This window comes from Nyctereutes procyonoides, unplaced genomic scaffold (genome assembly GCF_905146905.1).
Source record: "Nyctereutes procyonoides isolate TBG_1078 unplaced genomic scaffold, NYPRO_anot_genome, whole genome shotgun sequence".
NCBI lineage: Eukaryota > Metazoa > Chordata > Mammalia > Carnivora > Canidae > Nyctereutes > Nyctereutes procyonoides.
Window position 1 is genome coordinate 5,326,459 of NW_026575135.1, and position 72,089 is coordinate 5,398,547.

The following is a 72,089-nucleotide window of genomic DNA, read 5'->3' on the forward strand; positions in this document are numbered from 1 at the left end:
CTATAAAATTGTGTTTTAAAAACTTTGTTGGTGAAGAAGTGGAGAAATTGGAATCACTGTTGGTGAGAATATAAGATGGTGCAGCCACTATGGAAAACAGTATGGAAGTTCCTCAAAACATTGAAAATAGAGCTAGCATATGATTCGGCTATTCCACTTCTAGTTATATATCCAGAAGAATTGAAATCAGGATCTCTAAGAAATGTCTGCACTCCCATGTTCACAGAAGCATTATTCACAATATTTAAGAGACAGAAGGAATCAAAATGTCCATTAATGGGTGAATGGATAAAAAAGTGGAGTGTGTGTGTGTATGTGTGTGTGTTTATATATACACACACATTGGAATATTATTCAGCCTTAAAAAGAAAGAAATTGTGCCATATGCAACGAATGTGTCAATGTAGATTAACTTGGAGGACATTATGCTAAGTGAAATAAACCAGTCACAGAAGGATAAATACTGCAGGATTCTATTTATATGAGATATCTAAAATAGACTCATAGAGGCAGAGAATAGGATGGTGGTTGCCAGAGGTTGGGAGGATCAAGTTTCAATAATGCAAGATGACTAAGTTCTAGAGATTTGTAAAACACAACATCTATGGCTAACAATACTATACTGTGCACACAGAGAATCTGTTAAGAGAATAGATCTCATTTCATTGTTAAATCTTCTAAAATAATAGCAAGAATAACCCAAAGTTGACATTTGGGTGGTTCAGTGGTTGAGTGTCTGCCTTGGCTCAGGTAGTGATCCCAGAGTCCCGGGATCAAGTTCCACATTGGGGTCCCGGCATGGAGCCTGCTTCTCCCTCTGCTTATGTCTCTGCCTCCCTCTGTGTGTCTCTCATGAAAAAATTAATAAAATCTTAAAAAAAAAAGAATAACCCAAAAAAGCACCAAAGCACCAAAAAATTTTGGAGTAAAAAGAAAGAAGAAAAAGAAAGGAAAAAAACTTGATCAGTAGAAATATGAAAATACCAGTGTCCCAGTGATGGGCAATCTTGGAGGACAAAGTATCAATATTCTGCCCCATTATACATACAGATACACAGAAATCTTTTTTCCAGGATATAAAGCAGAAGAAGCAGAAGAAATTCTCATATAGGTTCATCAGAGGACATGCCTGGGGTGTTTATTGCTGGTTGGTTTTTTTTTTTTTTTTTTTTTTTTTTTTTTTTTTTTTTTTTTTGGTGGGGAGGAAGCAAGAAACAGGAGGGGCTGGAAAATAATTTTGATGTCCTTCCCTGGGACAATGGGTAGGTAAAAGGAGGTGACCTCATGCCATAAAATACCACAAAGTATCTGGCAGGAGTTCAAAGGAATGGCTTAGATTATTGTCATAGCAGCATAGATAGATCTTAAAAACATTGCCCTTACTTAACTAGAATTAAAATTAAAAAAAAAATAAAACCAAACAAAATGAACATTCCCATGATGGAAAAAAAGGAAAACCATCATGGATACATTTGTGGAGATTCAAAACATGCACATATATTTTGAGAGACCACGTACAAATAAAGAGAGGGACAGAAATTTAATAGCATCTCTTTGGCCTCCCCTCCTCCCCCACTCCCTGTGTGTCTATAATTTCCACGCCAACGATACAGAGTGCTTGTAGTTCCACCAACTCAGCACACTATTTTACTACTGTCTGCCATTGTGCACGCTGTTCCTTCCCCCAACCTTCCCCTCTAGTTCACTGAGGGATGGGCACACTGAATCATACTCACTATTGAACCATTATTAGAACACAGAGCTTGCTTCTTAGTACATACAGGTGGAGCTGCTCGGTAAATAGCGCGGACATAAACTGAGTTTGGACACCCTCATCAGGCCTGCCCTCTATCTCAAACCCCCTCCAGCCCTTTCAGGCTTTCTGTGTAATAGCTCCAAGCTGCTGAGGATCCTCTAAATCCCAACACCATACTGCTATCTAGAAGGCACATACTTGAAGGTCACAAGTCTGGGAGCTCAGTGTGGGAAGAGGACTGGAGGTATCAAAGTTCCATGTGTTGACTTTCATTTTGCCCCCACGCATTTTCTATAAAGTACCCCTACTTCTAACTGCATCTGGTTCTACTAGTCCAGAGTCCCCCCAATTTGCTTCCCTCAAAAGTAAACCTCCCACTATGGGCCAGGCTATAGGAGCGTATGTCAGCTGATGTGGTTGGTAGCGGTGATCTAGAAGCTCCTTGGCTTTTACTGATTTTCAACCCATTTGCCTGTTGTTAGGCTCAACTTCAGCCAGTTTGGAAGTCCCAGAATCCAGAATCTTTTTAGAGTCTATGACCATACCACCCTGAACGCGCCCAATCTCGTCAGAATCTTTTTAGAGCTCTGGAATGTAAATCTCTTTGCTCTTCTGCTTTTGCCAGCTTACGAATCAGACTTCCTGGGTCTACTAAAATCAGTTGGCACCAGTTGTCCATCTGCTTTCCAGCTTCCAGTTTTCTTACCATTCCTTTTTCCCTTCTTTTTGTCTTTAAGAGTTTAAGCCATATATTACACTAAAATCCCAGTCACTGTCATTTTGTCGGTGTTTCAGGAGAGAACAGGAATAAACGAGTATGTTCAGTCTATCATTAACCAAAAGCTGTCTGTTTTTACGTAATTTAAATGGTTAAAAAAGTCTTGCTTAGTTTGAGACAAAATGGGAAACTTAGTAAGATTCACCTCCCATTCTTGTCTTGATGCAACAGGTGTTATGATGTTAGAGAAAACCTTGCTTTCCCCCCTTGGACCCGTCTCCAAAGACAAGACCCATCCACCCCTCTTTTGTATTCATTAAAATACTTTGTATTTAGAGCAATGGAAACTATATCCAGCAAACACACACAAAAAAGATTGAGGGTAGATGGGTGCACTAGAAGAAAGAATACAGTGAGAGCTCAGTTGCCTACTCCTAGGTGGGTGGTTTTCAAGGTATGCTCCTAGGTCAGCAGCAGCAGTATGCCTTGGAACTTTCTAAAAAGCAAATTCTCAAGCCTCACCCTAGACCTACTGGATCCAAAACTCTGGGGACAGGACCCAGAAATTCCTGTTTTAACAAGGGGATTCTGATGCCTACTCAAGTCTGGGAACAACTACCCTAGAATCAACTATGTCCAAGGACACAGGGAGATAAGGAACAGATACAGCCACTGTGTTGCAGTCCACTCTATTACCTGAGAAGGACTGATTATAAACTGAAGACCCACTCATTTCACATCAATTACACTCCAAACTCCCAGTAATTGGGGCACCTGCATGGCTCAGTGGTTGAGCATCTGTCTTCAGCTCAGGTTGTGATCCCAGGATCCTGATCCCTTCAGGGAGCCTGATTCTCCCTCTGCATATGTGTCTCTGCCTCTCTCTGTGTGTGTCTCATGAATAAATAAATAAGATCTTAAAAAAAAAAAACCTTCCAGTAATTAATACTACTCCAATGGAAGAGAAGCTAACCTCAAATCGATCTGTGTTAAAAAATGGCTTCTTTCCATTCACATTTTTGTCTCATGGTTTTACTTACTCTAGCTACATCCTATATATCAGCATCTATTCCAAAAGAGCTGACCCAGATCTTCGCCGTCCTCTCCATGGGGTATCCTTGGTGCTGCTCATAATTACAGGCTAGAAAATAGCTTTGTGCTGAAGGAATGGCTGAAAGCCTTCCAAAGAGCTTTGCTCTCAGGAGCTAAAGCTTAGGTTTTTCACCAAAAGGTAATCTACAGCAAAGACTGTGAATCTCTCACCTCTTCTACGACTTCAGTCCAGCCTTAGAAAATACAGAGGGGGATGGACCCCAAGGGGAAAAAAAAATCAGACATTGCTATCTGAGTTGCCGTGATTCAGAAAAGTTTCTGAGACATTTCAAGAGAATAGTTGAAAAGTCATAAAAAATATAATTTTTTTTTGAAGCATTGCTTCTCACCCTTAACCCAACTCGTTCAGATGGCCACTAAGATTCTACTCTACCAAAGATCACAATACTGAAATGAGAATAATGGTCTCACTACTGGGCCCAGCAGTGTGCAAAGCTTTTACATATATTATGTCAACTCACTTAAAATTTACAACCTTCCTGAGTTTTAACCTCCTTTTAAATATAAAGAAGCTAGGGGCTCAGAGAAGATAAATAGTTGACTAACGCCACCAAACCAAATCAGGACTAAACCCATATCTATCCTACAGTATCTCCGGCCTTAACCAGTTGCCACACTGGCTCCATGACCACAGAGAGCTACATTTCAAGTAAACCAGCTCCCAGTTCAGACAGGACTGGGTGACTCCAAAAGCTATTCTGAATTTTTGGGTGCCCAGAACACACTCCTAATCTCCCATCCAACAATCTTGTCTACCTAACACATTACTGCATGTCCTTTGAGACCCTGTATAGGGCCACCTCCTCTGTGAAGTCTTTCCCACTACATCCCAACTCTGAACCAGTCACTTACTTATTTCTGCTATTATATATTTACCTGTCTGCCTCTCCCACAAGACTGGGAGCTCTTAGAAGGCAGGACTGACCTCATGGTTTGCCTTGCTAGCACCTAGGACAGGGCTAAACACATAAGATATAGTTAGTATTTGTTCATTGGTTCAAAAAATAAAGAATGAATGGATGGGTGGGGGGTGGGGGAGTTTCAAAGGAAAGCAGTAGCAGCAGATGTATGACTCTAGCATCAATAGCTCAAGTGTTAATTAGGGAAGAACCAAAAGCTATTTGTCTTGAAACACTGATGCCTAAGCCCATGAATCTTGCCCTTGCTGTGTCTTTCTTACCTATGCCAATTTCGCATGTCTCTTATCTCTCCCTCCTCTTCCTTCTCTTTCCCTCCCCCATCCTCTCTCTCTTTCTCTCCCTCTTCCCTTTAAATGCCTACAATACAGAATGGAAACCATGCATGTAATATTTTCATGTGTTGTGATATATGATTCAGATATAAATAATGTTCCGCATTCTTAATTTCAAAATCCAGTGGATGGAACATTTTTGTAATGTCTAAAAATAAGATCCAAAACACAAACACCCACAAATCTCTCCCTCAAATTAATAGCATACACTAAATTGACTTTCTTTCTTTTCTTTCTTTTTTTTTTTTTTTGGTGAGTCAGTGATTATCAATAGGAAAAAAAATTATCCGACCCTGTTCAATAGTAGGAATTAAGATGATTTCATTACCTACGAATTAGCAGCGTCGTGTTAGGCATATACATATGATAATGAATCATAGATCTAACATATAAATCACGTATTATATATTTACATATATAATGTATTATACTATATAATTGATTTAGGTATATTCTTATATAATATGTGTTCTCTGTCTTCTTACTTCCCTTCATAGGGAGACAACTGAGACTCAAGTTAAATGACTGTCAAAATAAGGAAGAGGAGGAGGTGGCTTTCAAATTCAAAGCCCAGGCTTCCTCACTGGATGAAACATCCAGTCACATGCAGTCAAAGAGACCATATTGGTAAAAGAAAGGAAGAGAAAAAGCCCCCCAGCTAAAAACAAAAACCTAGGAATAAGGAACACTTTCTTCAAGGAGAATACCAAATCCCTGGCCATGGTTTCGTAATAATGGGTGTAGAGTTCGCGTTGCTGACACTTCCTATGATTCAGCTCTGCCATCTTACTCAGCTTTTTGCGAAATTAAACCACATTTTAGAATAGGAAACAATATCGGACTGATAATAATTTCTGTTTAAAATCTGGTAATTTAAAACGAAGGTGAAAATGAATGGAATGACATAGATTTTTATCTCACCTTCTAGTCACAGAAATGGTGAGTGTGAAAAACATTGAATTCCAAATTCCAGAAATAAAATTTACTTTGCTGGCTCTGGAGGTTTCTCATACTGTTTCGCAACCTGCATGTCCCACACCCTCACTCTCACGGCGTCTGCTTCCTCTTCCTCCCTCAGCCCATGGGTGAACCCGGAGGCATGCTATGGGAGGGGGCTAGGTGGAGAGGAGCCCAGGAGTCCTTCCCTGCGTGGGGCTCTCCTGCAAATCTCCAGAGGCCACCTTTCTGTGATTCTCTCAGGCTGCTCTGGGCTGAGCAAGCAAGGAGGAAACCAGGCAGGATGTTAGCCCTGCTTGGGTTCTGAGAATTGCTACTTGGCCATAGTTTTCTCTGGTTTGAACTGTAGCAGCAGGAAGGGTAGAAAGTGTTAGAGAAGAAAGTGCTCTCGGGGAAGCCATCAGAGTGAAAGCAGGTGGGGTCTGCGGGAGACCTCGGCTCTGGTGGAGGCCAAGTTGGCTGAAGCTGCCGGGTCTCAATCTCGCCCAGACTATGGGGAGTCTCGCAGTATCAGCATTCTTCCCTCGCACCCCATTAGTTTCTGATTGCATTTTGGACCTGTTTTCTTAAGAAGTCACATATTCCATTAAATGTGAGTCTTGCCCAAGGCCAAAACTAAGTCTGTACTCTTGCTTCTTGGCAAAGTTTTAGAGCTAGTACAGTCTGTGGTTGAAGATGGGCTATAGATTTAGACAGACCTGACTTCAAATTCTGGGTCTATCTATCACCATCTATGTACCTTTGTGCAAGCCACAATCTTCCTTCATGGCCCTCTCTTCTTCAACTTTGCTGTGAAAATGACTCCTGATTTATGTCTTCATTTTCTACTGATACAGCCAACTGTCCACTAAACACATTCACTTGGAATTTCCTTCATTGCTTCAAATATGAACAGTCAAAACCATTATCTACTCTCCGCCTGCCCCACAATGTCTTTTGTACTGTTCTATCTCTCTGCCCATGGAACCTCTAGTCATGTCGAATCAGAACATAAATTCTGCTGGTTCTTCCCTCATAGCTCTGTAATGCACCTCTTCCTTCTTCACGGGTTCTCTTCAGTTCATGGCATTTTATTCCCCTGCCTGTATATTCCTTTCAAACTAGCCCTTAAACCACAGCCAGAAAAATCACCTTGACCAAAATACCATTCCAGTATCACCTCTACCACCATTGAAAAACCATCAATGGCCTTCCAACCAAGAAAAGACTACAAACTCTTCGGCCTGATTCTCAAGGGTCTTCACAATCTGGCCTCAGCTTCTTCTTCCAGTATCATCTCCTCTACCCAAGGCCTTCCCTCCCATAAGACCATTCACTCAATATACATGCATTCATTCTATTCACTAAGTATCTGCAGAATTCCTACTTTGAATCAGGCATTAGGAACACAGTGGGTGAATAAACAGACACAGATTCTTTGTAGCGGAGCAGACAGACAAATGACAAATTGTGAACTTCTGGTTGAACATGATGGACTGACCACAGCATTTGCATGTTTTCCTTCCCCATATGAAGTGAAAAAAAAAAACGTGTAAGATATAAGTGGATAACAAGTTATAATGACATGTTGGGAGACAAGATATAGACACATGAGCAATGATCAACTTAGCAAAATGGAGAAAATTTCAACGTAAAGGCCTAGAGACATGTGTGCTGACCAAAATCAGTCATGCACTTTGCTGAATGGCTACAAGGCAAGGCTCTCAGGGATTTGTTGCTCAACAGAAATAAAGGGCTAGATGTGAGGCTAACTATCTCGACACAGGAAGAGTAAGACCATTAGATTGCCCCCTTGGTCCCACAGAGCTTGCTGTCCACCCTGCAGACAGAAGACATAAGAGCTAGTATTTGGAGAAATTGTCAGAAAAACCTCCAGACCCATTCACACCAAACACAGAGCAGAACAGAGATGAGGCATGGGGCTGAAAACAATCATGCCAAGGGGCGTCACTGTGACATTTCAGGACTGTGCTGATAAAAAGTTGATCCTAAAAGTTCCTAGATGGGGAGCTGGGAGAGAGAAGATCACATGCAAACATATACAAATGAACAAAATTGAAAGCAGGCATCTACCAGAAATTCTAGAAGCTGGAAGATAGCTGGAGAAAGCCTCCAAAGTTCTGGGGAAATTTTTAATCTAGAATTCATGACTTAATGACACTACCGACAAACGGGGTGCACACAGACATTTTCAGACATAGGAAGACTCAGAAAATTTACCTCCCATACACACCCTCTTTTTTGAGGAAGTTGCTTGAGAATGTCCTCCAGCCAAGCAAAGGAATAAAGCTAGAAAGAGGAAGATGCAGACACCCAAGAAATAAGGAGTCCAAAACAGGAAAGCAGTGAAGGGGGATTCCAGGATGTTAGCAGGGCAGGATGTAAGCAGAAAAGCAATAGACAGCCTGGAAGTGGAAGGCTCCAGGACAGGAGATGCAGGAAAACAAATATAGTGCACATTAATATCCGACATATTTTATCACTTAGAACCTGGGTTTGCAAACTCCCACTGGTGGACCAAATCCTGCTTGCCCCTTGTTTTCCTAAATGAGGTTTTATTGAAACATGGCCATGCCTATTCATTTAGGTCCTTTCAGGAGCTCAGTTACATATTGTCCTTGACTGAGTTCCCTCAGCTGAGCTGAGTAATTGCAACAGACTCTCTAGATTGAAAAGTATAAATTTTTTTATTATACGGTCCTTTAGAGGAAGATTTTGTCAACCCCTGTTTAAAAGGTAAAAAAATGTATTGATCCAATAGAATGGGTTAAAAAACAAACAAACATAAGAATAGATATAGAAAGGGGAAAAAACACACAAATTGGGGGTAAAGAGGCCATCATTGTGAACTCAGGAAATACAAGGTTGTACAAGAAAAGAAATGATCCTAGGATACTACTTGGACTCTGCAGTGAATAATATCCGCATGATAGTAAAAATATACACACTATTCTGATTCATCTGAAAATTTATTAAGGAAAAGGGAGAGGAGAAATGAGATGTATAAAAGGCCTAAATTGTCATCTACTCTAGCTGGAAGTCAATAGAAGTCTGACATTCATAAGTCAAGAAATTAACAATATAGGCATATTTGCCAGAAATATAGAGACATACACCATAAGAAGAAATGAAAAGGTTAAAAAGTAGTTTGTCTGGTGAACAGGACCAAATGTGGTAGGGATTGGTAAGCAGGGCACTGCTGTTTTCATCATAAATCTTCCAACACCAATCTTTTTTTTTTTCAACTGTGTATGCGTATTATTTGATGAAGTAACAAATTTTTTAAAAATACAGAATCTCAAAAATTACAAAAGACAATAGGTTGAATAAAAGCTAGCCAGCCAGCCAGTTTAGGTGAAAGGACCTCCCCCAGAGAGAAGGACTAGCATGTGCAAAGGGCCAGAGGTAACATCAAGTATGATGATTTAAAGGACTGGAAGTGGGTGGGACTGGCTGAAGGGGAAAGTGTGGATCTGGAAGGATTAAGAACAAAACTAGCAAGGACAGCAAGAAAGAGACCATGATGTCACCATGAAGCATCCCAAAGGCATTGCTCAATCACGGGCTGATAATATCATCAATGGATTCACAAGACTGTGACCAATATCTGGAGCACATGTCTTTCTTTTGTAAGGAATATTTTTGCATAAAAAACAGACTCAAATCCATAACCTAACAAATCAGAAAGTTGAGCCAAATGGCAACTGTTTCCTTCAAGATGTTATGTCAAATTCTTCTAGAAGCGGTGAGGGGACCTACAAATATCCTTGCCAGCTTTGGAAGTGACCTGCCTTTCTAAAGTAAGCTCTTGCTCCCACACCTCCTGACTCTATCCCCTTAATTTTCCTTGGAATTCTGGATGCAGAATTCCCTTCAATCTCTTCTTGAGCTCCCACTTGCCACTATTCCACCAAATCAAAGTCTTGGTCTTTGCCATCATGTGAAGTGCCCTCTTCTCCATTCCCTATCATTCTGTTCCAGATGTCTCAAAACAGACTTGGATCTTCCGAGGAAGGACCCAAGAGATGCCTTCTCCCTACCTTCATGAGGAAAAAGAAATTATTTTCCCCAATGTCAAGCAGCAACCTGAGGGCAGAATCAAGATCACAATGCAGATTGCATCACTTTTGGTTTGTGAGGGCCTCCCTTCAAGACTTCAGGGAAGACAGTATGGAGGTTTCCCAAAAAGTTACAAATAGAGCTCCCTTATGACCCAGCAATTGCACTACTAGATATTTATCCAAAGGATACAAACATAGTGATTCACGGGGGCACCCGCACCCCAGTGTTTATAGCAGCACTGTCCACAATAGCCAAACTATGGAAAGAGCCCAGCTGCCCATCAATAGATGAATGGATAAATAAGATGTGAGATATACAATATACAATACAATAAAATATTCCTCAGTCATAAAAAAAGAGAATGAAATCTTTCCATTTGCAACAACATAGATGGAACTAGAGGGTATTACACTAAGTAAAATAAGTCAGAGAAAGACAAATATAATATGATTTCATTCATATGTGGAATTTAAGAAACACAACTGGTGAACATAGGGGAAGGAAGGGAAAAATAAAATAATACCAAAACAGAGAGGGGGACAAACCATAAGAGACCTTTAACTATAGAAAACAAACTGAGGGTCCCTGGAAGGGGGGTGAGTGGGGGAATGGGGTAACTGGGTGATGGGCATTAAGGAAGGCACTTGTTGAAATGAGCACTGGGTGTTCTATGCAACTGATGAATCACTAAATTGTATCTCTGAAACTAATACCACTCTACATGTTAATTAAACTGAACTTAAATTCTTTAAAAAAAAAAAAGAGGAAAAAAAAACAACAAAATTTCAGGGAAAAAAGCTATTATACACCAGTAGGCAAGAGCCTGAGATTGGGAAATTCTCAGAGAGGAATTTCCTCTCCACCCCGCCCCCCATAACAGAGAATTTTTCCTCTATTAAAGAAATAGCAATTAATATTTGGGGAAATGTGTTCTATTTATTTTACAATCCATGTGCTTGGGTTAAGGTGTACTCAGATGTAATTATTTTTGTGAAATAGCAGTTAAGACTCTGCATATTAACTCCTACTTCTTTTAGAAGTAGCAGGAAGCCTCCACATTATTGCTGCTGACATTTTCTTGTAGGAATTCCTAAGAATTAATTATAAATTATTTTTACTGTGTTGAGATGAGGCAGCACAGAATTAATAATATGTCCTAAACATAAATTTAGTCAGTGATTCTCAGTCATTTTGTTCTCGAAACTCCTTAGCCTTTTAGAAACTGAGGATTTTGTGTTTGCATGTGTTTATCAATAAATATTATTTGAAATAAAAACTGAGAAACTTGACTTATTCATTGGCTTAAAAATATCAATAGTAAATGACATGTTGACATAAATGATATTTTTTGTTTTTTTTAAAAAAAAAAAACACTGTATTTTCAAAACCAGAAAGAAGAATGGCATTGGTTTTACGTTTTTGCAAATTTCTTTCGTGCCTGGCTTTGTATGAAACAGCTGGAAAATTACATCTCCTTCTTCATTCAACCTTTTGCAGATATTCCACGTCATGCAGCTTCTGGAAAATTCCACTTACACTCACAAGTGAATGAGCTTTAAAAAAAGCCAAAAACATCTTGGTATTGTCAGGAAAATAACTTTAACCTCACCTAAAAGGTGTCAGAGATCTTCGGGTTCCCTGGACCACATTTTAAGAACTGCTGGTTTTATTAAAATTAAAAAGCAAAATGTATTTATTTATTTATTTTAAGATTTTTATTTTATTTAGTCATGAGAGACACAGAGAAAGAGGCAGAGACAGAGGCAGAGGGAGAAGCAGGCTCCCCGAAGGGAGCCCAACATGGGACTCGATCCCAGGATCCTGGGATCACAACCTGAGCTGAAGGCAGATGCTCAACCACTGAGCCATGCAGGTGCCCCAATTACTGGGAGTTTGGAGTGTAATTGATGTGAAATCAGTGGGTCTTCAGTTTATAATCAGTCCTTCTCAGGTAATAGAGTGGACTGCAACACAGTGGCTGTATCTGTTCCTTATCTCCCTGTGTCTGTGCTCTAGCCTCAAGGGCCGTCTTACAGATCCTCAATCACGCCAGGCTCCTGCTGCCTCCAGCATTTTCCTGAACACTTACACACTCCACGCTTACAGTCACCCGGTGTGCCGTGTGTGTGCCCCAGCTAAGCTCTCCAGGTTTTCCAGAGAATCCACAAACAACTGGAAAGGTTTTCCTTGACACCCCCATCCAGTCTCCTCAAGGACACAGTGCACCTTGAGCTGTTTGCTTGATACGGGCTCATTTGTTTACCCAGAAAATGTGCACACGATAGTCGCCCTTCCCAGACAGCCCCTGGTGGTTGGGGTTTGGGTTTTCCTCTCCCCCTGCTGTTTTTCTTCTGTAAATCTTGTTTGGAAACTTTGTTAATTAAACCAGCTGACCTCTTTTGCCTACAAAGAAAGAGCATGCAGATAATTTGCCAAGTTTCTCTTTCTCTGCATAATTCTTGAACATTACTGGGAAGGTAATAGGCCGTAGTGAGACTCCGTGATTTGCTCACGTTCCCACTGTGGGGGGGGGGTCACAGATCAGATTGTAAGCCCTCCCCCTCTCCTCCACCCATCAGCAAGCTAAAAATTAGCACAGCGCCATTCACTTTTGTTCTCAAGGCTTCTGTTTTAGTCCATTGAAGACTCCTGGCTTTATTCCAGCATTCTGAGAATTAGCATGGAAAGGGGACAGGTGAACAGCAGCCCTCGTTTCAAAAATAAAACAGCTCCTGTTAAATTGACGAAAACACAAGAGAGAGAACTGCATCTCCACGGTGGCTTCCACAGTGACTTTCTCATCACTGCCTTACACTTCCCCCTTGATTGTCCAGCTCTGTCCTGCTATATTATGTCCTTAGGCACAGCCCTGGACACCTGGGCAGCTCAGTCACTGAAGCGTTTGACTCTTGATTTCGGCTCAGGTTGTGATCGCAGCCTGATGAGATCGACTCCCCGCATCGGGCTCTGCAGTAGGCAGGGAGTCTGCTTGAGTTTCTCTTCCTCTCCCTCTCCTTCTGGCAACCCCCTGACTGCTCTCTCTCTCTCTCTCTCTCTCTCTCTTTCTCAAATAAATAAATCATAAAAGAAAAATCCACAGCTCTAAACTTGTTATTCTTCTCAAAATGTCTAATGTCCCACTGCTGCCCAGTCTTAAAATGTCAACCTCTTACCCTGATACCTGCATCTTTCTGGCACTTCATCAAATTGCTCTTTCTCTCTGCAAGTTCACCTCCTACCTATGTATGTCAGGTAGCCCAATGCAAGGCTGTCCTGGTGAAGGGAGCAATGCTCTGATACACGTTCAAGCACAAGTTTCTTAATCTCATTGGTACACCAGCCAGCTACTTGCAATAACCCTGCCTAGTACAGTTTCTCTTTCCTTGGGATGCCTTCCACCATTAAAGGTAAGATCTATCGATCCTTTAAAGCCCTGCTCACATGCTACCATCTTCAGGAAGTCTTTCCAGTTCAGCTCCACTGACAACAATCTGTCACTGACACTCCCTCTTACACTACTTACTATCACGTCTTCTATTACAGTCTATACACTCATATCCTAACTCTTCCAATAGGCTGCCTGGTGGAAGGGCTATGCCTTATATGCCTTTATTTCTGCCTCCCTCTCCCCCATAATCTGTACAGGTCCTGGCATATAGTAAGTGTCAGTTAATGGCCTTAAGCAAATTAAAAGATAAGTAGGTCAAATCTGATCATGACACTCTCCCTGCCTAAGCTCCTTCAATGACTTCTATTGCACTCAGATTAAATCTGAACTCCCTAGCAGCAGCTATGACGCCAGGTATGATCGTCTCTGCTCACCCTTCCAGCCCCATCTGGTGCCACATCTCCTCTGTGCCTACATATATGTCTCTCCCCCATATGTCTCTTGAACACATAAAATTCTTTCTGGCCTTGGGGCCTTCACCCATGCTCTTCCCTCTTTCTAAAACCTGCTTCCTCCCATTAATTTTCTAGTCCATAATTTCTGACATTTCAGGTTTCAACCTAAAAGCCACATCCTCAAAATACCCTCTGGAGTATATTTTAGTCAGGGGCCTGGCAGGAAACAGATGTCACATACCAAGTGGGGTAATATTTTAATAAAGAGCCTATCTACAAAGGTACGGCCAGGGTTGAGGGACACCAGCAGGAGATGGCACAGGATGCCATGCCTAGCACCGGCAGGGAGCTGTTCCCTCATCCAGCCCTGAAGCAGGAAGGGATGGAACAGGTACCCGAACCTGGAGACAGTAGGTGTAAGAAGAAGGCTACCTGACACAATTGATGGTCTTCACTAGAGGGTCACAACTGAGCAGTAAGAGGTGGTAGAAAAGGAACTAAGGAAGTAAATCAATACCCCAGCCTCCCACTTCTCCCACTGCCCCAGTGGCCAACCCCTAACTGGGAGCAGAGGAGCCCTTGAGGCAGCCCCGCCAGGCAGCCTCCCTGGAATATGGAGAAGGATGGGAAGAAGGATGACAGAAGCCACCCAGCACACCATCCATTCCCAGGTAGACCCTCCTGTCATCCTGCCTCGTAGCAACATGCTCTTCTTCTGCTTCATATTCAATAAAATATTCACTCTTGTATCTTTTTGCTGACTGTATATAAGCACCTTCAAATTGTAAATTCTGTGGCTGTGAAGGTACAAGTCTCGTCTGATGTGCTCAGTGCAGCATTCCCAGAATCTATCCTATCGTAGGTGCTGGATAAACACTTGCTAATGAACACATGAACACGTACATCAGCCAGACATAGTAACACATGTGATTATACACGTACACATCTCAGTTTCAAAGAGAGAAACCTCCTCTACAGAATTAAGAAATGCCAGGAAATTTCACATCAAAGTCAATTCAATGAAAACAAAATGCTGCCTAGCATAGAAAATCAAACTCTAACTTCAAAAAAAGCTGATCATTTTCTAAGAAGAGAAGAAAAAAGTCTTTCCTATTAACCTGCTGTGAAAACACTCGGAACCAGACTAGATAAGCTATTGCTGTAGTGTACAAAATTGTCCTCGTCCCCAGTCCACACTGTAGGTTTAAATAAGGTCAAGTGCAAGTAGTATTCTTTCTTGAACTCCTCAGCAGCTCCCACAGCTGATTTACAGTTGCAAGAGAAAGAAAGTTCTAGCAAACCCTCCAACCCCTCCTCCTGGTCTTAGGTTTTAATGCATCTCCCAAAGCCTCGATTTCTCTGAGCTCCTGTGGGAACACGGTGAGGAATACACACACAAAACTTTGAAATCAAATTTGACATAGGTTTGTTTACATGGTAAGTGTATTTTTATAGACAGTTGAATTTGATGCCGAACCACAAATGTCCGCATTTGCTTCTCTCCTCTGGCCCCCAACACATTCATAATTTGATGAGGAGGGAGAAAGTCTTTTTTTAGAGCATTTTATACAGTATGATTTCAAATACTTCATCTTTCTCTCACTTCCTCAAATATGTCATGTGCCATGTTCTCCCCAACCACAGGACTTTCATGTTTGCCGCTCCCTTTCACTGGAAGATACATCCCTCTTTTCTCCAACTAATTCTGCTAAAATGGGCTAATATTTGGACTTAGATCACAGTGCATTTGTGAGCAATATTGAGATAATAATGTAATTAAGACAGTACACATAAGACACATACAGCAGCTCCTGGCATATAGTATAATATTGTTTGTTGGTTGGTTGGTTTTGGTAATCTCTACACTCAACGTGGGTCTCACACTGAGAACTCCAAGATCAAAAGCCACATGCTCCTCTGAACAAGGCAGCCAGGCACCCCATGATCTTGATAAATGTAATCATCATCATCATTAATGATTACTTCCAAATTAATCTTCAGATCTGCTGTCAGATATTACTTGTTCAGGGATACTTTATGTCCCCCAGATTAGATTAGGTGTCCCAGTCATGCCCATTCATGGGATGGGTACCTTTCCTTCATAGCACTAATTACAGTTCATAATTAGGTGTGATTCAAATAATCATGAAAATAACATATATGTCCCTGACGAGGTCAAAAACAAACAAGCAAACAAACGTGAGAATTTGTGCAGCAAGTAGTTATTGGTCACCACTGTATTTCTAGTTTCTATGAAAGCATTTCACACTTAGTGGTCAAAATGCATGTGAAATGAGATGAACAGACATCATCTCCTTCTCTGACTGTGCCACAAAAATCACCACCCCTTCCTACGCATTTCCTTCATATTCATTATTTCAAGAGCTGTAAAGATAAATACTTGGGGAAATGGATTCATCAAGAAGCCACATGACCAGAGGTTCTAGCTCCCAGAGTCACAGGTAGACCAGAAGCCAAATATCCATATTTCTAATCATAGAGCATCAAGTACAAGTGGAAAATGGCAGAAGTTCTCTGTTATGGCCTGAATGTCTCCTCTCCAAATTCATATGTTAATGTCATAACCCCTAATGTCAAGGTATTTGAAAAATGAGGCTTCTGGAGATAATTAGGTTTACATGAGGTCATGGGCTGGCAGTGGGCCAGAGCAGGTGGGAGGTCCTCATAAAGGGACTGGTGCTCTTATAAGAAAAGACCAGGGAGTTTTCTCTCCTTCTCTTGGGCCATGTGAGGTACAGCAAAGAGGCAGCCATCTGCAGCACAGGAAGGGAACTCTCAAGAGTACCCACCTATGGTAGCACCCCAATCTTGGACTTCCTAGCCTCCAAACCTATGAGAAATAAATGTCTGCTGTTTAAGCCCCCTTGTCTATGACATTTTGTTGAGAAGCCTAAGTAAACTAATACAGTCTTTTATGGAGGACAGGAGTTAGGGGGATACTCTGCTGTATTCAAGAGGCCCCCGATCTTCTTTATATAATTCCCGACAGAATTGTTAGAGCCAACTATTAAAGCATAGTTCTGAGAGAGTGTGTGGAGAAAATTCTTACATTCATCACACTATTTCTTCTTCTGAGACACAGAAAAACTGCATTTCAACAGCCTCTCTTGTTCTTGGATTGGGGTCATATGACTAGTTCTGGCCAATAGAGTTCATGCAGCAGTGGTATAAACCACTCCCAGGCCTAATCCATAGAATATTCCATGTGTAAACTTTCATAACCATCTTCCCTCTCCATAGCCAACTTGGAGGCTACACAGGCTCCTATCACCTGCTAGACTTCATGTAAGTGAGAAAAACATTTTTATTTTATTAGGTCTCTGATATTTCAGGACTAACTTGTTACTACTACGAGTAGTACCCAGACTAATACGAAGAGGCAGAGTGGAATACTTAAAAAAAAAAAAAATGAAGAAACCAAGATTTTGAGGCCTAACTCCGGCATTAGTTTATGACATTGGAAAGATATCTCTCTGGAACTGAATTTTTCATCCATGTTACTTAGACATGAATATATGACCACAGATGGTCCTTGATTTTGCATATTACCTGGAAACTGGACTCAGTATTTCACATATCCTCCTCCTCCACCCACCTACACAACTCTGAAAGTGAAGATAAATCACATTGTTTTACTCAAGAATTTGTTGGGCAATAAAAAGGATTATATCTAGAGTGACCATATGTGCTATAGTTTGGCTGGGACGGTGCCCATTTAGACCCATTGCCCCAGTGGGATTCGGTATAATTATTAATATAAGACAATCCTTGAACACTCTAAGGCATCCTGGGTTAAACAAGAAAATTATATGCTAAACTGGTTATATTACATGCAACATATAGCAACCCTTACCCAACATCTCTCTGTTGTTTTCCCTCCTCCCTGAGACTCCACCATTCCCCACACATCTTCTCTGGAGTCCTTTACTGATTCTTCTGCCACGGGTTCATTAGCTGAAAAGGAGCTCAGAGAAATATACCAACTCATAACTCTGCATCATATTTCATTGCTTCAAACTAGTCACATGGCTTCACCCTAACCGCAAGGAAGACAGATTAATGTATCAGTGATCTTATGTTCTCAGAAACAAAAATAAATAAGTATGAGTAAAAGTTTAACAAAATGCCTTTGCCTTCTCTGTGGGAAAATGACTATGGCTTAACCTCAAAGCACTATTCCCTGATAAAGATAGGATGACATGGCTAGTGGGGAAAAATGGCCTCTGGATGATAAATAGCCTCTAGATGGGACAAACTGTACATGAACAATGAAAATGTGGAAAGCATTGATTTAGGACTCGGTAGCTGTGAAAATACATATTGGTTCCAATGGAGCTTGGGACTTTTAAGCCAGAGTGGCCCCTATACCCAGTTGTGTTGTCTCATTACCAGGGAAACACCTGTGATATTGGGAGGAGAAGAAATACAGACCCTAGACTGCCATGCAGATGCCCACTGAGGAGACTCATTTGGCACAGAGGTCTTAGCCTGCTGTGTTTCCTCTGCTGTGTCTTTCCAAGTGAAATGGACCTCTGCAGTCATGTGGGTTTGATTATCTAGTCTCTCTATGCAAAGTATGGCCCTTGGAGAGACAACATGAGAATTACCTGAAACGTATTAGAGATGCAATTAGCCCTGCGGACCTACTGAATCTGACTTGACATTTTCACAAGATCCCCAGGCAATTCTTCTGCACTAAGTTCAAGAGGCAGTGGTATAGATGAACCCAGGACCAGAACTGGTGGCCGCTCAGAATGGGCGTAATAGTGGACACAAGCCAATTTCTGCCACTCTTACTCATTCTTAGGTAAAAACAATATTCATGTATATTTTACTCTTGTTGTTTCTAGTTTTCACTTACAATCATGGAATTACTGACGTTCTTAGGAGGACTCTGTAAGAGAGATTAGGTCCTTTTGTTTTAATTTACAATTAATCAATTAGCCTTCAGTCCCAATGCAGCAGAGGCAACAGCTTCCACAATGCTCTAAATTTATTAGGTTTTAGGCATTATTTCCTCTCCCCAAAAATGCCCATCAGTTTCCATCACATCAAAGCAAGAGAAAGAGGCAAGAAAGGCAAAGTCATGTGGCCTCAAGGGGTAGAAGCCCATGAAGTTCAACCCTCTCCTTCAAGGGGCATTCACAGGGAAACCAAGGGCAGGACCTCACAAGAAAAGCTCAGAACCAACAGCTTTGCCAAGCCACACCTGGGGGCAAGTTCCCTAAGGGCAAGGGGCTCATCGCCCAAGGTTTTACCAAATGAGCAGATGAAGCCCTTGGACGGATACCTTTTGCTCTCTCAGTTCCCACTGAGGGTTTCCAGCTTGTCCAGCTATTTGTCAGCTATGCTCACATTTTCCAATGTGAAGAACAGAATGGGATACCCCAGAAAGCAGCTTCACAGAAGAGGAGAAAAGGGCACACAGGGCTGTGTCAACCACTCTGTGGGCTGGTTTCAGAGGGAGAAATTTAAATTCTTATATATTCCACATTCCCTGGAAAGAGGTAGTGAAAGGTAGTGCATGGTATTCAGATAAGGAAATAATAGATTTTCCTATGACCTATAGGAAACTACATATATTAAAAAAGAAAACAACATTATATGTCTAGTATGATCCCAAGATATTACTTGTGGTCTCCCCACTGGGTACAGATTCTGGATTGTTTTTAGTATCTTCCGTAGAAAAAAAGCAATACGTATTCATTGTAAACAATTTGGGACAAACAGAAACATATACAACAAGAAAATAGAAGGCTAAATATATTTAGTAAAATTGCAACTGGGAAATCAGTAGGAGAGAATAGAAGAATAAAGGTGGGAATGAGGACAAATGAGCAAAGATGGCAGGAAAGAGCTTGGAGGGGTGGGGAGAATGGAAAGGAGGAATGATGTCTTCAGTGGTTGACCAGGATGATGGAGGAGTTTGGTCGCCTAGTTTGGTACTCAATGGTTTATGCAGCTCGATTAGTTTCTAACACTTCAAGTCAACAAAAGGAAGGATCCAATCCCTTCAACAAATATAAACCAAGTGCTCACCATGCACCAGGAGGTGTTCTAAGGTGTTCTAAACACAGTATCAATATTTTAACTACCCTAAAAGTGAAAATAAATGTTTGCTGTTCCATGGCCAATGACAAGTGAGATGGGTGGCCAAGCAGACCCCCTTCCAAAGCTTTTGAGCATTTAACTCACAGCAAGTGCTCAGTAGATGTTTGCTTGAGTAGAAGGAAGGAGGAGAGGGTTGTGAAGTCAGGCCTGTGTTTCCAGGACAGTGATCTGAACCCCTCTCCACCTGTGCACACTCTGCTACCACTTCACCTTCTAGCAAGGTGCTCTGCTACACATCCTTCCATGTGTTCTTCTTTTGTGTTCCCTTTCCTTGATTACCCCTCTACAGACACATTCTGGTCTCTCAGTCTGCCCGTAACCCCCATTCTTTACATGGCTGAAAGTTTGATGCTAAGAAGGCAAGGTTCGGTTGGGACTTTTTTGTTCTTCTTCCCAGTAAAAATAACAACCGCAAAAAGTGAATTGGTGCATTCTGTTGTGGTTGACATGTTTTCTCCTTTGCTTGTTGCTTCACAACTGAAAATATGTGGCATTGCACAGCTAAAGCGTCTGTTCAATTTGAAATCATTTACTCTAGGTATAAATTGATTTTTACTTCAAAAGCAGGACCTGTTGAGCTTAAAATTTTGTAGAAATAAAAAAAAAAAAGCTAGCCCACTTTAAAGAGAAAAGAAAAGGTCATTTCCTGATTTTGCTAACATCAGGAAAAAACACTTCAGGACATCTTTCAGTATCAATCTCCACCCTCAGCAAAGTCCATAAATCTAGCATACCCAGAGGCTAGAGGTTATATTCTATGTGAAAGAAGTCTGAGTAACTCAGAAATGAGCCATTCTCTTCAAACAAAACAGATCCTAAACTTCTGAAAAGTTTCCAAATTTCTTTCTCTCTCCCACCCCCCCACCCCCGTTTTCTATTTCTCCTTTTCTCCAAATAACATTTGTTCTTCAAATTCTTTACCCACCAATCATGTTCCAAGAAGACACAGATTTCCTTAGGCATCTACGTATCATAGTTTCTGTCTGCTTCTATTTCAAGACATGTGTGTGCACATATATCTAGGGCAAGGACTGGGGTAGGGAGAGAGATGGGAATTTGGAGGATGGAAGGTGGCAAGAGAGGAGGCCAAAGAGAAGATCAAGCCTTGGATCTCTTCTCTGAAACAGGCTCATATTTAGATCTTGTTTATGAAAATGGCATCGTGTCTTTAAAAAATATGGTGTTTCCCCCAACATTAGGTACTTAAAGTGGATTTATTAGGTAAATATATAGTTTAAACATTTATTGGGAGACTGCTAGGTGTGGACATGTGCAAGTCGTTTATTTATTCCAGGGATCTGCTGTGTTTTTAAGGTGATTAAGTGCCACTGGGAAGACAGAGCCCTAGGTAACTACCTAGAAAACAGGTAATACAATCTCACGGTGTTTATGGCCACTTGCTCTGCAGTCAGGCAGCCCTGGGCCAGAATGCCAGCTCTATCGCTCAATAGCAGTATGACCTTGGAACAGCCATTTGGCAGCTCCAAGCTTTACTTTCTTTATCTGCCAAAGGGGAATAAGAGCACTCACAGGATAAGCACAAATTAAGTGAAACTATGAATGTAATTTGCTTGGCACACAACGAGCTCATGATCGTCAAATGTAGGTGGTGGTTGTAATCATAAAACTATTACTCACATCATTATTGACTAGCGGTGGAAGTGTGCTCTGAAACCCTGCAAAGCAAAGAGGGATGTATTTCTTTTGAAAGTCAGGGGTGGATGCTCAGAGCAGAGACAATATTTGAACGGCAACTTGAACGGTTGTTTAAGTTGCCAGAGCAAGAGATAGAAGAAAGGGCACTTCGTGTTGCAGTGAGGATGCTGCCTGCATGAAAACGGAGTCAGGGAAGGGATTAGCAGGCGAGGGGATCAGAATAAACAGGACACCTGGAGTGGAGCTGGGTTTTTAGTGGAATCAGAGGCTGAAAATGAAGCTTACGGGAGGGCCAGGGAGGCTGTGCGAGGAAACGTGACCGGGACTCCACAGACAAGGACAGATGCTGAAAGATTTTAAACTGGAAGAGGAAGGGAGTGAAGTGACCTAATAGAATTTGAGTTTTTACTTATTAAACCAGTGTACATATCAAAGATGTTACCTCAAGGAACCCCTCTCCATCCTCCCCGCCCCCCTCCCAGGAATGGCAGGTAGATGAACTTGGGTTTTCCCACCATGCACATATAATGCCCCGAATCATCTGTTATTAATATCAATTACACTATATTGTGATTACATATTTAATTGCCCATCTTGCTCCCCCAATTGTAAACTTCAGGAAGTCAGGGATGATGTCTGTGGGTGTTGGTTGCTATAGCAATAGTGCCTAGCACATAGTAGTGTCCACAGATGCCCAATGGGTGACACACCATAGAACATGTCATCTTCTCTCTTCTCCTCTTTTATTAATATGGAAGGACCTTTCCCCAACTTTGCAAAAAAAAAAAAATGCAGATTCACCTCTCTTCTTTGAATGACAATGGAGTTCTTAAGGACCATCTAGCTTAAGAGTTTTCTAGTTCATCAGCTTTCCTGGAAGCTCCTAGATGCCAGGAAAGTGATGCCCCCCCCCCTTTTTTTTTGTATTGAATCCTCCAGTGCCCTAGTGTCTGCTCATCTTTAATTCTGCATCACGGAAAATCATAAGACCCTATTTCTTTTTAAATATTCCAATATTTTCACTTCTTATAATTGACTTTTATCCTGATTCATTGTGATGCCGTGCTTTAAATTCATAGATTACCATCAGCCATTTCAGAATATGCTATATATTTCAAAGCACCTATACAAGCAGCAAAGGGTCCATTTTTTTCTTTTGAACTCATCCGCTTTTACGATCAAAGAGTTATGCAACCCAATATGTTTTCTTCTTTGCGCTGGTTACCAAGAAGCTCAGAAGTATACATTTTGTACTCAGCCGCTGAACACTGTCACCTACCAGGGTGTGTTCATGTCTTAATCCTGTCGCTTTACTCTCTCCCTTTATATGATGACTCCTACCTTTTGCCTTGTTTTAATGGCTTCGGTTCCTATACATGTGTGCATTTGTTTTAATTTGCCTCAAAACTTTTTTAAAGTAGGCAGGAATAACGTGTGTGTGCACGTGCATGTAATGTATATATTCATATCTGTGTATATGTACGTTGCATATTATTCATGAACATACACATAAATTCCCAATGCTGGAAGTGTGTCCATCTACAGATTTCCCAGATCCCTTCTGTCTTGCCTCTCTCTCAGCTCCTGGGTCCTCTCCAGTAGTATAATTTGGTCATGCATAAATGAGGCTATCTAGCTCCTTTACTGTTAGTGAATCCCAAGAAAGAATCGCCTTGCGTGAAAACATGAGTTCGCAATTTAAACCTACGTGCAGATTTTATGGAGGAGTCTGAGGAAACACATTTCTGTTCTTTTCTCCAAATCCCTTCTTTTGTAATCCTGACTTGGGTTTGTTTTAATACTCTAAATCAGGGGTCAGTACACTTTTTCAGTAAAGGGCTAAATAGTAATATTTTAGATTTTATGGGCCTTGAGATCTTGTTTACAACCATTCAACCCTGCATTGTCATGCAAACCCAGCCACAGTGATGCATAAACAAATGAGCATGACTGTGTGTCAATAATGCTCTACCTATATTCCCTGACCATAGTTTGCTGTGACCCTAAGCCTTCCCACATCCACTGTATCTGTGGTCACTAGATCCTCAGTGCAAGATCACTCTGGCCAACTCCAAAGTCCAATCTACTCAAGTCAGACTACAAAACAGTTAATCAGACAGTTAGTGGGACAAGATCCTTCCTGCATTTTTATTGCTTGAAAATACCCTAGAGGAGTTTGCCCTTCTCTCACAAATACCAATTGTTTTTAAAATATTTCTTTCTGCCAAATACTGTGTTCCCTACAACAGAACTTTGGATAAATATTACAAATGTTATCTCCACCTGCAATAGTATTTTTATAGCCACAGCCTTATTTGAGTTTAGAAAGTGGGACCAAGAGAGAGACAGAAAAATGAGTCTTCATACCAACATTCTTCAGCTACACTACGTGACCCTGGTCATGACTTTTCTTTTTTTTTTTTTTTTAATTTTTATTTATTTGTCTTTTTTGATCATGACTTTTCTATGCCTCAGTTTTCTCATCTACATAATGGGGATAGAACCTCACTTGCCCAAAGGCCAGAACCTGACCAGATGATCCTTTATAGACTCTTACTAGAATTTAGATGGATTATTTTCCTAAACCAACGATTTCCAACTGGTTTCAGGAATTGCAATTCCCTGGGGTACATGTTAAACTACAGATTGCTGGACCCTAGCTTGATTTTCTGACTAAGTCTAAGGTGTTGCCGAAGGATTTGCAGTGCCACCAAGTTCTAGCGCTGGCCCAGGGACCACACTTTGGGTCTATATGATAGAGATCTCACAGTTCTTTATACAGGAAAACAATGGCAGGGCAGTGGGGGAAAGTCCTACAACTGGTTATTCTTCATTTTTCCAAAATGCCATTCCTTTTGGAAGGGACAAGAGAATCGGTCTGTTTGCTCACTGAGTCTCAGATGCTACAACCACACTTCAGCAACTAACTACAGGCTGAAGGAGGCATGGGGCCATGCTGGAATGTAAGGGCCAATGGGCAGCCAAGTAAGCCCTGTAGGACAGGGAAAGGGGACCATTGAGAGGTGAAAGACAAATACAGCGTCGAACAATTCCTTTGTATAAACCAACCTTCTAGAGCCTTCTCTTCCCATAAACACAAAGCCAACACAAGAATTGACTGAGGGTTGATCATACATAGGTCCAGCACCAAATAGTGCACGGTGGGAGCAAGAAAGATTGCCCTCAGGAACCTTCAGTCTTATGGGGAAGGCCAAAGTCACATGTTCACACACTTGACAGAGGTCAAAGCAAGTAGATAATTGGACACACTATCGTGTGGCATGACCATGGAGTATTGTGGAGAGAGGATATTGGTGGGCTTGAGAGGCCTGGGCAGGCTTCCCTGGGAGACAGTCAGGCAACAGGGGCAGGAAGGGTCTGAAGCAGTGGAAGGATAAGGACAGTCTGGCACGCAATGCGGCTGCACCAGGAATATTATTAGCAGGGAGGGGATGAGAATGAGCACAGGAGACTCCTAAGCATGACTTTGTCCCTTCCCCTGAGAACCCCATCGCAACTCATCTCCAGTTCTCTGCCTCAGCTTCCTGATTTGAGGAATAAGGGTTTTGAGCGAAATTGCAAGGTTGCAAGTTTTGTTCCATCCTGGAGATACCCCAGGCCATTAAGAGGTATATGAGCGTACTGGGCCAGGCCCTCATCGTCATCGTTGTGGTCCTGCCTCCGCTTCAGCCAGAAAAGCTCCTCTTTCTTACATTTCTATACTCACTGTACAGTTTCGCTTCCAGAAGGGATTTGAAAGTCACTCAGTGAGAAACTCTGTAAAAGCTCTTTCCATTTGTACATCGGGTGACCGAATGGAAAAGAGAAAGAAGCCGGGTCGCACAAGGGATGGGCCCACCTGGCTGGCCGGGCGGGATCCTGGAGCAGCTGGGCAGCGAGAGGGGCTCAGACCGGTGGGGTGGGAAGCAGGGAAGCCCGCAGGTGGAGTGGAGGAGAGGCACAGGGACGGCCGTGAGATCGGGCCCACAGGCTGCTGGAGAAGCAAACGGATCTGAAAATCTCAACTGCTCAGAAGGTTCTGAGTAAAAACAAAGAGTGATTTTCCCCCGTGTCAGCCTTCCCTCTCAGGACATCGTACTATATGCAAAATGTGTAACTGTAAGACAAACATTTTTTTCCACTGCCCTTCTCAGCCCCACAGGCCTTCAGGAAGACCTGTACTTCAAGCAAAGCCCTTTTATTTTTCAACACCCACAGCTTCCATTCCACAATCAGAAGTTTTCCACTTTCATCAAAGAGACTGAAGACATGGGCCAAGGGAGCACTCTGTTCTCAGCAGCGCTGGGCAGACTCCAGAGCCCCCCCCCCCCCCCCCCCCGCTACCCACTCCCTGTCCGCGCCCGACACTGGACACGGCCTTCTCACCAGATCCGCTGGCTACGTGCCCTGGAGGACACTGCCTCCCTTCATCCCCTCCTCAGTTTACAGACCAACTGAACACGTGCAACCCACTTCTTCCAAAAGGAAGCCCGACTTGGGGTCCAGGGGGCATCTGCTTCCTTGACTGTAAAACAGGTCTATAAAGTTTATACCCCTCTGGTTAGCTCAAGAAAACAATTTACCTCTTGATGGCTCTTCCATCTCCAGGATCTGTGATTTTTATGGATTCACTGGGAAGGAATACTCAGACCAGTCCCCAGAGTCTGACCCAACTCAGGTGATGCTCAGCAGTCTGGGATCACTGCCGCTGCAGCAGGGGGAACAATCCAAGCTTGGCTTTGGATACAGAACATTTCCTTAGGAGGAGCCAGGATTTCTGCTGGTTCTCAGAGATAGAGTGCAACCCCAAATGAGCAGAAAGGCAAGGGAGGGCGGGCGCTACAGAGCACTGGGTACTTCCGAATGAAGTTTTCAAAGAGCTACTCTGCAGGCACCAGCTCTGCAGTGATTCAGATTTTAAATGGTGTGTTGAAGTGGAGATCGCCAGTAACCACAGATGCGACAGCTCTGTCCCTTAGAGAGTCTATCAATTATCTCTGTCGAAATTCTAGACTCGGCCCAGGGGACCACTGGAATTGTCAACCAGCACAGGCCAACCCCTTTGCCAAGTCTATCCCCCCTCACAGAGTGTCCTTACTTAAGGGTGATGTGATGCCCACAGAGGCTGTCAATGCATGGTTGGGGGGGGGGGGAGTGAGACGGAAGGACTTGCACAAGGACCCAAGGCTGAGAGTGGGCATGGCTGAGACCAGACCTCAGGTTTTCAGCTTTCAAGCACAGTGACGATTGAATGATTTAACATGGGGCAGTGGGCGCCGACAGATATGGCTGCCACCCAGGTGACTTCATGGATCAACATGATGGATGACAATGAACAGACACGGTGGATGGCAGAACCTGAGTCTCAAGTCAGCCACTTGCAAGTGATTTTAGACCAGAAAGAGAAGGAAAACTTACATCTTAGAGAGACTCTATTGAGTTCTCAACTTGTCTGCTGTGATGAAGCAAGTTGCCATGTGAGAGAGGCCAGTGTGGTAAGGGACTGAGAGTAGCCCCTCCGGTCAACACCTAGTGAGGAACTGAGACACTCACTCAAACATCCACAAAGAACTGAAAACTGCCAACAACTACTTAGTGCGCTTGAAAGTGGATCCTTTCCCCGTGCAACCTTCAGAGAAGATGACAGGTCCTGGATTGACACCTTGATTGCAGCTTTGTGAGAGACTATGAAGCAAAAGAGCCGGCTAAGCTGTGCCTGGATTCCTGACCCACAGCGACTGTGAGATAATAAATGTGTGTTTAAAAAAAAGAAAGAAAAGAAAAAAAAAGCATGAGCCGTCCTCATGCTCTCTGAGCCTCAATATTGCCATGTGTGAAAAGCCAGTGTTAGGTGCATCAGAGGGCAGAGGGGAGGGTGGAGTGAGGCAAGGTGTGAAGTGCACCTGGCACTAGCAGTGTGCCTGAGATCGCAGAGCTTCGGCTGCAAGTCTCTCACACACACAAACACACACACCGTGCGTAAGACACACAACACACGCCACACATCACGTAGGTGCACCACACGCGAGCATACCACACGCCCACCATGCACACGCCCACAGAACACACCCCCCACGCTCTGCACCAGGCTGCTTCCCCACCCCCATCACCACCGCCACCGCCAGTCCCTTCCCTTTTCTGCAACTGGGCAGGCGAGCCCAGGTTTATCTGCGGGCCTGACCCCTCCCAATAGGGCCGGCAGGAATTTTTGTTGAAAAGATCAGCATTTCCAGATTCTTGCTCTCTTGACATTTGCCCCCACATCTCCTACTGCGGTGGGCTCGCCCCCTTTGGCCCCATGGCCACGCTTGTGGGCGCTTCCTTCCCAGGCAGCTGGAAGGATCTCCAGTTTCCAGCAGGAGCGGATCCGATCAAACCGAACTCTCTGGAGTCATCACAGCCCAGTGCGAGGACGCCAGCTTCCCCGAGGCCCAGCACAGAGACATTTTCTGACGAGGTCCTCCGAGCTGCAGGCCTCGCTGAAGAGAAGATGCGGCTTCTCAAGCAGGAAGGCGTTTTGTGGCTGAGTCTAAGTGAAACAGAAGTCGCTTTGTGCACTCTCTCTCTCTCTCTCTCTCACTCACACACACACACACACACACACACACACACACACACACACACACCCCAGAGTAGGGAAACCGTCATTTTCCTTCTCGCCCTCTGACATCAACCACCTTCTCTGTAGCTACAGTTTCTCTGCCCTCAAATTCATCCCTGGCAATGAAAAATGAGCCTCTCCCCCACCCTTGCTGCTGTCTTTCGCCTCACGCCCCCAGAGAAGAGTTTCTTCGTGTGGCAGCTGGTGAAGGTTTTTTTCCACGTCACATGATCCAGGATGCAGGGGGAGAATCCTTCTTGGAACAGAGATGGGCTCAGAACTGAATCAGATGAGGAGAGATAAGGTGTGCTGTGGGAAGACTATATAAGAATGGACCCAGGGCTGCAGCAAGCACTCAACCGAATGGCCCCTTCTCAAGACACAGCCATGCATGTGCCAGCAGGCTCTGTCGCCAGCCACTTGGGAACCACAAGCCGTGGTTATTTCTACTTCACCACCACGGCGCTGGCTCTGTGTCTCATCTTTGCTGTGGCGACCATCATGATGTTGGTAGTTCAGAAGACGGTAAGTGGACTTCTGGTCACCTTTTTTCTGATTTGCGTTCAGTGTTCCCCAGAGAGAAGGGCTTGAGAAAAAAACTAAAAAAGTAGCTGAGAAGAAGAAGAAGAAAGAAAAAAAAAAAAACCAACATCTGGTACATATATCATGTAGAAAGAGGGAGAAAAGAAACAGGAACTCAACTCTCTGAAATAATTTGGCTTTTAAGAGAAAATGTGTTCAGCCGTCACCTCAAAAGTTTGCAGACTCACATGGGCCAGAAGAAGAGACAGGAGCTATTAGTATTAAGAAATTAAGATTTAAATTTTTTGCTGGGCCAGAGATGCGTATCTGAGAAGGAAGCGATAAGGAAATGTGATAACAGATTCACACGACTTGTTGCCATGTCTTCTTCAAGGTTCTCTATTCTCAGTCCAAACAGTGTTGAGTTCTCCGGGGCCTCCTCTGTTGCCAAGAGCTTTCTCAACAAGGAGCTAGGTTTCAACGATGCAGGTGTATAAGAGAAGGAGCAAGACAGGAGACCAGGCTTAGGTCCTTAGAGCTAATTAAAGCCTACAAGGCAAGTGGAGGCTTCCTCCTGAGCCACTGCTTGGAAGAGTTTAGGATGTCACGAGAAACCCAGAGCACGAGGGCAGAACATAGAAATATTTGTAATGCCTGTTGCTTCTGAGACTGCTCAGAATACTAAAGCTACAAGCAACTATGGGTACCCACTGTAGAGGCAAACATCTCAGGAAATTGGCTTTGTTTGGAGGAAATGGTAAGATTTGTTGCAAAAACAGAAGAGACAAAGGAGGACACTTCTTCATATTTTAGGAAATTGGTGTTTACAGAGAATACGGCCAGTGTGCATTTTGTAGAAAATACCATATTGGTGGTATATTCCGCTCATGCATTTTTTGAATGAAGAGAAGTTTTTGTTATTTTGGTAATTTGAGAACTTGATCCCCCTCGTGCCCTGCCAAGGTGAGAATGCTTCTACTTATTCTTTCAGAGCTCCCGTTTTTCTTACAATCCTGCGAGATTTCCGTTTCCCTGCAGTTGTCTTAGGTTGAATGTTCTATACCTCATGGATTGCTGAATGGAACTAGGCTTTAAGAGATTTGGGTATCTGTTTCTCAAGGGTCATCAGCTTTGAAGTTTAAATGAAGCTTTGAGGCTCATACCTCCATAAAAGTGAAAGAAAACAGAGTTACTAACATTTGATTTAGATCGTAAGGTTTATAAAATGCATCCTTGAATGAGTTCATCCATGTCTACTAAGAATAATACTTTTGGAAATATTCTAGGGCATTTTTTTTTTTTGGTAGAGGCTACATCGTTTCTGTGATTCTAATTTGAAGTAAACCAGAAGTATATCATTTTATAGCAATGGCCAAAGAAAAGAAACTGAAGTGGTCTTTAAGAGGTTTCTTTAGTTAAATGTTGCATCTAGAACTACTAGGAAAGAGAAGGAAGGAAGGAAAGGGAAAGAAAATGAAAGGAAAGAAGAAGGGAAGGAAGGTATTGGGGGTGATGGTGAACTCTAAAGCTGGAGAGAGCTCTAGAAGTGTCCTTATGCAATTCCATTCTTTCCAGAAAGGAACTAGAGTGGATCTTTCTGGCCCATTTTTGTATGTGTGGAAAAGCAGGAACAGAAAGGAGAAGGGCCTTGAACTAAGTCATCCTGAGAAAGTGAGAGTCAAGACTGTGCTCGATTGTTTAATGAGAACAGCACTCCCTTTACCCATACAGCCAGCCACAGAAGCACTTCGAAATTTTGTTCCTGCTCCTCTTTCGGGAGCTTTATCTTCTTGCGCATCCATTTCCTTGACTCACTTCTCATATGAGGATATGAAAAGATTCACTTCACAATCTGATTATATGGTTTGGTGGGCTGTGGTTTCTTTAGTCTGGGAGATATCAGTTACTTGCTTAAAAGCTAAGGCTTGTCATACTAATTGTGATATTAAATGTGCGGTGTTTTATACTGCACAATAAACTATCATTTCCAATAAATTATTCAGACATTAACTATCCTAAGAGCTAAGAAGAGTTATCCCCTTGGGTTATCAAGGAAGGCTTTCTGCAGGAAGAGGGAATGCAGGCTGACGTTAGGAATTTAGGTAAATGGAAAGACTCTAATAACAGGACCCCTGGTAAAGAAATCAATGGGATAGGCCTGAGAAACTTAAACTCACATCCCAACTATCAAAAAATGGAATGGGTCGGCGGCTACATAGCACTCTGTGTGAGGTTGGAAGGGGGTAGGGATAGAGTACCATGAGAATGGTTTTACAGCCTAAGAAGTCACAGTTCTAGGTAAGAAGCACATGAACAGATAAGTCTTAAAATATAATAAAACAAGATAAGTCATAATATATAATAAGTGATGGAAGGTTGTTACATAGGGTTTTCATGACACCACAAATGAAGGAGACAGAGTGTTTTCCCAGGTTTCAGAAAAACTTCACTGGAGATTGGAATTCCAGACTGGCTTGAGAAATTTGAAGCAGGTGGGGAAGAGGAATCAGAGGAGAGTGCACTCCTGGCCAATGGTACAGGGTAAACAAAGTGATAGAAGAGAGAAGACACAGGGCCTGTAGGAAAAACCAGCAAAGATTGCCTTGAGATTTGGCCTGAAGATCAAAAAACTCCAAGGTCAGACTCCTTGTGGGAGACAAAGAAGAAACTTAGGTTTCAATCTCAAATGTTTATTGGGCATCTTACCTGTTTCTAAGCAATGGGGATACAGCTTGAACAAAGCCAACAGAATTCCTGCTTTTGTGTTGCTTATAGAACTTATCATGTAGTAATGTCTTTAGAGTCCCTGTGGTAGTTTTCCTTAATTTACAGTTAAACCAGTATACTTATTATAAAATATTCTATTCATATGGTTTAAGAAAAGTAAACAGTAAATAAGTGAAAAGAAATTAAAACTCACTCACACCCTGCCCGCCCAATCACCATTCCCTCTTCCCTAAGGCAACCACCACTAACAGACTCTTCCATGTCCTTTGAAAAAATACACAGAAATTTGTGTCTCTGCAAATATATAGTACAACATGTCATTATAGTAGACTCATGTTTTTGAACCTTGCTTTATTGACTTGACAGTGTATCTTGGAGACCCTTCCACACCAACACACGAAAGTCTGTCTCAGTCTTTGGAAGAGTCACATAGTATTGCGTTGTATGACTGCTTCGTAATTTATTTTATCTACCTGGTGAAGGACACTTATATTTTTCTCTAGTCGCTTTACCCACTGTGCACGTCTGCAAGTATATCTGTGGGATAAATTCCTAGTGATGGGAATAGAATGTGTATTTTTCGCTTCAATAAATATCATCAGTCAGCCTCAGCAGAGATTATACCAACATACTCTGGAGGCAGTAAAAGTCCTGCTAACAAAGAAACACCTCTTCACATCCATATGGAAAGATAGAAAACTGATTTATTAAGTAAACACAACAGAGTCCATGCGTATCTGTCAGGATGAAATTTCACAAAATTTGTACAGCAAAACAAATGAAAAACAATAAAATTTGTTTTGTTATGTGACTACCTTCTTATCTCTTCCAGAAACAAAGGGTGATATAAGGAGATGAGCTGTCAGGTTGACAGTAGAGGCGTCATTTCAAAAGTCTCTAAAGTCTTCAATCTAAGGGCCAATTCTATAAACCTAGGGATTTATTTACATTCCAAAGGGTTAGAACAAGGGCTCAGGATCCTTAGGTTTTCAAAAAGATCCTTTCTAGAAAGAGAAAGCAGCTGCCTCTTTTCCCTTTATAAGTGAAGGAAATTCCTTTTTTTAAGGACTTTACCACTCTCCACCTCCCCACCGAGTAGACTGAGCATCTGGTTAGGTGTAGAGATTGTTGGTGGTAGTTGTATGGTTTTTGGTTTGCTTTTATGTTCAGATACAATATAGGGGTGAGTTGAAATACCCCATGATGCTTCTGTCTACCCATGGTACTGTCACAATGCATTCAATTTATCAAGTAAAAAAAACCCACTGAAAGTCTTCATAGGGGCAAGCCCTGTGCTAGGCTAGGAAGGGAGGACCCATGTGCATGGGACAGGATGCCCCATCTTCTGGGGATTCTCTAAGCAAGGCCCAAACACCCAAGAGCTCAGGACAGAATGTCACAGAATCCCATAGATGGGAGGGGAGGAAGAGTTTCTGTTTGGGATGAAGGGGTGGGGGGGCTTGCAGAAGTGCTAGAACAGAAGCTGAACCTCCTCCAAGAATTAGAAGGATGCCCTAGTCCCAAAGTTTTGTTTTGAAAATTTCAAAACCTACAGAAAAATAGAACAAACATATTACCCATATAACCTTTCACCTAAATCAGCTGTATTAACATTTTGTCCTGTTTGTGCTCTTTTTATGTGTATAACAGTAAGGTGCAGACGGCATGGCCTGCATGTGTCTCAGCCCCCATATCCTCCTTACTGCAATGTCACAGCCAAGAGAGTCAATGTCCATTCAGTGATACCATCTAGTAATAATGTACAGTCCATATAACGATGCCCACTGCCCCCTTGTCCAAAAATATCTTCCACAGCTCTTGTGCCTTGTTTTGCTTGGGGATCCTGAACCCACACTCAGGTCACACACCACATTTGGTTATGTCTGTTTCAGTCTAGAACATTGCTATTTAAAGAGCGGTTCTGGGAGCTTGTTGGAAATACAGAATCCCAGGCCCCATTCTAGACCCACTCAATAAAAATCTGCTTTTTAACAAGCTCCCTGGGTGACTCATAGGCACACTAAAGTTTGAGAATTGATCATCTAACAATTTCTTCTGCCCTTCGTTGTTTATTTCTTAGGACATTGACTTTTTCAAAGGGTCCAGGCCACTGCACTTGTAGAATTGGCCAAGTTTTGGATTTGGCTTAGTGTTTGTTGTGACTACCTTCAGATGAAACTTTTTTGGCAAGAACAGTCCATAGGCAATGCTACATACTTCTTATTGCAGCACACCTAGAGGCATATGTCAACTTGTCCCATTACTGGTGATGATGCTTAGTTACTTGATTAAGGTGATGACCGCTGGTGAGCACTTTTTTCTCTCCTACTAATAATTAATCTGTGGGGTAACACTTTAAAGACACACAAATATCTTTAACTAAGCGGTTTAGGCATTCCTCAATGATCCTTGTCTGAATCGGGAAATGCACCAAGGGATGAAAAATGATGATTGCCTAATCCTATCATTCTTTCTGCATTTATTAACTGATATTCTTCAGTAGGGAAGAGCTCTCCATTGGAAGGCTGGTGGCAGGTGGAGCTGGGGCAGGGCTTTCCAGGTGAGGCAGAACAGTGAGCAGAGGCACAGCCCAGAAGAAGGCAAGCCCAGGTGTCAGGAGACGAGTAGCAGGGCCAGAACAGAAGTCAGTCCAGATTGCACAGGGAACAGCAGGAACTAGAGGTAGCTGGGAAGAAGCATTGACAGAGGTAGATAAGAGAGTAGGACGCTGTGTCCACCAGCAGAGTAGAAAGAAGATTTCTTAAACCCATGTATGAGCCCAGCCTCCTGTAGCCAGCCATTCCCCATTCCTTGGGGAAGGAAGACTTTGGATGTTCTGATTGCCTAATGAGTAACGTCTTTCAGCCCTTGCTACTCAAAGTAACATGGCCCGGCAGCACTGGCATCGTCTAAACACTTACTAGAAATGAAAACCCTAAGGATCCACCCCATACCTCCAGAACCAGAGTTAGCATTTTAACAGGATCCGTAGTGGAAAGAGCACTGCTTTAAGCCACTCTGGTCCTTTCAGCACTGCTTTAAGCTATCCAAAAAAAAAAAAATCTGCCCCCCCCAAAAAAAATTGTCTTTCTCCTGAAGATTTTCTTTGACTTCCATCTACTTTCTAATTGAGTCTCAGAAGAATTTTCTGCCCCAGCTTCATCCTGCCCTACCCTAGAAAGGAAGCATAGCATGGTATTGAAGAATAGCCTTCTAAGTCAAGACACTTGATTTGGATCTTTTCCCTGCTATTCACCATTTATAGGATCTTCTGAAATCGCTAAGCCTTCATCAATCACTAACTCTTGGGGTAAAGACCAAATGAAATAAATGCATGGAAAGCATTTAGCCCTGGAGGACTAAGCACCCTCATGAAGTACTTCCTTATGATTGCTCGAAAGTAAGGGAAACATTCCTGGCCAAAAGTCTCCATGACCCACCTTATAAGACAAGGTGAGGCCAGCAAGAAACAGGATATGGAATCTCCCTGGCATATTCCAACCATTAGTTGCCTTTGGCCATTTTCAACCAGAAGGGACATCTTTGAACAAAAGCACAATTGGGAATGGGATTGCTTCCATGCAGCATTGCTCTGTGAAAGGAATGAGTCTTTCAAGGTCTTGGAGCAAATTAAACACATTATCAGGATCAAGAGAATAACCAAAATAGCTCTCATTTTTCAAGCACTTGCCAACACGTTATATACAGTATCTTGTTGTGTCTGCAACAAGCCAGTGTAGGGAGGTTGTAAGAAATAGTATCTAGGGGGCAGCCCGGGGTGGCTCAGTGGTTTAACACCGCCTTCAGCCCAGGGCCTGATCCTGGAGACCCGGGATCGAGTCCCATGTCAGGCTCCCTGCATGGAGCCTGCATCTCCCTCTGCTTGTGTCTCTGCTTCTCTCTCTCTCTCTCTCTCTCTCTCTCTCTCTCTCTCTCTCTCTCTCCCATGAATAAATAAATAAAAATCTAAAAAAAAAAAAAAGAAAGAAATAGTATCTGGGAGGAGTTTGCCTTCCAATCCCAGTGACAAAAGGAAACAGGAAAACAGAGTCGTGGGCAGGCAACATGTTTGGGACTGAGTCATTCCACCTGGGGACAAGCAGGTTAAACGTGATGGTTCCTCCCTCCCTCCACAGAAACATCGTTGGAAATACCCATCAGACACCTGGAGTCTGAAACAAAAGAAGTTCAATGAAGGAAGTACAGCCGATTGTTAGCCATGGAGATAAAGTTTCCTGAGCTACTCAATGGAGCTGGGAATGACAGCCTGGGAGGGTGCATTAGCTTGTGTCTGTGTCCATGTCCATCCTATGTGCAACTGACCTCAAAGCCAAGTTCACTGAGCAAGATGGTCCATATTTCCCCAGCCAGGACCCAGGTCCCCAGGCAAGACTGGGGAGAGAATGCTAGGACCGGGAGGCACCTTGCCAAAGAGGAGTTGATAGACAGCACTAGATACTGCCTAGGGCATAAACAACTCCCAGAAAATTGTAAAAGTCACATCTCCTTACACCCTGCCTTTCTACAGAATCCTTTCTATAAATGCAAGGATTGCTAAAGAGAGGGGAGAATGAGCGTCTCCTTCCTTGGCTCCAAAGCTAAGAGTCTTGGGGCAGTAGAAAGAACACCAGAGGATTTCAATCCAGGATCTGCCACTGACTCACGAGTATCTCGATTTCCTCTTCTACTAAATTATCTTGATGAACTGAAAGACGTCTAGGTTCCTTCTCTGGCTCTGCTTCTCTGAGCTTTTCTACCGTGGGCAGCCAGGGGAGTAAAGGAGACCTCATCCCAGGAGCTCTCCAAAATAGGAAAAATCACACTTCCATCTTGGATGCCCTGGGCTCTGGGTGAAGGTTTAAGCAACAGGATTCTTTCCTGTACTAAGATGTGTTGTTTTTGGCATACTCCCACCTAAAGTTAGGAAAACAGAAAGCCTTCAAGTGACAGACAGAGGCCTCCTCTGGCCCCCATATAAATGAGGTCCTCCTCCCAGATACTATTTCTTATAACCTTGGCCTACGTTCCGTGGGCCAAGAACCTCAGCGTCACCTGGGAGCTTGTCAGAAATACAGACTCTCAAGCTCCAGATAAACCAGCAGAATCAGAATTTGCATCTTAACCAGCTCCGCAGGTGATGCACATAACGTGTGTAGAAGTTTGAGAAGGGTTATCTTGAAACTCTCTTCTTTCATGTCCTCGCCTCAACTTGGAATTCAATGATATATTTATTTGTATATTTTAAGTGACTGCTCTCATGACTAAACCATAAACTCCATGGGACATCTTCCAGTGACTAAAGTGATTCCTGGCACACACCAGACCAGGTGCTCAATATATGCTGGATGTATAACCCTCTGGCATTTCCCGGACGGCTCGTGGAGGCTGGGATGGCCACAGTGGTTCTACGCTGCCAGCCTTCTCTCCCCGTCCATGGATGGATGTTTTCCTGGGTGACCGATGAATTTAGCCATCTTAGCACCCCATTTAAACATAGATGTTTTCCTCCTATGTGCATTTGCACATCACATCCATTGACGACCATGCTTTGTAGCAAATTAGCTGTTCCTTAGATTTCGAAATGCTATTTGCAGTCTTGCAGAGCCAACACAGAGGGGAATTTTGTGATGTCAGGTTTTCCTATGAACGGCATGCGTAATTGAGAGACCACAATGCACAACAAAGTTACTTAGGTTAAGAGCTTTCAACTAAAGCAATAAAATCATAGACTATTAGAGCCGAGAGGGAAGGACCTTCCAAGCCAAGTTCACTTCCTTTGCCCTGAAAAGCTGACGCCCTGGAGTGTATGCTGATTTCTGCTATCTCCAGAGCAGTGCTATGCCAGGGTTTTGTCTTCGGGAGGCTTCCTCAATTCATTACAACACGCTTGAGCTGGAGAAGAGATCCGTTTGTGAGAAAATGAGCCCTTGGTGGAAGGCAAAGGACAGAGGCCCCCATGGAAATGGTGGGATTAAAGGGAAGCTCCAGATGGTTCTAGGTGTTCAGACCAAACACTTAGGAAGTAAGATTTGCAGAGCTCTAACTTCTTGCTCTGGAAGAGGTTGAGGAGTTATTTTCACCCATATCAATGTCACGTCTACCTGGGTCTTTATTAATATTTCAATCCAATGCACTACAGGAGATCCCAACGTGGACAAGTCAAAAGAGAAATAAGATACTTTATTCTTTATTGGCAAGACACCTGAGGTGCACCTCCACGGCTGAGGTGGGGAGAAAGGGGAAGGAGGCTTGGGGTGAAGACATCAGTCTCTAAGGGACTTATTAGGGGTAAAGAGCAGTGCTGCTTCTGTTGCCTACTTGCTCAGAGCACCCCAACAAGACTTCCCTAATAGTATCTCTAATCCCCCAGCCCAGGAGGAGGCCCCCTTTCAGAAGACAAGTCACTTCTATCAACTTCTTACTTACCTGTATAAATATTTATATGCATATATTTATGTGTATTAGAGAATAGATAACATAACATGTAATGTGGATTTATAAATACATGATATTCCTTTGAGTTTATATTATATAGTTAAAATTTAGATAGGATAATCATATATACATTCATAATAAAGTCACGAAAGCAGGGAGCCTATTTCATTATTTACGGTATCATCGCAATGCTTGGCATATAAGCATTCAATTAATTCAGAATTTCCAACCACAGGAAAGATAGATATGTACCTTCCCAGGTATGTTTGCAGCATATTTTCACTGTTTGATGAATCAAATATGGAAAAAAACCCACATATGTTTATATATTACACTTGCTTGTTCTTTTGTTGACGGAAAGGGGGAAAATATCAAATGTGGAGGTGAAAGCGAAAACCCTGGACAGGGCGATGGGTTGCAGATTCTGGTCCCCTGAGCTGCCACAAACTTTTCCTTTTACCTGCTCAGCCTCCAGTTCCTCACCTGTGAAATATGGATAGTGAGCCCCTCAAATTGTCTCTCTGATAGGCAAGTTATTGGGCCAAGGGATGAGAGGAGCCCAGCGTGAACTAGGTCAGTGAATTAATTCTTTTTAACTGAAGAGTCAAATGGAACATGAAGTCTAAATTGCACAGCACTTGGAGGGCAACCGAAATGGAAAAGAAAATGATGAGTTCTTTCCATTCATGACAATCTCACACTGCCTCTTTTTTTCTTTCCTCTCTTCCAGGACTCCATTCCCAACCCACCAGGAAAATTTCCCCTTAAAGGAGGTAAGACCTTGGAATTGGGAGTAAATGTACACTGAATCATATGGCATCATAGTGGGTGAACAGCCAGAAGGATCATAGCAGTGCCCAACAGAAAAGTGGGTGGAGGTGAAGGTGGAGGCTGCTCAGAGCTGAGCGGGTGCATCTGGATTCACCCGAGCAGCCTCCCTTGGGCACTCTGGTGCCCGCTGCTCTCCCACTAATGAAGTAGCATAGGCCCTCACATGGACACGGACAGGAATGCAAAGCGCCGTTGTGTTAAAGAGTTTGAAATCTAGAGTCAGGCAAATGTGGGTATGAATCTTGGCTCTACATCCCACCTGGGAGCCTCAGGCTTTTTTACCTGTAAAATGGGAATAATGCTACCTACTTCACGAAGGGATCGGAGAAGCCAATCAGATCTTATCCATAAATTGCTGGGCTTGGCCACCGGCACATAGCAATCATTAAAAAAATAACTGGTAGTAGTCAAAATGCCTGATGAAGGTAGGGTTGTAAGAACCGACCTCGTCCTCACCAGGGGGTGAGGACATTTCCTATCATTGCAGGTACTAGTTAATGCACCGTCTCTATGAGCCCCAGGGGGGATATGCAGAGTTAGCTTAACACTGAGGATGAAAAACTTTGAGATCATGTGGGGAATGTTTTCCTTGCACAGAAGAGGAGAAGTAAGACCCAGTGAAGTGCCATGTCCAAGGTCATGTGGAGCCAAACCCAGAAGCCAGATGTCCTCATGTGTTATCCATTGTTCTTTCCACCCCAGAACATGAACCCACCTCCACCCTGTAAACTTTTGAACCTAGGCAGCATCACAGCGGGATAACCAGATAGCCCAGAGAAAAAAACGTTAAAAAGAAAGGGTGAGACATCATAGAGCTAGAGACACCAGGGCATCCATGGGCCCGGAGGACACAAGTGTCTGAACACAGCCCCACAAACCAACAGCGTTCCACTTGGAGTTTCCCTCAGGCAGCCTTAGGCATGCCTTTCCTGCTACCTACCACACAGAGAAGGAAAAGCCCCAAACAGACAAGCATTCTGGATCTTTCAAGGAAGACTGATAATTACAGCTTCATCAACAGTATGTTAACCCCGCCTGGAATTACTTCACAAGCGACCTCAATTCCCATAAAGCCTCTGCCGTGCAGGGGAAGCCCTTGGCTCTGAAAACCAGCAGGCACAGCTGTGGGTCCACACATCTTTATTTCTAGAATGAGGTGCGAGGCTGGATTTGGCCTACAGGGCAGACAGAAGTTGAGAGCCTTATTATGGAAATAGCACAGGCTCTGGAGTCAGGACATGGGACACACGTTCTCGCGGAGCCTTGCAGGAAACCCAGGCACACTGAGTCACTGTCCGTTTTCCTCCTCTGCTCCGTCCATTCCACCACCGCATCCACTCGGGTCTTCCGAGTGAGACCAGAACTTCTCACCTCTTGAGAGAGAGGGAGAGAGGCCGTCTTGGACAGGAACAGGATTCAATGACAAGGGTAGTTTTGATGAGACAATGGGACCCCCTGCCCTTCTGGATCACAGGTCCTCTACCTGTAGAGCCCAGCCTTCACCGGGGCTCTCACTGCTGGCTCTGTCCCTATGATGGTTTTCACCAGCCCAGCCTGAAATAGAAAAGAGAAGGACAAGGTAGCCCTTCTTCCCACGGCCACCTATTTTCAACATAAGGGGCAGCCCTCTCCTCTGAGAGCACATCCTTCCCTAAAGCATAAACACGTCCTTCCTTTTACAACCTGAAGCTGCTACGGAGGCAAGTTGAGTTCGCTTGCTGTTTGCCCGAGTGATTCTGTTTTATTTTGTTTAGTTTTCATGGGCACAACAGACAGAAACCAAAAGCCACCCGCCCTATATTGGTCACTGAATTTTCATTTGGGGGTAAATTTCTCTGACCCATGAAACCCAAAACTGTGGGAGCCATGGACTAGGCCCCTTATCAAATCCCTTCTTATCTTGCCGTCACTGCGTCAGAGCATGCACTAATCCAAGGCCCGCCTCAGTCTACAAGTCAATGTTTCTGCAACCGGGTTTTAGAAATGTTAATAATAATCCCCACCGAGGCTAGGAAACTTTTGTCAGGGATCTTCCCGTGCCTTGTCTGGGTTGCTCTTAGCCTCCATCCTGTAAGCGAGCAACACAGGGATTAGAGTTTCCAGATGGCAGGTGAGAAGCTGAGGTCCAGACCGTCAAAGTGACTTCCCTAAGGTCAGCCAAGGAGCTGATGGCAGAGCAGGGGTCAGCAGCTAGGGCTCCTCTCTGTTCCCTGCATGATGTGCTTCGGCCGTGCAATGCGAGCGACCAGCTGCGACGTGCTCCCTGGCTGTCCCCTGTTTGTAATGCACACCTACCTTTCCCTCAGCCACAGGCAAACTGTAGACACGGCACTAGGGTGAGGTTGGAAGCAGTATTACCATGGAGCTGTGTTTCTCTGAGCAAGTCTTTCCTCGTCCTAACAGCAAGGTTCCACTAAACTGAAATGAGAGGGGCCTTCCAGCTTGGACACTTCACGATGCTCCGATTCTTTTGTTTAAGGTGTGAATATAGAAGAAAACAAATCTAACCATCACCTTGAGGAAGTCCATAGCCACAGCCCCCTTCCCCAGTAAGCCCCCCGTAAGCAGATACAGGCAGCACGTTGCCCCTTTTAAAAAGCCATTGTGAGACATCTGGCAGACGGGAGCCACCTCCCAGAAACCCCTGGAGGAAGCTCCAGAGGTAGCATGTGGTTTGTCACTTGGGGGAGGGGGGCGGAGGGGACAAGGGCAGGAGCCAGACACTTTCTAGGGAGCCCTCTGTCATGAGCTAATGCAAACTGTACATCCTCAGCAGGAAGCCGGCCGCAGCCCAGAGTCTGGGAAGCAGAGCCAGGTACACACACACTCAGGTATCAACCCAGGATGACACGTAGCTGCAGGATAACCATTGGAAAACCAGGGTTTTTGTTTTTTTGTTTTTTTGGTTTTTTTTTTTGTAATGAAAGGATTTCTTTTTTTTAATAAATTAATTTTTATTGGTGTTCAATTTACCAACATACAGAATAACACCCAGTGCCCATCCTGTCAAGTGTCCCCCTCCATGCCCGTCACCCATTCACCCCCACACCCCACCCTCCTCCCCTTCCACCACCCCTAGTTCGTTTCCCAGAGTTAGGAGTCTTCATGTTCTGTCTCCCTTTCTGATATTTCCCACACATTTCTTCTCCCTTCCCTTATATTCCCATGAAAGGATTTCTTAATCCCAACATAAGCTTCCCATTCTGGCCGGGAGACTGGTCACCAGCAGAATGCCACCTCACACTCATTCCACGGGGCTGAGGCCACGGTGGGCCATTCAGGGGGTTCAGCAGGGACTGTGGGCCAGGAAGACCATGGGGAGGAGAACCTGCCCCACATCCTTCTCCTCTCATCTAGAAAATGGAGTTTTTCTATTTGTTTGTTTTTAAGATTCTATTTATTTATTCATGAGAGAGGCAGAGACACAGGCAGAGGGAGAAGCAGGCTCCTTGCAGGGAGCCCGATGCGGGACTCGATCCCAGGATCCCGGGGTCACGCCCTAAGTCAATGGCAGACGCTCAATCCCCGAGCCACCCAGGCACTCCTAGAAAACGGGGTTAATAAGGACCCCCCCACCCGGATCCACCACGAGGGTGACAGGGAACAGCCGACACGACCTTTGTCTCTACCTGGCTGAGCCTACATCCTTGGGACACAAGAGCCACTCTGTTCTTTCATCTCCAAATGAAACAACTCCGCCCCACCCCACAAGGGGTGAGCAAGCAAGGGGTGCTGTGGGGAGAGCCTGGGCTTCCTGCTGCTTCTCCTCACTTCTTATTCTGATTTTCTGCTTCTGCTGCACTTTGACTCTCCCACGCGCCCACGGTATGTGGCACTTCTGCCCAAGTCACAGAACACAGGCCCCTCTGCCTTGACCCCCCCAGGGCCCCCACAGCACCCGCCCCCACGCAGGGCCGGGTTTGGTGTGACTTAGGGTCGCGGAGAAGGCGGTAGGGCGGCGCATTCCATCCCGGGCCTGCCTTGTAAGACTCCTGTCGCTGCAGGTCCTGGGACTGTCTCGAGGGACAGCTCTCCGCCCTGGGGTTCAGCCCCCGGCCCACAGGCTCCCCCACTCTCCTCCTACCTAATTGTCTTCCCCAGCCCCAGCCCCTCTCCTCACACACTCTGCCTTTATTTTATAAAACGGGTTTGGCCACCTCGGTGTGTGGGCCTGGGCCTTCCCAACATCCCAACCACTAAATGACAGTCCTTCCCGCACCAGAGGATTTCTGTAGACTTTTCAGCCGGTTTGTCTTGTCTTCCCCACTACATGTGTACGAGGCTCTAGGGGGGTGAAAACAGCAGACGCCAAGGGGCACCCACCTGTGCCCGGTGCTGGGCTGAGTGCTCAGACTCCCCCGGCAGTCCTCACAACATGCCCCAAGGATATTACTCTCCCTGTGTGACGGGGACCGAATCTGGAGCACAGAGAGGTTACTGACTTGCCCAAGCTTGCACAGCTGGTAAGAAATGGGGCAAGACCTCAAGATCCAGGCTGAGTCGCCTTGGAGCACTTTTGCTTCTCCTGGACGATGTTGCCAGATGCTCAGTAAAACACCGCTGTGGTCCCTCCAGTTGGTTCTCCAAGGCTGGGCACACTTCCAACCCTATGGCTTCCTGGGCACCCGCTCCCACAGCTCTTTGTTTTCTTGTTCTGGAGCTCTGCAGCGGTGGGGGGCGTAAACAGCCCGTGGCAGGGGGTCTGGACTCCGAAAGTAAGCCCTAGCTTTGAGGTTGAGGCATCATGAGGCCGGAGGACTCCTTGTCGGCCTTTCCTGAGAATGTCATGGGGCCCCAGGTTCCTGGAGGTCCCGAGGTGGGGGAGGGGGGGACCAGTGGACAGACCACATGTGGGTCCTGCAGCCCCTTTGGCACATTCTTGGCCCTCCTGAGCACCTTCTCCCGAATCCAGTACCCAGCTGGAGACAGGGGGGCGCAAAGACAGAGAACCGGGTTGGACTTTGGAATATCTACGTTCCCATCCTGGGACTTGAAACAATGCATTCTCCCTCTCGGGGGCTGGAGTTTCCTACTGTCTAAAATATCAAGAGTGAGGGGAGCAAGCCAGACGGCCTGACCCTGGCGCGGATCTTGCTTCGAGTACGACACTCCTGGGATTAGACAAGGGGACCGCTTAACCATCCTGGCAATCTAGGATTGCCCTCTCCACTCCCTCTGCCCAAAAGAAAATGTGGGCATTAAAAAAGCTCAAGTAAGGGTGGCTGTCCACCGTACCTAGTGAACCCGCCCACAGACAGGCAGTATCCCTGCTGTCGTGTGGCCGTGTGCGATCCAGAGGCCACAGCCCCACCGGGATGCCGCGCTGGCAGCAGCAGAGGCAGGTAGTGAAGGAGCAGCCCCCACACCCCCAGAACAGCTGAAAGCAGCAGAGTCCTCACTTCTATCCGATAGATTGTTCTGGTTCTCCATTGCCCAATTCAACAGTTGCCATGTGCTTTTTTTTTTTTTTTTTTTTACTTTTCCCAGCAAGAGGGGGTACTTCTTCTGCTCAGGGGGCAAAATGCTTTTCAGATAGTCACAGGCCTTAAAGAGCCTATTTGCTTCTCCATGTGCTTTAAACACACGCAAAGCCCACTTTTACACTGACTTTCTCTTAAGGCAGAGCTAACAGGAGTCCGGAATCTCTCCACAAGAAATAAGCTAGAAAACAGGCCACTCAGAATTAAGTGGAATAGAGTCCTGCAGGGGCCATCCAGAGTGCCAAAGCAAGCCATATGTAATCCCCATCCCCCACTGCCAGGGAAAGGGACGGAGGGAAAAAGAGACGGGAGCAGAGGAAAACATACTCAGATCGCTGAGAAACATATTAAAATTTATACTTGAATTTAGCACACACAAGCTGCAGGTCTCTAAATCTAGAAGAAATCCCCATCTTTCCAATACATCGGGGAAGGAAAAAGGAAAGAAAGAGAGGTAGGGGAAGGAAGGAGGGACAGAGGGAGAAAAGGAAGGACAGAGAGAGAAAGCGGAATGTGGATGATGTATTTCACTCAATTTTCTGGATGTCGCCTGCGTTGGCTTGAATTTCTACAGGCCCAGCAGCACGAGCCCTGGACCTGGGAATGGGAGCCAACCATCACCTAGCATCTTTTGGGTGCTGGGCACCAAGCTGGTTGCTAGGTATTATCCCATCTGACCTTCCAGAAATTCTTCAAGGAAGATTGTTACTATCCTCACTTTGGGGAGGATTCAAAGAGGCTGGGTGACTTACGCAAAGCCACACAACTCAGTGAAGTTGCAGAGATAGAACGTGAACCCAAGCTTGTTTGATCCTAAGCCTGACTTCCTAAGTGTGTATCATACCTCAGCATCTAGAATAGCTAGGAGGCTTAAAAATATATATATTTTTAAAATGTTAGCAGCTTTTACCATGTAAAAATCAGATTCACTTTGCCTTTTGAATTACATACTTTATATGCTTCTTAACTACCCCCGATAATATCAATTCCACCTGCCTTTAGATTAAGTGAATTCCAAAAAGTCAGATAGTCAGATAGGTTTATCTCACATACTGCAACAGCTCAGGATTGAGTAGACTCCAACATTCTAAAAAAGCTGTCAAGAAATTCAAGTGAATTCCAGCTTGACCTCAATTTGTACCTACTGGTCACGTTCTATGTGCTTAACACTGAGCACCCGGAGATGAGTATTTTCCCCAAGTGCTGGTTGTAAATCCGGAGTCACCTCGTTGTCCTTTGTTTAACAAATAACCCATCTTGGAGTCCTTCCACCACTAGTTGGCTTTGTGGCATCAAGGGAATGGTCAAGTTGAAGACAGCTCAGATGACCCTTAGGTTGAGGATTCACTCTAATTCCCAATTCTACTGATAATGGAGCGACTGTCCCCTAGATGTCACTGTTGGGACTCTCCTGGATATTCCACCAGAAGAAGGGACTGCCGGGACCTTGGTAGATACCATCATTAAGATAATTCCTCTCCTTCTTCAATGGCTTAAAATATTTTCAACAGTTGGAAGGAGCATTCCACACACACTTCCGGAAGCCTTCAGGTGGCCTCAAACATTCATGCACATAGTTGAGAAACTTCAATCTATCAGACAATGCCCTGAACTTTGCTTTAATGAGCATTTCATCAGCCAGCTGGCTCTGCTAGGTGGCATGGCTAAGCTGTCTACTATAAGATGGAAAAGGGGAGTAGGGGAAGAGGGGGATACTATTTCCTGAATATCTCCTCTAAGCCACATGCTACATTGGCTACTTTACATCCATTGCATCTTTGCAACAACCATTCATTTGGGTTGATTATTATCATCTGAATTTACAGGTATGCACTAACTGGGGGTCAGTAAGGAGAAGTGACAGCTAAAAGCCTTGACCAGAGCCCAGGTGCTCTTTTTTAAAAGATATATTGTGTCTGTCTTGTCCTAATACCAACCTGGAAGGTACCTGGCACTCTGACCACATACCATCTGGCCAGAATGGTTGGTGTGGTTTGTTTTGCCGCCTTGGGCATTGTTGCATCTTGATGGAAGCCTAATCAAGGCGTATGACTTATGACTTGGCAGGGTTCGGCACATGGTCCTGAAGTCACCTGCTGGCATTCTTCTGCAAGAGGAAGCCAGAAGGCTCATTAGTGCTCTTTTCCCAGCACCTCCAGCTGTCTCGTCAGTTTTTAGTCCAGTGTGTATGGCGACTGCAAACCCACTTCATCCTACATTTAACCCTCCCTCCTCCATGGAAAGACTAATGGAAGACAGAGCCCTGGACTAGGAGTCAGGAGACATTTGCTCTGGACCCAGCTCTACCACTAATCTATAGTGACATCTTAGGCCAGACCTTCAGCTCCTCTGGGTTCAGTGTCCCCACTCATAGAACAGGGTCTTGGTTAAGTTGGCATCAAAGGCCCTTTCAAGTCCCACATCTTGAGATCCCAAGGCAAGGGCCAGTCTTTAGGTTGCCAAAATGCTGATTTCTAAAATATTCTGTTTTCTTTTTTTTAAGATTTTATTTATTTGAGAGAGAGAGAGAGAGAGCATGAGTGGGGTGGGAGTGGCAGAGGGAGAAACAGACTCCCCCCCGTCCCACCGCCCCTGAGCAGGGAACCCAACCCAGGACCCAGAGATCATGACATGATCTGAGCTGAAGGCAGCTACTTAACCGACTGAGCCACCCTGGTGCCCCTAGAACATGATTTATTCAACTACCTAAGCAACATTTCTCTCTCCCTAGCTCTACTGTGAAACTGGACAAGAGGGTTTCATTGGCACATACTTCTCTCCAGGCTTCCAAGCAATGCCCAGAAAAGTTTCACAATCCTAGAGGAGGTCAAGTTTAGGCTTATAAATCTTGCCCATATAAAGGCCTTGGTCCTTAGAAAAATTCAGAGTACTTAAGTTGATTGAAAGATGGAATACCCCCATAGAAGAGGTAAGGTGTTCAGACTCTAGTCTACCTCTGTCGCTAATTCAGGGGTGACCTAGGGCTAATCAGCCATGAGGGTAAGTAACACTGGGGAGCACATGTGTTATATGTTTACCAAGACTGGACCATGTAACCTCTCAAGGAACTTCCATTTCTACAAACCATGCAAATTCTCATAGAATCAGGCTGCTCATAACTTAGATTGTCCCCAGATCTAAAATGTCCTCTTCTACCACTGCAGGTGTCTGGAAATCTAAATGTGTGAAGATAGTCTCCTAGATGGGATAGAGCAACATGCCCACTAAGACAGACAGTTGGAACGGGGACTGACTTTCCCCCTGCTGCAGCAAGCCTGGCCACGTATAGCTGAGTCTACACGGCCTGCTACAATAAACTACAAGGGCCCCTCTAGATCATCAAATCCCCACTGCTTTTCATCTATCTAAGGACACGAGGGCCCAGAGAGGGGAAATTCCCAGATTCTAACTCCCATGCCGTCAACTCAGCCATGACTTGCAAACAGTTCTTATTTCCGCCACCTGAGCAGTCAGTTCTTCAAACTAAGACCCACCCCCCTCCCGCCCCAGACATCGAATTCATCTGGGAAATGAATGCAACAGGGGTGTTTTGCTCCCCCTACTCCCAGCATTCAAAAATTCCAGGGACATCAGAGGGTTCCAGCTACGGGTAGCACTACCTATTTGTAAATCACTCCTTCCTGTCTTCATAACCAAAAAAGAAAGTCATATCATGGACACACAGGGTGATGACACATGGCTGGCGAAATGCCCATCTGGCTCTCGATAAGAGCCTCATGACCCTCAAAACAGCCCAGCGCATGTTTGAATAGCACTAACTGGTCAAATATTTGGGCTGTGTGTGTCCTTAGAGAAGGTCTTACCATTGCCTCATTTGAGAAATGGGGACAAGGGCAATGTTAGTTATGAGCTGAGTGTGTCACCTCTTCAAACTTCCACATAAAGCCTTGGTGTCTGGGCCCCAACGAGCAGACTGCACCACCTTCCTGCTGACAGCCTGTCAGATGTGAAGGGCCAACAACCATGCCCTCTTCTAGGCTCCTCTCCACATTCAACTGCCCCCTTCCACCCACAGCTTCTCCAGCATCCCTTTCCCAGGCCCTTTCCTTCAGGAAGTTCCAGCAACACCATTCTCAGAGAAGGTTGCCCATGTTTTTCCTTTTGCTTGAAACCATCTAAAAGTTTCTTAAAGAAAAACTAAAGTACACCTTGCCATTTGACTTCAGGAAACACAAATGCTTCAGAAGGAGTGTTATGTTGGTTGGGTTTTTTTTTCCGTCCTTGGGTTTCTCAGAATTACAGCTGAGGTCAACCAACCAAACATACAAAGACCAAAGGGGAAAGAAAAAACAGAATGTGTATGTGTGAGAGGCAAGCCCCAGCTTGTACTTCTCTAGCCACCTGTTTACAGAAGCTCACCTGACAGATGCCACCACAAGTGACATGATGTGAGGGGGCCTCCAGCCAACGAGCAGAGCCTGTTCTTGGCATGATGTGTTGGCCTCAGCCCAGGGCATGAGTCTTGTCCTCTCCTTTAATCTAAGCTAACCTGAAGAACTATGGGAAAATGAGGCTGAGTGTTATTCCAGCCCTAAGGCGAAAGGCAAGACAAGCATCCCCATTCACTCACTCATACCAGAACCCACCTGACCTCCATGGAGGGAAGTAAGAGGGAGAGACTGGATGATTCAATTCAACAAACATTTACAGAGCATCTCTCGGCCTGAGCAGTGGGGATATATAAATAGTTGTCTCTGCCCTGAGGGTTCACAGTCTAATGGAGGAGGCAAATAGGCAAACAGAAGGAAGGTCAGAGATGACTTCAAGGCCATGCTTTAAGTAAGGAATAACTTTCGCAGTGCAAGGGGGATTCCAGGTGGTGAGGCAAATTAACATGTGTGTTTGGAGGCACCACGGTTCCCAAACACCAATACAGCCATCAGTAACCGGCCCTGGGCATTCAAGTCAGACAGCCTGAGTTTGAATCTCACTCTACCACTGACTAGCTGTGCAAATGTGAATGAGTAATGAACCTTTTAAAGCCTCGGTTTCCTTATATACAAGACAGAAATCACTGTAGTACCTTTCTCATGCAGTGGTTGTAGGAATTAAGTGAAAGACTGGATGCAGCATGCTTCACAGAGTACCTGGGAAATCGCCGTCCCTCTGTATGTATCAGCTCTTATTATTGTCTGCACTATTGCTACTACTATCGGGATCAAGAGCACAAGGGAAAGAGGGATGGTGGAGGTGAGACTGGAGAATGCAGGAGGGACAGAAGAGTAGGGACCAAGAACACCTGTGGAGGATCTTGGCCCCAATCCAGCAGGCACAGCAAGGTCAGAAAGGGACTCCCAGCAGAGAAGAGACACGGCCAGGTATGCCTCGCTGCATTTTTTTTTTTTCTGATTCAATGTTTCACATCCCCAAAAAAGGGGACGCTGGCCAGGGGGACTCTCCTAACAACACTCACAGTGCATTAGAAAATAAGCAGCCCTCATGTTGTAACTCTGATTCTAACACCTCAAGAGTGAGGGCTGTGGCTGAAACAGGCAGGACAAGAATGCCAGGTAAAGAGATGGGATCAAAAGAATGGCAGCTGCCTACCAGCCCTCATCACCAAGGAGACCTTTGGGCCAGAGCGTCTTTATGGGTTGAGGGCAGACAAGGATGAAAACTGCCCCCTGGTTCTGCAGGGGTTGCTGCGAGCAGTGAGCTTGTTCAGACAGCAGAGGGAACTGTTCACTTAACTTCCAACCTCTCCAAGGCTCCACGGGGAAGTGAGGAAGCCAGGAGGGATTTCCTCAGGCCTGGGGCAGACAGGCAAACGGGGGGATATCGTGAGCCCAACAGATACCCCTTGGAGATCCAGTGAGCAAACACATCAGAGTGTGGCTGCTTCAACTGAACGGGCCCATGGCTGCCTAGACTCTGATGGATGGATCGAATGGTCACTCTGATGCCATCATCGAAGAGATCTCCCAGTTTTATAGATAGGAAACCAACATCCAAAGAGAAGAAGGAATTTACCCAGAGTAAGTTGAATTCATGAGTCACTACAGGAAATGTATAACTTGGTTCTTCGCATATAAAATTGTTTTTACAATAAGAAGCTGCTAAGCCAGCATCACCGGTGAATATATTAAAAATATTTTTATTTCGTAAATACCATAATGACGTAAACACTGTCTTTTTCCCCTGCCAAGGAAGTTCCAGATAGCAGCCTTCCTGCTTAGATCTCTATAATCCTATATCCTCTTAAAATTGAGCACAGCAACGTATTTATCTCCACTGTCCAGTGAATGGCTTTGTGGAGGAAAACTGGTGCCTGGAATCAGATAGACATGGGGGTGAATCTCAACGTTACCACCAACTTGCTTGACCTCGTATCATTGACTCTATCAAGGCATCAGTTATTCAGAGAACTAGATCAACAGAAATATGTAAAAGTGCACATATTAGTATCTGGTGCACTCTCAAAGGGAAGATAGCAGTAATTACTATTAGTACTATCATTCTGAGCACCACTGCCTGGCTGAGTGATGTGGGACAATATACTTAATCTGTCTGGTCCCCAGGCTTTTTTCCACCTGTAAAAGGAACTTAATACCATTCTCATAGAGTTGCTGCAAGGATTAAGTGAAGTACATAAAGGAACAAGAAGGGCACCTGACACATATGGGCACTCAGGTTATATTTGGTTTCTTCCCCCAACTTCTACTCTTTTATAAAAGCCAAGTGGAAGTAACTAATTTAAAAGAATCCTAAAGTACTTGATGGCAAAATGAGGAATAAACAGGTTTCCTTTTAGGCCCCCAAATGGAAACAGAACACACTAACTGCCTCCATCAAAGGGTCATGGAAGAAGATCTGGTGTCTCCAAGTCCCCAGAGCAGAGAAAGACATTTAATGTGTGGCCTCCTTTTTTTTTTTTTTTTTAGGGAATTGCTCAGAGGACATCTCATGTATACTGGAAAAGGCTCCATTCAAGAAGTCATGGGCCTACCTCCAAGGTCAGTAACTGAATCCAGAAACTCTCTAGCCATATGAGGGCCACTTCCTATGGCCCTTCTGAAGCTTCCAAGCCAGAGATCACTAGTAGAAGCCCATGGCCAAATATGACCTGCAGATGTGGTCTGTAGCCTGCATGCATTTTTTTTATAATTTGAATTTCAAGACCTTAGGGGGAAAGGGGAGGAAGCCACAAGACCTCTCCCCTCTCAGCCTTCTTCACTCTTTTGTGTTGCCAACCTGGCCTCTCAAGGCATTTGTATCTGATCCCCAAGCACCCTCTCTATTCAGTCACCTACAAGTCTGGGGCCAAGGAAAAGCAAGTCTGCTTTTCCTCATGAAAGAGAAGCAGGCTCTTGGTCTCTGCCTCTGTCTAGTTATTCACAAGGAAAACACAAAATTGCCTTGTCCCCAGATTGACAGCTTAATGACCATGCTTGCACGTGGCCTATTTGCATATTGCAGTCTGCTTCAGGTAAGAGACCCCTTATAAAGGAAACAATGCAAGGCACTTACACTGAGAAAGCCGAGATATGGAGAGGATGGCCAAGATTCTCTGAATAGCCATTCTGCCCATTTTAAAAATTCAATTTTGCTGCTAGATTAGTTCTCTCTCTTCAGTTGAATTGCAATGAGGTTTAAAGAGAAGGCATGGAAGCAATTAAAACGAAGGCCAGCTTTCCAGTTCTGAAAGGCACCCTGACTAATCAGTGCTGATTTTCACTTGTTAGGACTCAGAGAGACTTGGCTTTCCACAGGAACATGTCGGCTCACAGGGTCGGCCAATCCTCTGCTTCTCTAAAAAATCCCAGCTGGGAAGAGCCCCTTAGTGTACACTTGTGCAGTTATGCCTGGCTGCCCTTTTGAAGAGAGAAAGACATTTAAGACATTTAAACATTGAGACAAGAAATTGTTAAAGGATCCATTGACAGATTCTCCTGCACATCTTAATGCCTAATTTGGTTATTAATTGAATAAAACTAAATAAATATCTTATTTCAGATACTTTATGCAATGCCTACCAAAGAGCAATCCCTTAGTGATGAAGCTTTGATTGATTGAATGAATGAATGAATGGTCCAGAACTTGTGGGGACTATAGTTCAGGAGCTCATGGTCTGAAAAGGGAAATATAATAATTATAACAATAACAGAATACTATAAGGTAACAAATAAGTAGAAAATGATTCTATACGAGGTAGCGGTCCATTACCATGTGTGCTCTGGCCCTCCAGCTTTAAGCATTAGAGAAAAGGAAGAGGGGTGGTTTTTCACCTGTGCCTTGAATATTAAGCAGCACCTAGAATGAGTAATATGGAAGATATTCCAGATGGTTGGAATATCAGGCAATGTTATAGAAAATACAGATCTTGAGTGGGAAACCTTGAATAAAAATTTCACATTTTGCAATCTGCACCTATAATATGTCCAATAATTCTGTCTCTTTGTCCTTCTCTTTCCAGTGTCCAAGCATATAAACAAATCCAAGTTATCTTGGAACAAAGATGGCATTGTCCGTGGAGTCAGGTATCAGGATGGGAATCTGGTAATCCAGTTCCCAGGTTGGTATGTCATCATTTGCCAACTGCAATTTCTAGTAAAATGCCCAGAACATTCTGTTGACCTGAAGTTGGAGCTTCTCATCAACAAAGATGTCAAAAAGCAGACGCTGGTTACAGTGTGTGAGTCTGGAGCACAAACCAAGAACATATACCAAAATCTCTCTCAGTTCTTGCTGGAGCACCTCCAGGTCAACAGCACCATATCAGTCAAGGTGGATAAATTCCAGTATGTGGATACAAACACCTTTCCTCTTGAGAATGTGTTGTCTATCTTCTTATATAGTAGTTCAGACTGAACCATTTCTTCTGGCCTTCAGGAAGAAAGCATATAGTACTTTGCCATACAGTACTTCATCCATCCAAACACTTGGGGAAAAAGAAAACTCTAGACCAAGACTGAAACCACAATGGGTATTAAATAATATGCTTCTCCTCTGTCTCTTGGGAAGATACAGGTCCAGGGTTTAAAAAAAAAAAAACAGTTTTGAGTGAAGTGTCTTTCAAATAGAAGGCGGAGAAGCAAGGCAGTATGGTGGGAAAAGCCCGACATGGGTATCAGAAGGGATGGATTTATCCCCTGGCCCATCCACTAACTCACTGTACAACCTGGAACTACTCCTTTCCCCTCCCTGGAACTCTGGATCCATAACTAAAAAAATGAAGGGGCTGGGTTGAATCTCTCCAAAATCTCTTCCATCTCAGAAGACCAGGATCTTTCACCCCAGATCTGCCAACTAAGATTCCAAGTGGTGTTCTAGAAGCCCCCAACCAAAGGAAAGGCCCTCAACTCACACCAGTATAAATCCAATGATACTGTTAGGATCTGGCTGCATGTCACCTCAACAGAGTCAGAATTTGGGGATGAGGTTCAGTGTAAACGGTGGGATGTGAACTATGGGATCTAAAATGTATAAAAGAAAGGACTGTCCAACTAATCATCCAAAATCTAAGAAGCCTCCTGGTATTTGGAAAACCATCTGACCAGGCTTGACTCCATTCAAGTTCAGAATGACAATACATCAACAACAGACAGCTTTCATTTCCTGTAGGGAAGGACTGTGCATTCAGCAAGCACTCCATCGCATGCTGATGGTAGTGCGGTGGTCATGGTAATGCGGCCATTTGGTCAGGGATCAGCTACTTTCATTTCTCACATGATCTCTCTCTGCTCCCTGCTTCAAATGTCTCTCAGGAAATCATTTCTGTGGAGGGTTATTAAGGCCCCAAAATGTTGTTGATAAATGATGATGACCCTGCAAATTGTGAGGACTTCTGAGCAATGGAAACCTCCTCTCCTGACTTGGGTAGCCATGAGATTTCTCTAGCTACACCAACCTGCCTTGACATCTGTCCTTTTACAAAGGAGCACCTTACCTGTATAAAAAGACCATTGCCCTTGAAGTATAAAGCTCCAGAGTTTATACTTCAGAACCAAAAGGGACCCTTAACTGCCATGCAGAAGAAGGGAGTAAAATTTGCGTTTTTTTCTCAAAAAAGGAGGAGGGAAAAGAAAAATGTAGGAAATCAGGAAGGTTTGTCAGAGAAAGACTATAAAAAACTTAAAAGAAGAAAAGAAAAAAAAACAGCAGTGTTGGTATGGATGAGAAGGACTTGGGAAAATAAAATAACTAGGGGAAAAATTGAAGTCATTTGCTGAGCAGTGTGCTATGTCAACCTCCTCCGAGTCTCCTCTTTGAAATATTCAGTAAAGTCTACATTTCTCCTAATGCTTTCTATGACTAGATTCTTTGGGAGGAGCGGGCATTGGAAGAAGTGTTCAATTCAGCAAACTAAGTATATGGTAAACACAGAAACAGGTTTTGAGGACCCCAAACTAACAAGTAAGGGAGCACTGGCATTTGAGTTATACCCTAACTCTGAAGGACAAATGAACCTTGCTTAAGCCAACTCATGCGTTCTTGAAAAGGTATCTGCAATCTAAGCTTGTGTACACTAAGCAAATTTTCTACTGTCTCATACTCAAATTTGACAAAGATTCCATCCCTTCTCTGAGCAGAGGCACCTGACTTTTATTCTTGAGTGGTTCCTACTCTCAGTCTCTGTCAAACAATACTCTGAAAGCCAATAGCTGAAGACAACAGGGGGCACAGCATTTAAAGGAGCCTCATAGCAAGACAAACTAGTAAAAGGGAATAATCACTAGTAACTCAACTGAAAATAATAGGGAGTGGATAAGCTGGAAACCAGGTTCTGTTACTCCCTGAGGGTTAATCAGCCCCTGGGAATGTGATTGCATTTACACAAGTAAAATAAATAATTTTTCTAACTTGGGAACTAAGGTACCCAAAAACCTGGAGTTCACACACACACACACACACACACACACACACACACACATTCCACAGTATACTTGCAGAAAGTGTAGAAAGGGCAATGTGTAAGTTGATATGAAACAAGTCAGACTTGTTTAGTAGACTAAATAAGTTCCTTCCCTTGGGGAATTCATAAGACTTTCTTTCTCCACATTTAGTAACTTTTTCTTCGCCCCATCTGTCTATCACCCACTGATGCCTCCTTAATCTACCGTATTCCCTTTCAGAATTCCCCAGTCACACAAAGGTTGGCTCAGGGGAGGCCCCAGCTCCCCCAAGAGGGTTGATAGGAACAGGCTCTAAAGGGAGGAAATGCTGAGGGAATTTGGGCAGAATTTACCAAACAGGAGAGCCTTTCAAAGCCCCTGGAATTCCACTGATTATTCTGGCACTTACATTAAGAGGATTGAGAAGTCAGTCCGTGTCATCTCTGGAAAGATCCTTATTGATAAGCTAAGCCAGTGTTTGAATGCAAGCCCAAGAGTGGGCTGTGACTTGTCAAGTCCTCACGATTGTTAGTAGCAGAGCTGGGATTTGAGCTAGCAGTGGAGCCCAGGATTTCCCACCAGGCTTTACTGCTCTCATCCTGTAGCCTTTCTGTAATTCCTTGGTTCCCATCTTTGCAGCCCTGCAATGGGGTGGTCCCAGCATTCAGGGATTTCCTCTGTTCTTCGTTGCCTCCACCCAGATCCTCAAGGATTATCATTCGAATGTGAGACACAGATAGTCTCTAGATTCAGTACACGGTCAAATCACAGAAAAAGGCCAGGGTCCCATACATAAAGGTTCAACCTCTCAGAAACTGAAGAAATAATTTAAAAATTAAAAGCTTATTGTTTTGATCTGAAGTTATGCATATATGCGTGTATATGTGTATATATGTGTTTATGTATATATATATATGCGGATGCACACACATATGTATTATACATACGCGTGTGTTATATGTGTGTATATGCACGTGTGTGTGTGTGTGTGTGTGTGTGTGTGTGTCCAATTTCTTCTAGTAATTGTTTCAGGTCATCTGCTTAACCTGCAGTCAGGGAAAGAAGCTTGGCTCTTGCTCTGGGCATTGCAAAACATATGTTTTTTTGTTGTTGTTGTTGTTTTTGTTTTTTTTTTTATTTTATTTTTATTTTATGATAGTCACAGAGAGAGAGAGAGAGGCAGAGACACAGGCAGAGGGAGAAGCAGGCTCCATGCACCGGGAGCCCGATATGGGATTCGATCCCGGGTCTCCAGGATCGCGCCCTGGGCCAAAGGCAGGCGCCAAACCGCTGCGCCACCCAGGGATCCCCAAAACATATGTTTTGGATTATGCATAACATATGCATTTGGATTATGCATAACATATGCACTTGGATTTATTTTTAATTATGAAAAGAACAGAAAATAGTATTTCTCCCATGCCTCACCTGCTTACTTAAAACTATTAATATTTTGTCATATTTGCTTCTGCTTCTTTTAAAAAAAATGCAACACCGCAGATAAAGCAAAGCCTCACTCCTCCATCCATTTCCTTCCTACCTTCCCCAGAGACAGCCACTGCCCCAAAGTTTGCCCAGCCCTTTCATTTACATAATTTTATACTTGTTTCCTCATAAGAATATATAGTGCAGTTTTGTGTGGCTTTAAATATTTTAATGAATGAATTTTTAAATAGATGATATCATACTTAATATCACATTTTGTGACTAAATTTTTCATGTAATTTTTTTGAGATTTATACAGATTTATACAGACTACAGATCTAGCTCACTCTTTTAACTGCTGTATCCCATTTCATTGTTTGAATACGCTAGATTGCCCAGGCTCCTATCGATGAACATTTAAGTTCACCTCCCAATTTTGCTGCAACGAGCATATCTTCCTATACAGCTCCCACTCCTTGTTGCCACTTTTCTATATAACAGAAATACTCTTTGAAAATTATACCTTGTACCCTAACACTACTGAGTCATCCTTTGCTAGTGAGGTTAGACCCCTCTGTGGTCGCAGCTCATGAGCCGGAGCTTTGAAATCTAAAAAAAGCTCTTTCCATCTTTCCTAGAACTTCTTTGCTCTGAACATCCATTCCACACACAAGGCCTGAGTGTGGGTGTGGTGTCAGGCCCTCATGCCAGGTGCTGGTTTATGATCCAGCACGGTAGGCGCCACAGCTCTCTCAGGCTGCTACACACTCAGCTCGGACTGACGTGGGATTTGAAACACACCTTTCCAAAGCATTCTGAGGCTTCCCTGGATCCAGTTCTCTCCCTGGCGAGTAAATGAAAAACACCAGAATGCAAGAAGGATGAGCACAACTCCAGAAGGAAAATTCTCCAAATGTCTGTATTTCTTGGTGTCCATCCCTGACCTCTTTCTTTTCACACTCCATGCTGTCTCCCTGGATGGCTTAATCAACTTCCCCGGGCTTCAATGGCATCTTCTTGCCAATGACTGCATAATCTATATCTCCAGCTTTAATTGCTCCTAAAATTCAGCCCCATATATTCAGTAGTCAGTGGGCTCTGCCCATTAGTTCTTTCTGTAACCTCGCAATAGAAGATTGGCGCTCCACATCTAGTGTAGTGACTTTCAAGGTTTGTTTTGTTTTGTTTTGTTTTGTTTTTACTGTGGCTCAAAAGAAGAAACGGTTCACTTTGCAAAGATGTGTACACGCGCTCACACACACACACACACACACACACACACAAAACCCTAGGACAAAGGTTACATTAAGTAATACTACTTGTGACTAAGAAAAATATTTTTGTTGTGACCACCTGAATTGATTTCTATGATGCTGTCATAAAAATGAGTCACAGCCCACAGTCTGCAAAGTGCTGTTCTAGTGTGACTTTCCCTGCTCCAGAAGTTGGAAGGCTCAAAACATACTTTTCTAATCCCTTGTAGCTTGAGTTCTAGAAGAATTTAGTCCAAGATGGACCAGATTTTAAACTTTTGTCCACCGTGCCAGCGAGCCCAGCTGTGGAGGTGTTTGGTTTTCCTACAGGTGCACTTGCATAGGTACCAGTGTTCAGATATATATGTTCAGTGTTGGTTGGTAGGTGAGTCTGGGTGTAGGGACAGGAGCATCCACTCTGCTGACATGGTCTGTTGCAGATTCGCAGTGGTTCTAGACCTGATAGCAGTAGCGGCTTCCTGATTATGGTGGTTTCCTGTTTGAAACAGCAGTGTTGTGGCTCTAAAGGGGCAGCTTCCTGACTGCAAGATTATTGAAGAGACAGCAGCTATCCTAGCGGCCCCGTTCTGAGAGGTGGCATTAGAAGTTACTCCTGACCTCAGTGTCCATCGAAAGATGAATCCTCGGTGCCCATCGAAAGATGAATGGATAAAGAAGCTGTGGTCTATGTATACAATGGAATATTCCTCAGCCATTAGAAACGACAAATACCCACTATTTGCTTTGACATGGAGGGACCTGGAGGCATTATGCTGAGTGAAATAAGTCAATCAGAAAAGGACAAACATTATATGGTCTCATTCATTTGGGGAATATAAAAATTAGTGAAAGGGGATAAAGGGAAAGGAGAGAAAATGAGTGGGAAATATCTGAGGGTGACAAAACATGAGAGACACCTAACTCTGGGAAATGAACAAAGGGTAGTGGAAAGGGAGGTGGGTTGGGGAGGTTGGGGTGACTGGTGATGGGCACTGAGGGGGGCACTTGGCGGGATGAGCACTGGGTGTTATGCTATATGTTGGCAAATTGAACTCCAATCTAAAAAAATAAAATAAAAAAAAAGAAGTTGCTCCTGAAAGCTCAACCTGGATTCTGTTTCCTCAGCCCTCTCGGCGAGTCTGTAAGCCACTTAATACCCTGTGATACTTGATTTCCTGCTAAACAAGCTAGAGTGACATCTGGTCTCTGCAAATGATCCCTGATGGATACAATCTCACCATGCAAAACTGACTTCACAAGACTCATCCCAACTTGTCACTATTCCTACATTCTAAATCTCAAGAATCATCTGAGTCTCTTATGACCCTTCTTTCCTGTTTCCCATCCAATCAACATCTAGCCAGTTCATCCGTCGTCTTGTGCCCGCCGGCACCATGTCACCTGCGTTACCCTTGCCACCTCCTGCCTCACATTCTGGCTCCTGTCTTACCCCTTACAAATCCCATCCCTAGATGGCACTGTCATTCTGGGTACCGATAACAACAATGACCACTTATCAAGCTCTTACACATTCTGCACTTTTCACATTCTCATTCATTTAACCTTCCGAAGAGCCCTGGGAGGCAGGCATTATTGTATTCCCCACATGGCAGACAGTGACATCGAAACTCTGAGACTTTGAGTAGCATGGCCAACATCACACAGCCAGAGGGTGGGAGAGCTGGAATTCACCTGGTGTGTGAACATCTCTGCTCCAACATTCCACCCTCCAACCACGATGGACCCAGCCTTCCTAAAAATCTAACCTCTCCCCCTCCCCATCAACCTCCCTCTTCCTCTCTCGCTTCATGCCACCTCCCACCTTGTGCTTGATACTCAAATAGCTTTGAACTTCTTTCACTTCCTCAAACCTTCCATGATCAGCCTTGCCACCCGGTGTTTGTAGGTGTTCTTCCTTCTGTCGGGAATATTCTTTCACTCTCTTTGCCCGCCTAACTCCTATCATTGCTCTGATCTCCTTAGAGAAGTCTTCCGGACTTTTCTAGCTTCACCTAATTCCCTGCTTGTCGTCTTCCCCATTTGTCCGATCCTTTAGTGCATGATGCTCTTCACTCTGGCTCTCTCTATACTTCCTCTCCAGCATCCAAGCTCCTGGAGGGCAGGAATCCTATCATTCTTATTCAGCACTGGGTCCTCACAGCCCAGCACAGCTCCTAGGACATAATAGCTGTTCAGTAACTATTTCTTAAATGAATAATCAGAGAAAATCTCTTTAAACACAGGCCACATTCTGTGTGAAAAGATACCACATAAGCCACCCAAAAGGGAAAAAAGGACTAAGAATCCTTTCAAAAGTATGGGAATGTGAATTAAAAGCTACCTTTTTTCTTATAAATGTTTTTCAACACTCAGGAGAGTAAGACAGCAGCTGTCAAAGAAGGGGCAAATTTCCAGATGCCAGAATTCATCTGTGGCATCTGAGAATTTGGAGGGGAAAAAAAGAGAAACAAACCCTCGCTTGGTGTGCTGAACCCCTTCTTTGAGCTAGGTGTAGTATATTCGCTATATAATCCATTTCCTTTTTGCCCCTGTGAGACAGCTATATGCTGTTCTAATCATCTCATGGGGGGTATACTCACCCTAGAGTTTATTTTTATTTTTTAAAAAGATTTTATTTATTTATTCATGAGAAGCAGAGAGAGAGAGAGAGAGAGACAGAAAGAGAGAGAGAGAGAGAGAGAGGCAGAGGGAGAAGCAAGCACCCATGAGAAGCAGGCTCCATGCAGGGTGGGACTCGATCCCAGGACCCCAGGATCACGCTCTGAGCCAAAGGCAGACACTCAACCACTGAGCCCCCCAGGGATCCCCTCACTCTAGAGTTTAAATCAAATTTTGGCACGCCTATAATCAAATGAAACATTTTTTTAACATCTGTCCCCAGCCCACAGCCCAGACCAATTACATTAGACTCTCTGGGGTTAGAACCCAGGCATCAGGATTATTTTAAGCTCCTAAACCTTAAGTTCAAGAGTCAGTGGTTTAAATCCTCGTTATCCATGCTGTGTCCTGAACCAGCAGCCCTGGCACCACCAGAGAGCTTGCTACACATGCAGAACCTCACATCTACCTAGGAGCCTACTGAAACAAAATCTGCATTTTGATAAGATCCACAAGATTGATATTCCTGGATACCTAACAGTTTGAGGGCTGCTGGTTCAGATGATTTTCCCTGGTAAGTGTAGGGAAAGTGTAGGGATTCTCTGAATCCATTATGCTTCCCTGCATCCTCCCAGCTGACTTTGGGAAATGGATTCTCCTGCCCTTCTGCTGTTTATGCAAATATGAGGGTCTAGACACTACGAAAAGCATCATTAAGTCACCATGATGATATTCATTTTAATTATCACTGAGTTTTTAAAAATTGCTTTCGGTCCAGTCTTTCCCTTGGGTATTTTGGGCAAGAGCCGGGACAAGACTAACCAATATGTTGAAAGCTTGGAACGTAGTCCAGAGTAGAGGATGTACTTTCCCTAGGGCCAAGGAAAGAGAGAAACCAAGTCTGGGGGTGGCAGATGGGAACGGATGGTTTGGAAACCTGAGTTTGAATCCTAGCTCAGGCAGTGATTAACAGGAGGATCTTGATGAGTCACAGACACTCTCTAAATTTCCTCAACTGTAAAATAAGCATAATCCTTTCCAAAGTTCTGGGAAGAACATACAATAAGCTTGAAAAGGATACAAATTTGGGGTCTTTTATTACAGTCAGTACCTGAAAAGGAGTTTCAGTGTAGGAGAGGAGCAGGGAAAAGCTCAAGGGCAAATGTGAGAGGAACGATGTTTCCTCCAACTCACTGAAGCCAGCTCCATCTGCATCTGGAAAAACCAGCTATTTGGATGAACAAAGATGATCATGAGGCAAATGCTCAATGAATACTTTCATACTTTAGGGAAAACTACCCTGGAAAAACCTATAAATATTTGAGAAATGAAGTCCTGGGGGTCCCCTCCCTGCAACTGCCCCCATGGCAACAGTATTCGCACACTGGAGTATTGGTGTTTGCCAGTTTTTTTGCTTTGTTTTGTTTTGTTTCTGTTCCTGTTTTTGTTTTTGTTTTTGTTTTTGCACTTAGAGCTGAGCTCCTAGAAGCAAGAATCCACTCTGAGCCCCAGCACCCAGATCAGAGTCTGGCACAGAGTCGGCGCTCGGGAAATGTGTAGATTCACTCGCAGCGAGACAGGGAAATACTTAACTAGTTAAGAACATGCTGAATTGGAGTCTGATCCACCTTCACCAACAAAAAGCTCCAAGTGAAAACCAGCTGAAGTATTTCATCCTTCCATTCTCACTGCCTGGGGCACAGAGAACATAACTGCTGTGACCTTTCTGAGTTTGCCTTCCGCTCTTGCAACTAGTTTCATTTTAACAGCTGGCCTTGCGCACTCAGCATCAGGCGCAGAAGTAGTCAAGGGAAGAAAGGCCATGACCCATCATGGGATTGACACATTGAGACGAGGGAAAAGCAAGAAAATGCTTAAGGAAGCTTAATTCCTACTGCCAAAATTACTTTCATACACTCAAATACATAGCCCTCAGCCGAATCTGACCTTTTCATACTACTCCTTCATCAATTCTGGTGTGTTTACTTAAAGAGCTTTATATTACATCAATATCTATTATTGCTAACCCTGACTGAGGGCTTGTTTACCGAGTTCCAGGCATCATACTGAAGCCTTCAGTACTGTTATCTATTTCATCCTCGACACTGTTTAATGAGATAAAGATTGACATGTTAGATGAGGAAACAGAGGCTCAGAGAAATGCATAAGCATGTCTAGGTGTTCAGAGGCCAGGATGTAAATGCCCATGGTCTGACTCCAGAATCAGATCCCTAATGACACTGCACTCTTGCCTCTGAGGCTGCCTGACTCTGCACATGCTGATCCCTTGGTCTGCACTGTGCTTCCCCTCCCTTCTCCACTTGGTTAACCTGACCCCACTCTTAAAATCTCAACTTAGACCTTATTTCTCAAGAATCATGCCCAGATTAAGTTAGGCATCCAATTTCTGCCTTGACATCCTCTTTTCTATCTAAACACTTACTACACTGTACTATAATTGTTTGGTTTTAAGAACAATGTTTACACATAGTTCACTAGCTGCCAGTATCTACAAAACAAAGTGATTCTTGCTTCCAAATTATTTTGGTTGATCCTGCATCACTCACACCCTACTCTGGATACTGCGTGAGATCTTGCTTTTTTGAGGCCAGCGACTCTACAACCCTGAGTCTTCATACTGGCTGCCCCAGAAATGCTGGCTGCTTCCACCCTTGGTTGCTGGCCCCACTAAGTGGAAAATCATGAATCTGATGATATCAATCGCTATAGGCCTGACTCCATACAGTTAAGAAACATCTCACTCCCCAGTGAGATTTACTTAGGCCTTTCTGTGACTTAGAATCTAAGCCCAACTCTTCCTGGCCCCACAGGGAGAAAGAAGTGTGACCACCCCCAGCTCAAAGTGCCAACTCATTTCCTGCCTAGAATTAACCACTTCCCAAAATAAGTGACTGTGTGAACATCAATTCCTTTCAGGGGAACCCCCCCACTCCCACCAGGGTGTCATCTTACCTTATGACCCCAACCTGACAATCACCCAACAGCCTGATATTGGTATGCTTCCCAAAATTTATGTGACTCATTCTTACCTGCTACCACCTTGTTGTTCCGAGGACAGTTCTTGACACACAATGGGAATTTGATATATATCAAATTTGTTGAATAAATGAACGATTGAATGAATACCATCTTAGATGTTGCACAGTATTTTAGAGTTTATAAAATGATTATTTCAAGTGACATTAGTTCAAGAGAACTAAACTGTGCACTCAGCTGGTAAGGGGCAAATCTGGCATGCCCTGGCATTATGATTTCTTGTCCAGATTATACTATATTTCGAGGTCAGCAACTACAGCCGTGTCCATCCATTTGCTTACATTCTAAGGCTGCTTTTGTGCTGTGATGACTACAGGTTAAGTAACTGTGCCAGAATGCAGGACAGCCCCTATAGCCTGAAAAGCCTAAAATGTTTATTATTTGGTCCTTTATAGAAAATGTTTGCGGAATCTGCTATATATTACTGATGGCTCTCTATATGTTCGGATATACACACTTATATACCATACATCTTAAATTCACCCACAAAGAGAATCATTTGGCCACTGCCTTTACCTGAATTTCTCAATGTTGTCTGTTAGAGGGGAATGTGAAGTGTTTGGGAATTATGTAGAGACCACGTCTATAAGTGCTGAGTAAGAGGTTCTATGGACAAATGCATGGGCTTTGACCATGGTAGTATCTATCCGAACAATATGAAGAAGTGGCACACTAAAAGATCTTACAGTCAAATCCACCAAAAGCAGTGAGGAGGGATCACTTCCAATAAGAAGGGACAGAAGAACTATGAAAAAGAGAATAGTATTAAGATCACAACTTGGACCCCTTAACTCCAAGAAATTCCTGCACATCATTATAATGACCCAATTCAGTCTAGTTGTACATAGTATAGTAGCTGACACTGAAATAGAATTTTATTATTATTATTATTTTTTAATCTTGATGATTAAAGCTGCCAGGAGCTTTATAATATCAGAAACTTAAACTTTGAGGACAAAGGGTCTTGGTTTTGCTTTGTTTTTAGAAAAGAAAATTAATAGACCTTTTAGTTACACAAAAATAAAGATCATGTTTTAAATAAAAGTGGTTTGAAATGTGAGGAGCTGAGCTTCTTTATAATAATTATTATTATATAATATAATTAGCTTCATTATAATAATAAAAAGATTTTTGGGCAGCCCCGATGGCCCAGCGATTTGGCGCTGCCTTCGGCCTGGGGTATGATCCTGGAGACCCGGGATCGAGTCCCACGTCAAGCTCCCTGCATAGAGCCTGCTTCTTCCTCTGCCTGTGTCTCTCCCTCTCTCTCTTTCTGTGTCTGTCATGAATAAATAAAATAAAATCTTTTTTAAAATTTTAAAAAATAAAAATAATAATAATAATATTTTTAATGCAAATGTCTCTTTCCAAAATGTGGATTCAGAATGTACTGCTCCAGGACAATTGTCTGCTCTTAGATTTGTCTATTTTTCTTCCATCAGCCTCCCAGGGGAATTTGGAAACAGAGGCAAGATGGTAAGTGGAGGGTCTTCCATTTACATTAGTACAGGGGACTTAAGTGGATTCTACTTGAATTATGGAACCCCCTAGATGGGTATTTTCTAGACTGAACTATCTAGACTTCTAGAAATAAGCATTACCAGGCATGGGATCCTATGCAAACATGGGGCCAAACCCAATACTATGGAAGGTAGAACATTGTTAAGTTCCCCAAAAGACAAGGTACCATTATTCTCCTTTGAATCACAACGTAGGTACTTATGAAATATTTGTTGATTTGAATATAAGCTAAAATCACCTTTTAAAAACTTGCTATATTGAATTTTTCCCTTTTAGCTCAACATCTTTCCAACTGAAGATGTTCTCTCCAAATACTCATTAAACTGAGCTATATGTGCATATATTTTTTAAATAATTAACTCCAGGCTCCTTTTAAGTAAAAGATTAGCAAGAATAGCATTCTGTTTGAGAAGACATGTAATAAAGGGAAAAATTGTGAAAGATTGAAATTTAGAGAGAGTACTGACTGGCTCATGAATTCAGATCGTTTTAAGCTTTCATTGTCTCTGAGATTTTTTTTACTGCCCTGAAATTGAGGAAAATTGATAGTAATGCAAATAATTCTCATCCATAAAGATGCAAATTGTGTCCTAGAACTATAACTGATTATCATTCTGTGAATATTGACCAGTTTTGCAAATTTTCTATTTGTAACCCTCTCCCCAACCCAGGAACATCTATTAGCATCTCAAGAGAAACCTCTTCAATAAACATTGGTCTATACCCTTTTCTGCAATTAATTCAACACACATACACACATACACACACACTAGTGATTACAGTACAGATTTATAGTGTACTAATGGTTCAGCTCCTTTTGAATAGCAATTCTGTTGAAGAAATATGATTACTTTGTATTTCAGTCCAATATTCAAATAGGGAAGAAAGCTAAATGTTGCACTAAAAACAAGGTATTACTGGGCCCATTTGATAAGATGTAAAGAAATTGAGGCTCAGAGATGAAAATCACCTAGCTAACAAATAAATGGAAAAACCAGGACTCCAATCCAGATCTTCAGCAAAGTAGTTTTTATTCTATTTTTGGGAAACTTTCTTCATCTCTTTATCTGAATACTTAAAGAAAGTAAAATCTCTGCATATTAGAGACACAACCATGATACCCAAAATGTCACTTCTCCAAAAAAGATCAAGTCAATGCTAATTCAGATATACAGATGGAAAAAAAAATCCCAATATTATTATTTTGCTGTGCTATTAGACCATAAATTTGATTAGTGCAAAAGAAGTTTGAGGAAAGTACAAGGCCCAGATTTGCTTTTATAGAGCTTAAAAATTGATGTGGAGAATAAGCTATATGTAACCAAGACACCCTGAATGAAGTATAAAATGATGTATTGAAATGCCCAACAAATGCAATAAAACCAGCTAATAATAAGAGCTAACATGTAATAAGAGCTTACTCTGAATGAGGCATTAGTTTTAGTGCTTTTATGTTTAAATAATCCTCTTAATCCTCACAGGTATCCTATGAGGGTGGTCCTATTATTACTTCCTATTTAAAGATATGGAAACAAAGCCCTGAGAGGGTCATTTATGTTAGGGCCGGTCTAGAAATGTCCAACTAAGGGATGGAACACCTGTGATAACTATGACATTTGGCTTTGCAGAGCCTCACCCATGACCCATCAGAGGACAGGTTAGCTGTGCACATATGGTGGTGCACACTCAGTGGTGAAAGAGTAAACATGTGTCCACTGGTTAGAAACAAGGCAAGGACGCCCATTATTGCCACTTCTATGAACACTGAACTAGAGTCCTAGCCAGAGCAATGAGGGAAGAAAAATATATCTTTTTAATGTCTTTAAATGTTATTATTATAATGTTTTATTTTTCTAAAGATTTTATTTATTCATGAGAGACACACAGAGAGAGGTAGAGACACAGGCAGAGGGAGAAGCAGGCTCCCTGCGGGGAGCCCAATGAGGACTTGATCCCTGGACCCAGGATCACACCCTGAGCCAAAGGCAGATGCTCAACCACCGAGCCACCCAGGTACCCCCATTATTAAAATGTTTTAATAGTGTATGAAAGCCACACCATAAAAGAATGATAAATTGGCATTCATCTAAATTAAGAACTTCTGTTCAGGAGAAGATACCATTATGAAAGTGAATAGAAAAGCCACAAATAAAAAAAAGCCACAAATATTTGGGACGAAATTCATCCCAAATTCATATATATATGAATACATATATATATGACAAAGGATTCACATCCACAATATATAAAAACTTTCATAAGTCAAATTAAAAAAAAGAATGGGGGATCCCTGGGTGGCGCAGCAGTTTGGCGCCTGCCTTTGGCCCAGGGCGCGATCCTGGAGACCCGGGATCGAATCCCACGTCGGGCTCCCGGTGCATGGAGCCTGCTTCTCCCTCTGCCTGTGTCTCTGCCTCTCTCTCTCTCTCTCTGTGACTATCATAAACGAATAAAAATTTTAAAAAAAATTAAAAAAAAAAGAATGGAACAGCACTTCAGAAAAGAGAATATCTATATGGCCAATAAGGCCTTTGAAAGGCATGTCATTAGTAGTCAGAGAAATGGAAATTAAAGCCACCACGAGATACCACTACGTATGCACCAGAATTGCAAAAGTTAGGATGACAGACAATATCAGATATTGGTGGTGGTGTGAAACAACTGGAAATCTGATTGCAGGAGGAAGAGAAAATGGTAAAATCACTTTGGTAAATTATTTGGCAATATCAACTAAGGCTAACCATATGTTTGCCCAATGACCCTACCGTACTACTCCTAGGCATGGTCAGCCCTAACAGAATTAAGGTCATATCATATGTCCAGAAAAAGACAGGTACATGAATGCATTGGCTTTCTTTGTGATAGTCCCAAAACAAAAATAACTCAAATGTCCTTTAATAGAAAAATGGTTAAATAAGTAGTGGTATACTCATGCAATGGAATCCTACACATCAATGAAGGAAAGAAAAACTACTGCCACACAAATAATAGGAATGAACCTCATAGACATTACACTAAGCAGAAGCCAGACACAAAAGAATACATTTCATTTTATCCCATTTGATGAATGGAATGCATTCATGTATGATTGCATTTATGTAATGTTCAGAACTGGTGAATGAATCTGTGTGGATGGAAGGCAAAATAGAGTCTACAGGGAGGAAGGGTGACTATTGATTGGGGGTGAAGGAAACTTCTGGGGAGATGAAAATATTCTAAATCTGTTCTGAATGATAGTTATATAGGTCCTCTACATCTATAAAAATTCATCAAAGTGTTCAATTAAATTTTAGGCATTTTTACCACAAATCAAAATTTTAATTACATTTAGAAATATTTTTAAAAAGAGGAAAGGAAAAATCCTCACCTACTGTCATTTCAACCCCATCCTTAAGGATGACCCTTAGTAAATATTTGATGTGTATTATTTTTCCTATGCTTATACATTCGTATCTTTCTTTCTGATTTACCTGCCACATTTCATCATGTCCAAATCTGTCCATTGTAAAATGAGCCATCAATTTCTGTATGGCCAAGAAAGAAAGAAAGAAAGAAAGAAAGAAAGAAAGAAAGAAAGAAAAGAAAGAACACTATCAATTAAACTGTAACACACCACACATTGCACACATTGTAAGATATATCCTGATTTCAGAGACATGAAAATTTAAGTCTTAAAATTGGTAAAACACATACAAACATATATATCTACATATATACATAAGCATATGTGTGTGTATGACCCATATACATTTTCTTTTACAAAAATGCAATCATGCCATACATATTGGTCTGTACTTTACTTTTTTGGGTTAAGAATATAGCACAGACCTCTTTTCACAGCAGTGCCTGCAGATCTTTCCTTGCTATCATTGTTCTTTATTCTTTTAAATGACCGGCTAGTATTTCTTTGTAAAAAGATAATTTTCAGATCATTTCTCCATTGATGAATACCTTGTTTGTGGCTTTTACTATTTCAACAGACCTGCCATTAACATCCCTGAAAATTACATCAGTATGTACCTTAAATAGTGAGAATTTTTTATAGATTAGATTCCTGAAAGAAGAATTTAATGTCAGTGGATATGAGCATTTAAGATTTTAAGATATTATAAATTATCATTCACAAATTTTAAACGGATTCACTCTCCACCCAGTAGTGTAGAGCGGTGCCCACCTCCCTCAATTTCACCAGTCATGAGTACTACCAATCTGTATTACTTTTGCTAATCTGAGGGGGATTATATGACCTTTCACTGACATTTTACTTGGCATTTAAAAATAACTTAGTCACATATCTATGTTAATATGAACTAGACTCTAGAAATATTACCATTTTAATGAAACATGTTTAAGCATGAGCCACTGAGTGTGTTATAGGGAAGGCTTCTGTCTTGAAAAGCAGTTGGGATTGGATAAGGTTTTCTATAAGAATTCATTGCCCTAATCATTCATACATGAACCTGTCCCGCACTTTGGTCTCCTGCATCCTTCACCTTTTCTTCCCCTGTGTCCTGTTCTTAGCCTTTGCTGAGGGACATAGTTCTCAGTACCTTCTTAAGCACAGGAAGCCACATTCTGTACCCAAATCATTGCCATTTGGGTTTAGGGGATTTGGCTAGGGACAAGTTACTCCTTATTGAGCCTATAGAATGATTGGTTACCTATGGTTTTGTAAATCTGGGTGGGTACACATGTCCTGCTGCTTTGTACATCTCTTATTCTCACCCAATCCTTCCCCAACAAACCCTTCCACTACAACCCTCTAAAAATCCAACTCTGGGGTCAGCAAATATCCATAAATAATCAACTTTTCTTGGTAAATTCTCTTTGCCTTTTTCCCTTAACTGAAATCTGTTCTCTGAGACACCATTGGAAGGTGCTTTATTCTCTCATACCCCACACCATCAGAGTCTTAGGATGGGGTAGGTGTCCTCCCTGTTTCCCATTTCTTTCTCTACACCCTTCCTCCCCTTTACTCTTATAAAACATTCAGGATTTGGTGAACTCACACCTCCTTGTTGCTATTATCTACTGACCTCCTGATCACGGTCCGTTAAGGGATAAAAGACTTAAAGACCTGAGCTGGGGACTGTTTTCCTCCTCACATCAATTCCTGTATCATTCTTACTGGTCTCAACAACCATTCATGAACCTATCCAGGACTTTGTTCTCCTGCCCCTTCAACTTTTCCCCCCTCTCTATCTAGCCTACCCACTGCCATGGGTCACATCCTGGATTTTTCCACCAACAGACACTATATCATATGTAAAATATCAATGTATGCACCCCCTACCTTGACCCCCCCCACCCCATCATTCCAAGTCTCATGCTCCACAGAAGCCCTTCTCCCCTTGCCACAATTCTTGGACATTACCCTTCATTCCTTACCATCTTCTCACCCCCTTTAGTCTCTCCTGAAATCTTCATGCAATCTCCTCATCCCAGATTGCATGAACATTCATTGCAATTACTTCCTAGAAAATATCCTCAACTTCCTTTCCCTGCCCCCCTCCACCATTCTGGCCTGCACACACCATCCTTCCCTCACTCTCAGTGTCCCCAAGAAGCTGTATGTTGCTAGAGAAAACAATCACATGACTGAGCTGACAGGGTTCACATTTATGTATGGTCCCAGGTATCGGTGGACTTTCACAACTGCCCAAAGGCCTGACCATCTTTCTCTCACAGGCTGATCTTCCCACTCACTGAGGTGAATAATTTCTCTCTCATGCCTCCCACACTTCCTCCTCCATCCACAGTTTCCTCTGATGACCTGGTCTCATACTTAGTTGAGAAAAATACAAATTAGCAGAAGCAAACTCCCTCAGCTTCTCACCACCCATGCTCAAGCCTACAGTATTCATGGTCATTTTTTCCTTCTTTTAGCCTACCATGATGGAGGAAGTGTTCTCAAGCCTACTAATGGCCAACCGTCTTCTTGGGCTCTGAATTCCACCCTATGGCTTCTCTCTCAGCTTCTGTAACACTGCAAACACCTGGGGTTTTTTTCTCCCATATCACTGGGACATTTTATTCAGTCACCTAGTTGGATCCTCCTCACTTCTCTGAACTTATTATTCTTTGGAGCATCTTTCTCATCCACTTCTATAGTCCTTTCCATCATTATCTCTTCTATGACCATGGCTACAAGCACCATCTTTTTGCTATGACTACTAAATGTATATCTCCACTCTAGATAACTCCCCTGAAATCCACTCTTACAAAGTCAACTAACAGGTTCTCCCTAATATTTCAAATATAAAATGTACCAAGCTCCTTTACATCTTCTATTCCACACCCCACCTCCCATTCTCTAGACTTCCTCAGAGTTATCCTGTCACCTCAATTGCTCAAAAAAAAAAAATCACCCTTTCACTAATATGCAACATCCAAGCAACCAATAAGAGGCTTGTGCTGTAATCCAAACCATCATTTTCACCTGGATTACTAAAATAGGCTCCTGCCTGTTCTCACCTCTTCCTTGCTGCCTCCTCTCCACCCCTGATGCATCTTCCACTCATGAAAAAGGATCTTTTCAAAATAAAAATTGGATCTGTGGTGCCTGGTGGCTCAGTCATTTAAGCATCTGACTCTTGATTTCAGCTCAGGTCATAATTTCAATGTTGTGGGATGGAGCCCTGCTTCTGGCTCCAAGCTGGGCATGGAACCTGCTTAAGATTCTCTCTCTCCCTCTCTAAAAAAATAATAAAAATAAAAATAAATTTGGATTATGTTGCGTTCTCTCTCTCTCTCTTTCTCTCTCCTTCTCTCTCTCTCTCTCTCCTTCTCACTCTCTCTCTCTCTCTCTCTCTCTCTCACACACACACACACACACACACACATACACACACACACTCTTTAGGACCCACCACTATCTTATTAAATTTGGAAACTCCAGAATCTAGCTGAGGACTGGCCCTTAACAGGAGGACCATAAATATTGGTTAGATAAATCAATGAAGTGGAGCTATCAAGGAATTCTATGATCATCTGAAACCCAGGGACAGTGAGCTGAGAAATTTATAGCACAACCCAAAACCACTGTTCTTTTCTTTGTGATTTTATTTATTTATGAGAGAGAGAGAGAGAGAGAGAGAGAGAGAGAGAAATTGAAAGAGAGAAAGAGAGAGCAAGAGAGAGCACAGGACCGGGGCAGGGGCCAAGGGAGACTCCCTACTGAACAGGTAGGGATTTCCCCAACATGGGGCTCAATCCCAGGACCCCAGGATCATGACCTGAGCCAAAGGCAGACACTTAACCAACTGAGCCACCCAGG

General features: G+C 43.3%; 1 protein-coding gene across 1 annotated transcript; it reads left to right on the forward strand.

Annotated features, from left to right (window-relative positions):
* The first annotated feature begins 28,321 nt into the window (after window positions 1–28,321).
* TNFSF8 (TNF superfamily member 8) lies at window positions 28,322–54,264 on the forward strand. Its single transcript, XM_055302452.1, has 4 exons — window positions 28,322–28,615; window positions 38,505–38,547; window positions 50,988–51,059; window positions 52,520–54,264. Exons 1-4 carry the CDS (start codon window positions 28,421–28,423, stop codon window positions 52,912–52,914), a joined length of 705 nt encoding a protein of 234 aa, XP_055158427.1. The 5' UTR covers window positions 28,322–28,420; the 3' UTR covers window positions 52,915–54,264.
* Window positions 54,265–72,089: the final 17,825 nt, after the last annotated feature.

Coding starts and splice junctions, on each gene's coding strand:
- TNFSF8 (XM_055302452.1), top strand. CDS start 28,421: ATGGACCCAGGGCTGCAGCAAGCACTCAACCGAATGGCCCCTTCTCAA. Junction 38,548..50,987: donor AAAATTTCCCCTTAAAGGAG/GTAAGACCTTGG, acceptor TTTTTTTTTTAG/GGAATTGCTCAGAGGACATC. Junction 51,060..52,519: donor GTCATGGGCCTACCTCCAAG/GTCAGTAACTGA, acceptor TTCTCTTTCCAG/TGTCCAAGCATATAAACAAA.